Source organism: Phyllostomus discolor, chromosome 13 (assembly GCF_004126475.2).
Source record: "Phyllostomus discolor isolate MPI-MPIP mPhyDis1 chromosome 13, mPhyDis1.pri.v3, whole genome shotgun sequence".
Taxonomy (NCBI): Eukaryota; Metazoa; Chordata; class Mammalia; order Chiroptera; family Phyllostomidae; genus Phyllostomus; species Phyllostomus discolor.
In genome coordinates this window covers 65,526,871-65,598,959 of record NC_040915.2, presented here as the reverse complement: position 1 = coordinate 65,598,959, position 72,089 = coordinate 65,526,871, and positions in this window count along the sequence as shown.

Genomic DNA, 72,089 nt, shown 5'->3' with positions numbered 1-72,089 from the left:
TAGTGAAATATATAAATATATTTTTGTTTCTAGATATATGTATGTTTTTGTTTCCATGGAGGACATTGACAAATACACACCTCTATCTGAAAAGAAAAGAAGAAAAGGGAGGAAAAAATAGTTTTTTCATTATAGATCATTTTTTCTCACATTATATACTTTTTCTTGATAACTTATGAGTCACTATAACAGCATGGCTAAGAACACATCATAGGAAATCACACAAACACGTACGTTTAAATTCTGGCATTCCACCATAATAATTTGTGACCCTTGACAAATTATGTACTTCCATAAGCCCCGGTTTTTCCACCTGTAAAATGGATTATGTTTATCTCACCAAGTTCCTGTAAAGATTACCTGCCATTATACAAAGGAAGTGTACAGTGCTCAGTGCAAAGAAAGGGCTTCAAACTGGGCTCCGTTAGTCACAGTAGCAGTAACACTGAGCCATTCAATAAGCATGGCATAGTTACAGCTCTTTGCAAAGGCATGCAGCCTTGAGGTCAAGCGTGTTTGGGGCTTGCTTGATCCTCAGACTGAGGCCGCTCCTGCCAATTTGAGAAAGTGAACTGTCCTCCTGTTTCCATTACTTGCTTCCTACTCTCCATTTCATCAAACCCCATCCTTGCATTTCACTTGCTTTTTCTCCTTGATGATTCCTCCTTTATGAATGGAATGGATAAACATTCCATTATTGATAAAGAGCTCTCCACCGCCCGCACTCTCATCCCCTTCTACCTAAAGGCTGTGTGGCGGTCCAGAAGCGCATCAGGCCTCCATATTACTATTGCTTTGACCATGCTGTCTCTTCTAGGGCAGGGAAAGAGGTTCCCAGCTTTCTCAAAAATCAGACACAGTTTTTAAGACCCAAGGAGAAAAATGTAAATGATTTTGTTACTGACATCACTTTTATTTAAAGAATTGAAAGATATTGATCTGACTTACTTGGTCGGAACATCTTCTCTGTGTAACCCTGCCTTCTCTGTCCCTTTTCCTTGTTAGCGTTTGGTGTCTACTCTGAAGATATTTTGTGAAAATGCAGTGATACAGGGAAGTTGGGTGACAGGGAGAGGTGCCAGAAGAACCAGCCTCTGTCGGTGGCTCTCTGTGTCGGAAACTGATTCACTCGTGATTGTAAATAGATCATTATAAACTCAACATAACGCAACAGTAATTACCTAGGAGGTGATGGACTTGGCAAGTTTTTCTAGGCTAAATGATTTGCAATGTATAATATTGCAGCAGTTAAGCTGAAGTGATCACAGAAAAGTTGCAATTGACTAGTTCAAGTTTTTTCTTCCTTCCTTCCTTCTTCCTTCTTTCCTTCCCTCTTCCTTCCTTCCTTCCTCCCTTCCTTCCTTCCCATTTTCCTGCCTTCCTGTTTCCATGTCTTCCTTTCACCTTCCTTTCTTCCTTCCCCCCTTTCTCCATTTTTTATGTCCTCCCTCCCTTGCTTCGTTTTCTTTTTTCTGTTTCCATATCATATGTCATTTTTAATTAGTTGGTAAGATTAATTAGTAAGGGCTCAGAAACTTTAGAACTAGATAAAGCCCACAAATGCACACCCACATTCACACATATCTCACAGTGGCACTTACATTTTAATGTCTGTCCATTCTAAGAGAAGCTTTGTGGCATTGCACCCTTCTATTACATTTCTGGAATAGTAATGAGAAGAACATTCAGGTAGAAAGAGAGGGGTTCACAGCTATCAGGGAGCGGAGTTCATAGCTATCAAGAGCCTCTGTGGGTCACAGGGCAGTCTAGCTACTCTGTGCTCACCCCCAATCTATAAAGTGTGGTTTGTTCTTCAGCATCAGAGACACAGCAATTAGGACAGAGCATCTGACCCAGAAACTGCTCCTTGGATTCCATCTCTCATTAGCAGAGTGGAAAGCTCTATAAGGGCAATGGATATAAATCTGTCAGGCAGCATTGGGCACCCAGGAGTAGTTTGGACTCTGCATTTGATTCCTTATGTCGAACATTTTCTGAAGACATCTTATTCTATCAAGACACTCTTTATACCACTGAGAGAAACAGAGACACGAGATGAAGTAAAAGAAGAAAACCCAGCAGTATGAAACCTTGATTCTAAATGAAAGCATTGTTCTCAACCCCTGGTTGTGTTCCACCATTCGAGCCTTCTGTCCTGCCACTCCTCTGTCTTTACTCTCAGCTTGGACCAAGAGAGTCCTCTCTTGTCTCACATACAGCTTCCCGCTATAGGTGGTCCTCTCCATTGGAATGGGCTCCTTATGTATTTTCTAAAGGCTTTCTTTCCATTACCCATAAAGCTTACTTTAAGGTCATGTTGACATTCAGTCAAATCCAATCACACCAATCCCCTTGGATAGCACATCTACCATCTTCCACAATAAGTAAATAAATAGATGGGTACCTAAGTAGCTAGAGCAACAGAAAATGTTTGCATTTATACTAAATTATGTGTAGATATATATGTAGGCATGTAATCTAGGACACTGTTGTTTGCAAGTGATAGAAACAAATGCAGCAGCTTAGACAAAAAGAAAGCATTATTGGGCCTCTTAACCCTGAGAGGGCAGCATCAGAAATAGGAATCTAGAGAAACTGGGTGCAGGAACTCAAGCACTGAAGGATGTTCTCCATCTCTGTTCTCCTCTCTACATATCAACCTCATCTTCTCATGCCAGTTTGTTTTTCACATGGCAAGAAACAGTCCATCATTTATTTATTTATGTATGTATTTATTTATTCTTTCAACAATATGTCAGACATTGTACTAGGCAGCAGGAACACACTAGTAAAAAAAATCTCTGCTGTGTGGAGCTTGTGTCTTAGTGGTCATCCACAGCTGCCAGGTCTACCCTCAGGGTCAACACACACACTCCCCACAGATGCACCACTCATTGCCGAGAAACACACTTTTCTGGCCACCTGTTCAAAACCCTAGAGAATGGCTGCAATTAGTCAAGTGTGTGTCAGATAGCAGACCGATTCCATAAATCTCAAAGGATCCCTGAACTGGGCAGTGGCCAGTGGCTATGGCAGTTCCCATTTAAACTTCAAATTAAAGTAGGTGAAGGAGCACTTCTTAGAAACAAAGATCAGTTTTGGAACTACCAGCATATTAGCATATCTGCCAAGATATTCCCATAGGAATACTTTTCCAAAAGGCAGACTATAACTTCTCCACATTTTGAAAAGAATCTTGTGATTTCCAGTACCGTATTCTGTACTGAGGAGTTAAGCACTACACCTTGGGCTGTTGCTATCCTCACCTGTAGCAGAGTGTCAACTGGAGAGAAAAAGGATAATCCCTGTGGCCTATCTTCTTCATGTAGATTCTTGAACAGTGTTTGACTGTAAACACGAAGTCACATTATTCTGTCCACTCTGGGAAAATAGCTATTTTGGTATGTGATGCTAACCTGAAATGTGGAAAAGAAAAAAAAAATAGCTAGTGAGGTTGAACAACGGACACAAAGCTGAAAGTGGGACTTTGTGACCAATAAAAGAAGCCAAATTACTTGGGAGGTAGGAGGAATTCTGAAGGTGAAAGTACCCAAGGGCCTGGCAAGCTGCACAGGGCAGAGAATATGGAGCATCACTCATAGTTGCCCTAGATCGGTGGCTAGGAGCTTTAGGGCAGTCTCCATATTGAGCAGAGTGAAAGGGGATGGATTCCTGGAGAGGAGTCGGCTCCTAAAATTCCAGAGAAATACTGAGGAATTACCAATTTTAAATGTCTATGGAGCAATGTGCTAAATCACAAGGAGCATAGGATTCAAAGTCAGACCACCCGAGGTTGTTTTGGCTCTGCCATTTGTCCCCTGAAGAAGACAGATGAGCCTCTCTGTTCTATAGTTTTCAGAACTGTAAAATAAAGACAGTAATATACCTGCTCTCTCTACCTCATAGGACTGTTGTTCCTTTCCAACGGAAAACAGAAAAACCTTTTCACACAAAGCTGGCCACATCTTGGTATTGTGTCTACCTTGCATCTGTCATGAAGTCTTATTAAAAAAAGGGGAGATTTTGAAGAAGTGTGTAAAAGTTGAGGAAAAGCCTACAACCCCAAGTTAAAAAATATGAAATTCACCACAGGCATCAGAATAAATTATTTTTAAACGATTTTATTTATTTATTTTTAGAGAGGGAAGGGAGGGAGAAAGAGAGAGAGAAACATCAATGTGCGGCTGCTGGGGGTCATGGCCTGCAACCCAGGCATGTACCCTGACTGGGAATCGAACCTGCGGCACTTTGGTTCACAGCCCGTGCTCAATCCACTGAGCTACGCCAGCCAGGGCCAGAATAAATTATTTTAAAGGCACAACTAACATATGAAAATAAGAACAAAACCTTGGGTCAATAGCTATTCCAGGAACATGCTCCCTTGGCATGCCACCTTGGAGACACCACATTACTTCCTCTAGGCTCCACCTGTTTCCTTTCTAGACATGGCCGAATGTCATGGCCAGGCAAAGTGATTTCCCCACATGCTGTACATAGCTCATAAAATACTTTGGGTTCTACTGGGGGAAAGGCACCAAGAAAATATTATTACTCCACATCAATTTTCAAAATTCTGCTTGACAAGGTAACAATCTTAGATTCACTTTTTTGGCAGCCTCCACACGCCCAGAGTTTTCAGTTTTCCCATTACATTCTGTGGCAGACAGGTTGGCTCACACATGAAGGGAAGCACTGGAACTCTGCCTTCTGTAGAGAGTAAGGAACGGTACGACCATCAGTTGCATGGAGGAAGACTGCAGTTTGAGCCAAGCTCATTACTGCTTAGTATGCAGTATCAATTCTCAGGGTTAAAAATAGTCCACTCTGATGTCTTTTAATGAAAAGCTTCACCAAAACAATAATGGAAAACACATTGCATGGAACTCTAATACAATTGAGTGGTTGCAATCTGCATCTGTATTTTCATGAAGGGTTGTTGAATTGGATTTGATAAATATCAGAAAAATAATGCTGAGTGGGCTCCTGTGGCTGCTGTGATTGACAGCTGTCAAATACAGTGACAGATCAGGCCGTGTTTCAGTAGTGACATGATTCATAGACCTCATTACAGGTAGATAGATGGTGCACACAGACTGGAGTTGGGCCCCTGAGCATTTATTCTCTGAAATGCCAATGGGGAGTAGACATTTGTATAAATGACCAAGTCAATCCTTTACCTATAGTATCCAATTACCTCCTTTCTACCTACTGTCTAGCTAACAGCTGGGCCTCCATATCCAACCAATTTTAAGCAGCTGTTTATATAGAAAGGTTTCACATCAATGGACTTATTTATTGCATGTCTGCCTCCTTATTTGTGCTATTTATCTCTCAACTCACTGTATCTGCTTATTGATTTCTGTTGTTGTTGTTGTTCTCCAGCTCCTGCAATGAGTCAGAATTTAGAAATGACATACAATTAGATTTCTCTTGCCCAGAAGGATTCCTGGATGTCTTGGGTTCTCCTTCAATTTAAGTTATTCTCTTTCCCTCTAGGTCAGACGCTCAAGGAGGTTTATCATCGATCATAGATCAAAGCTCAGTTTAAACAGGAGGAGGGTAAGGAGAAGATGGGAAGGAGTTAAAGAATAGAATTAAATGCATATATCCACTGTTTCTGGTTTGGAGATTTTGCAGATGACATATGACTGATGCAAATCATCTCTGTTTTAAAAATTTCTAAATTTTCCAGTTCTGTAGACTGCTGGGAGGAAGTGCCACCTTGGGTGATTGTCAAGCAGTCTCAGGGGATCAGTACTATCTACCAAGTTCCCATATCCCTCAATCTCCAGTGGCAATTCAATGTTAAAAATGAGGAGAAAACAACAATCTGGAAAGCAATGTGGTGAATCTCTGCTTTGGCATTCTCTCCTAGAAAATTTCTGAACAGACATGTTAAATCTTGGAAAGACCTATGCTATTTTTTTTAACATCTAAATAATTAACTTCTTGGAAGTCTGATGAATGTACCTTTAGGAACATCATGAATAACATATATTTTTATAATGCAGTAATGGTTAAAATAAGTCACTTAGATTCCATTTCAGATTTCTTAAAAGCTTACTGGTTTCATTAATTGAAATCAGGGTGTTTCATTATATCTCCTTATTTTCTGTGGCTCTTCTGGGGAAATTTCAAACGAGGCTGCCATCTTTTAAAACAAACTACTTTGTAATAATATCATAAATCACTTCTTATTTTATTATTATTGGAATTGCCAATAATAATGTACACATTTAGCACTTTTTATTCCTCAGTTATTCTCTTATACTTTATCTCAGTTTAATCACTAACAACTGTAGGAGTGGAGAATCTATTATTACTCAATTTCCAGAGAAATGGAAACTGAGAACAAAGCTATTATTATGTGACACCTAATAACAACCAACTAGTTAATGACAAAGATGAGACTTGAATTCTTATTCCTTGACTTCAAATAAACATTTTTTGCTGTTATATCAGAAGGACCCATAAAATACTGGCATAATGACAGAAACAAGCGTGAGTACCTCAACACCAAAAAAAATGCATGCACAATTTTGTATACATGCATAATGTATTTTATTTTCCCCATGGGGAGTGAGAATAAAAACCCATTAATTAAATAATGCTGCTACTCTTTTACCAATCATCAGGGAAAAATGTATTCTTAGAAATAGGAAGCCTGGTTACCAGAAAGTAGCTGTTAGTCCTTATTCAGTTCACCTTCAACTACTTTTCCACACAGAGAAGACAAATGGAAACAATTTTTTTGAGAAAATTGAGGTCAAAACTAGGGAAGTGTATATGTGGGAATGTTTACTTAATAAATATTTTGAAGCAATTCCTTTAAGCCTCCAAACTTAATGGCCATATGGGCCTGCAAAAAAGTAGACCCTATCCTGGATGTTTTTAATCTAAATCATATACCATGTAACACATAAATTAGAAAGAATTAAAAAGTTTTCTGGTCAAGATAGTGGTACAGGTAAATGCAGTACTAAAAGTCTTCCACAACCACATCAAAATTATAACTAAACTATAGAACAATCATCATCTAGAACTGCCTGCAGTCAACTGAACAGAAATCCTATAACTCCATACCAGGCACCCTAACCAAGGTTCCAGTGCCAGAAAGAGAAGTCTCCATACCTTCTGGCTATAAAACCAGTGTGGATTGTTGCTGAGTAAGGCAGAGCCTTCTAGAGTCCCTGGAGTTCCACTTAAAGGACCCATGCACTGATATGCTTAGACTCACTTGCTCTGAGCTCCATAGCTGGGGAAGTAGTTCAAAAGGCACCAGGAACATATAGGGAGAAACTTAATTTTCTGGCATCAGGGTGACAGCTGAAGAGGCAGCTTTCTCCCAGACAGAAATGTTGGTAGAGGCCATTGTTCCTTTGCTGAGCCCATCCACCACAGAGTTCAAAGGTAGGTGCCATATGTGAGGCTTCATCAACCTTGGTCACACTGTTCACTCCACCCTGGTCATTCCCTGAGACCCCCTCTCCCACTCAACTTGTGGGCACACCTGACCTGTTTCCAGTGTCCTTCCCATATAAACAGCCTCTTTTGGCTTATGCTTTGGACTTTCTTAAAATCTCTCAAATAAGCAGCATCTGCCCTCAGCATGATAAGTGGGCCCAGGCCCAGCACTAGCAGAAGCTAGCCTTGGTTTGCAACTTGGCTTCTCCTGGGCACCTTCAAAAACAGCACAAGGTACTGCCATCTGCAGATTACTTTATAGTTCATGCTTCAACAAAGAGATAGAAAACACAAAAATAGAGATAGAAAACATAAAAAAGGATCAGTCAGAAATGAAGACTACATTACAGGAAATCAAGAGTAGAGTAGATGAAGTAGATGATCAAATCAATGATTTGGAAGATAAGGAAGCAAAAATCACCCAATCAGAACAGGAAAACAAAAATCCAAAAAATGAGGATAGTATAAAGATCCTCTGGAATAATTTTAAGCATTCTCATGTTAGGGATAGCTGGAAGGAGATGAGAAAGACCAAGGAATTGAAAATTTATTTGAAAAAACTGGCAAAAATTTTCCATAACTTGGTGAAGAAAATAGACACAGAAGTCTAGGATGTGCAAAGAGTCCCAGACAAGATGATACCAAAGAGACCCACACCAAGACACATCATAATTAACATGCCAAAGGTTAGAGATAAAGACAATCTTAAAAGCAGCAAGCAAAGCAGTTAGTTGTCTACAAGGAAGTTCTCATAACACTGATTTCTCAATAGAAATTGTGCTGGCCAAAAGAGATTGGCAAAAAATATCCAAAGTAATGAAAAAGCAAAGACCTACAACTAAGATTAATCTACCCAGAAAAGCTTTCATTTAGAATTAAAAAAACAGATAAAGAGCTTCCAAGACCAAAAAAAAAAAAAAAGCTAAAGGAGTTCATCACCACCAAACCAGTATTACAAGAAATGCTAAAGGGTCTTCTTTAAGAAGAAGAAAGTAATATAAAAAATATGATTCATAAAGTGACAATAACTACATATCTATCAACAATTACTTTAAGTGCAGATGTATTAAATGCTCCAATTAAAAGACATATGAGGCTGACTGGATAACAAAAACAAGACCCTTACATGTGCTGTCTATCAAAGGCTCACTTTGGATAGAAAGACACACACAGACTGAAAGTATAGGGATAGAAAAAGATATTTCATGAAAATGGAAATGAACAAACAAACAATAAAAAGCAGGGGTAACAATACTTATACCAGACAAAACAGACTTTGAAAACAAAGACTCTATAACAAGATACAAAGAAGGACTCAAGCTATTCCATTTCTGGGTTTTCATCTGAGGAAACCCAAAACCTTGCACTGAAAAGACACATACATGTATACGTTCATTGCAGCACTATTTACAGTAGCCAAGACATGGAAGCAACCAAAGTGTCTATCAACAGATGGATGAATAAAGAAATGGAGCACATATACAATGGGATATGGCTTAGCCATAAAAGGGAATGAAATCTGGCCATCTGTGACTACATGGATGGACCTAAAAGTATCATGCTGAGTGAAGTAAGACAGAGGAAGACAAATGCCATATGATTTCCCTTATATGTGGAATCTACAAAACAAAATAAAAGAAAGAGAAAAACAGAAACAGACTCATAGATACAGAGAACATTTTGAAGGTTGCTAGATGGGAGAGGTATTAGGAGGATGGGTGGAATGGTAAAGAGAATAAGAAGTACAGAATATTGGTAGTTACAGAATATTTATGAGGACATAAAGTACAACATTGATTATATTGAATATAGTCAATAATATTGTAATAACTGTAATGTATGGTGTCAGGTGGGCACTAGATTTATTGGGGTGATGACTTTATAAATATTTAATGCCTAATCACTTGGTTGTACACCTGAAACAAATATAATGTTGTGTGTTGACAGTAACTGAAAAATTAAAAAAAAACTTTTTTAAAGTAAAAATAACAATTAAATTTATCACTTTTATTTCTTGTGAAATAGAAATAATAAAAGCAGCAGAGACAAACCAATGTATTCCAAATAATATGCAACTGGTCAATCAGATTGATGTGGAGTTTCTTGGCAGTTTGGGCTAATTTATAGGCTTACAGAAGCCCCTCTCAACACTCATTCCATTCTCCACAGCAAGGTTAGATGCAATCACACCCACTCCTAAGTCACCAGAAAAAATAATATTCCTGGCATAGTACTGCAATCTCTCAATTAGTATTACTGGCTTTCTTTGTTCTCTTTATTATGTGCTATAATTTCCTTGTTAGCAGGAACCATATCTTGTACACAGCAAGTAAACAAAGCTTTGCTGAATGAATAAATCTCTGGGTCCTCTGTGTCCAATACAGGCTCTCAATGTATTTTTGTGAATGAATGAATATGCCAGATCTTAAAGGCAAAAAGTGAATATAAATCAGTTAAAAGGCTTTCTAAGGGAACGCAAATCATCTGCAAAGAAAGGAAAGGACATCCACAGAGGATAAAAAAGAAAACTCTTGACTTCCCTGTATTTGAACATTCCCTGTATTTGAACACCTTTACTTCTTCTCTTTTGCATTAGCCATAAGATTTCTTAGAACCGAAGTAGATTGTATCCAAAATGCTATGTTGTGCAAGTGACATAATGTTTTAAAAGAAGAAAAGTTAAATTTCCATAGTTACCATCTAAACCTGTAGTCTCAAATTAAATTGTTAGTAAAATCATATTTCCATGATTTTCATTGTTGTGAATTTCAGAATAGAAGCAATTTTCTAGACCATTCAAAAACAATAAAACTGTAAACTGACTAAAAAATGGATTCTAGAGCATCCAATGGACTACCTGCAGGTGTTGAGTCATTTTGGTAATAGTTTAGCCTTCTGCATTAGTCTGTCTATACAGACACTGCTCAAGGATGACTCCTATAAGGAAGTGCTTCAGAATGACTTCTGAAATTCCTCATTTCAAAACAGCCAAATCCCTAATGTACCAGAATGAAGTCAACAACCCTGCTGTATTTTTCCCCATTTTTTAAAGAAGGTAACAATGAGCTTTCTCTCTCCCCAGGATCAACTCTAATTCGGTAAGAAATAGGCATTTACCCCAACCCAATAGCAATTCTAGGTCCAACTGGACAAAATTGATAATTGAGAGAACTTGATTTGTCAGGAATAAAAGTCTGAGCCCTGATGAAGGAAAAGACAACCTAGAACAGGACTCTGACACTGCCTGAGGACTGGGGTTTTGCCAAGAAGGCAGGGCAAACATGCTGCTTCAGACCCAGCTTTTGAAGTGCCCCAAACTATCAGCCCTTCACTACGCTTTCCTGAGTCACAGTGAAGTTTTTATGAGTGAGAGCTGTATGAAGAATCAGGATTAATTTGGAGACAAGAGAAGCCCTTAATGAAGCAACCTAACACTAGACTTCAAAACCTCATTCAAAGATTGTGCCAAGTACCTGTTCAGGCCCTTTGATAGGGTGTGTGCTCCTCCAGGAATAACCTTCTCTCACCTCTGCTTGCTGAAATCCTTTCTTCTCACAGACCAGCCCTCTTGTACCTTTGCCAAAGCCCTCTCTGATGATCTCAGTCATTGGCAACCACACTTTCTATTGTGCTTTGTGTTAGTCAGTTGTTCAACAAACTGTTTCAAGAAACTACTTTATCAGTAGCATTATGTTCAACCCTAGCACACAAAGATAAGTAAGACAGGTTCTTCTTTTAAAGTATCTTAGCATCAGTGCCTGTTCTTACTTCCACTCACAAACCAGCATTTACAACACAGGATGCTGAGGACTGTTGGAGAGATATGCACAAGCTACTCTATTCATCCAATTCAGGCCATTGAATATTGGGCAAGTTGTGTTGGAGCTGAGCTTAAAGGATGATTAGTAATTCAAATGAAAGAGAAGAGCAAGAAAAGCAATGTAGACCAAGGGAATAGCTTGTCTAAAGGTATGAGGTGAGAAAGCATCAGTAATTCAGTGTGGCTAGGGTGTAGGAGTAACCAGGAAAAGAAGAGGAAATGTAACTGACCAGGTAGGCGGGAGCCAAATCAGAAAAGACCTGACAAGCCATTCAAAGGAGTTCAGGTTTTCTCCCACAGGCACCATTGGAGAGGTCTCAGCATGGAGGCAACACGGTTATGTCCGCATATTTTATAAGGACAAATATTCTGTTGGCTATGTGGAAAGTGGTTTAGAGTCAGACTGGAAGCAGGCAAAAGAGTATGGAAGTAGTCCAGACAAGAGAGGGAAGGTATACCTACAAAATAGGAGAATGACAGTAACAACAGAAAAGAGAAAATCAATTCTAGAAATGTGTTCACACTGCTGTCACAGTCTGGCACTTACTATGTTTGGCCTGACATTATGATCATTTGAATGCATGTTATCTGTGTCTTGCTTGAATCTGTAGTGCTCTTTAAGGTAGTGGTTGATCTTGTTTATCATCCTGTTGCCAAAGGCTTAACATAATCTGTAGAGAAGAGTTGAAACTCAACATGTTATATGTTGAAATGTACCAGATGGTACTGCATTGCAATTTAGTCAGTTTTAGACTTGGGAACTATGGTTTGAAGTCAGGCAGTGGCCACAGATAAGCCTGTCAATAAAAGAAGCATGTGCTTTGATATTATGTCTTAGAAATAAAGATCAGAATCAGTTATGAACCCCAAAATCAATCACTTAAATTTTTCTGTTAAGAATTATCTTTCATAATAGAGATGCAGGATAGCTAATATATATGTTAACTGCCCATATTGGTACCATTTTCCCATCTGGGCTCTAGATTGGAGCGTGTGTGCTCAAGGGAACGATGCTCAGAGCTTCAAAACTGGGTCGCTTCCCATCACCATCATTAGACAGGAATGAGTGAGGCCTCACTGGGAATTCAATGAAAACTACACTCTCAAAATTGAAATAAGAGTGTGTGCAGTCTGTCCTTGGGGAGACAACATCTAAATTGGACATGTTGTGTCTCTGAGGCTGCTTGAGGGACAAGCAAACAATGTTACTCTTAAGAAAATGCATTGTAATTAATCCATCTTAATAGCTGGTGATAGGCAACCATAGCCTATTAGTGGGTGGGCTATATTTATAAACACAATCAAAATAATCACACTGTATAATTAAGTGTATTTCCACTGGACACATATACGGTGGCATCAGGAGTCCTATTCTGCTGTTTGCCTCATTGTACAGAAATGGAAATTTCTTAGAAATTAAACACAGTTCCTGTGTAAACAGATCATTAATAAATCTTATACCATGCTTTGGACAAAGTATTTTAAACTTACACACTCAGATGGGTGTTAACCCCTAAAGATATCAAGTTTTGAAATTATATACTTATTCAAAGTCATTGATATTGCTCAAAAAATTCTTGGCCCTCTTCACTGGTCTCTACCCTGAAAACAAGACAAGGGATATATGAAAAAATATGTATCAGCCTCATTACTGTTAGGTTAGTGCATCTCCTAGGAGTCCACATTCTAGTTTACTCTCTAGGAGACATTTGATGCTAAGTCAAGCAGGTAAGAACCACCTGCGTACTTCATCCAGTTGTAAATATGAACCATATGTGGAAAAAACACAGGCTGTCATTGAAGGTATAACAGCAAAAGATCAAAATCTCTTAGAAATAATATGGCAACGACCAAGCCTGGGGCATAGGTGTATCCAATACCATAGGTTGGCACTCTCTGTGGTGTTTGCCATTCTATCTGCAGCACCTAACAGAATCTTAGCCATTATCAGTATGGAGTTCAAAATTATTAAGTTTTATTTTTCCCAGGTATTGCTCTATTTTTTGTCATGTGTGACTTCCTAGGGCAAAAATAATGTCAACTACTTTCTGTCCTAATGGTCCCCACTGCCTCTGCCCACTACGGGGAAAGACACTTTACCAAAGCTGAATGTGTCTTCAATAGACATATGGAAAGAAGTGCATTTACTTACATATAGTGAAATTATGTAAAACATAATGTAGTATGATCTGTATAATTGCCTATTATAATGGGGGTATAAATGGAATTCTGTAACAATATATTAATAATCTATGAAGTAGAATCTTGAATATAGAAAGATTCTGCTGATTTACATGTGTTAAAAATATATGAAATATTAGGATTCAAGAAATTTGAATGAAGTTTCAGTAATGTGTCTTATTCAGCTTCATCTGCTTATCCAAATTAGTTATCAAGTCTCCACTGACTGCCTTCTCAGACAATCTATAGCTAAATTGGACACTTGGGAATTGTTCCTTGCTTGAATGAATGCATTGTTTAGTTAGGTCAAAACAGCTGATCTTTATGAAGTTAGTCCTGCCATACCATCACCTGTAAATGACCAAGATACAAGACTGTTATCTAGTTAATCCACCACAGACATTTAAATAGAACCCAGCTGTGAAATCTCATTATTGCTTTGGGGGACAAGAGAAGAAGGAATAAATGCAGGAGTAAAAATGTCAATAGACATAACCATCCCGGGTGGTTCTCATTGATGGAATTTCATTGGCAGTGAAGCCTAAGACAAGTTATCCTGTGAGTTCTGTTTCAGTGGTGTGATTTTAAAAAATAATGAAGAAAATGAGCAGATTGAGAAAGGTGTAAGTAGGTTATCTTCCCAAAGGAAACAACTCTAGACTTCCAACTCTAGCTGATGGTAATTAGTCCTACTCAAAATAATGGTTTAAATCCCAAAATAACTGAAGTTTAGAACTTCTTGAGAGCATAAGAAAGGCCCAGAAATACAGATGCAAGAAAAAACCCAAGTCCAGCTTTCTTAGTTCTTTATTCAGGCCTGTTGGTCTGCATTACTTAGTTGTTTACAGAAACTGAAAGTTCTTCAGTAATAATAATGACAGCTAATATATATTGAGTTATTGAGATGTACTGTGCTAAAATCTAGTTGTATTATTAAACTTCATTCTCAAAACAATTCTGTGAGGTCTGTGAAATTTTGGTCTGTTTTCCCAATGAGGGAACAAAACCTCAGAAGAGCAATCATCCAAAACCATTATAACAAGAAGCAGGGCTAAGATCCCCCTGACGATGAAGTAATGCTCATTACCTTATGGGTGTCTCCTCAAATTTTATGCCTCTTCTTAGGTGGAATCAATAGCCATCCAGATACTGGAGTAAGAAAACCTATAAAGAAGGGGTAGGGTCAAGTCAAGGGACATGTATAAAGGGACCGCAGGCAAGGAAAATGGGGTCAGGGGAGGATTGAATGTTGGGGGTGGGCAGGACAGGGAAGAGCAATGGGGGAAATACAGGGACAACTGTAACTGAACAACAATCAATTTTTTAAAAAGAATTATATTGTTATTTCTTAGATGCTACTGTGACGTAACAGGTGATAGCTGGGTAAATTAGGAAACACCTGTGTTTTTGTCCCGATTAGCCCTCGTAGAGTCGCCACGTGTGTAAGGAAGATCCTCTTGAGAAATCCTGCTTGTCTTTTCCTAAAACAATTATATCATATTCCTTGTTGGCCTGAAAACCACATTTCTCCACCCCCTCAATGCAGTTTGTATTCTCAGACTATGTGAAAAGTCCAAGTTTCCAAGCCATCAATAAAACGCTGATGGTTATCAAGAATCTCACCGAACACCCTTGGGTCATGACAGAGGTGGCTGCACTTCCATATGGGGAAGTCCCGTGGGAAGAACTATGGGAAGGAAATGTACATAATTCCACAAGCCCAATATTTTTCATTTTAGATTTTGGGCTCATTATACATTTTAGATTTTGGTTTCTTGGCTAACAATTTAAATTGGAATAAAAAAAAGAAGACTCATAGTTGCCACATGCAACAAGCTCTATAGCCCTTTGGCCAGGTTCTCTTGGGGAAGCACCTGCAGGGTGGGCTGTTGATGAGCCAATATCAATGTGGGCTCTTCTGAGAGGATCTGCTCACTCACTCACCTGTTGTTACAGATGCTATGATGAGCCTAGCCTCCCAGACCCCCATTAGGAATAGCATTTCCCCCTCCATGGCAACCATGTGTCCAGAAGGGCCCTCACTTATCAGCCCCCTTTGTCAGAGTCTCAGCTTGACTTAAAAAAAAGACCCCAAACCTCCCTTGTCCAAAGTCACACCTCCTTCCAGCTATCCCAAGCTCAATGACTAATTAGCATAATGTTATATCTACCCTTGTCCCACCCATGCTGCCAGCATCCAGGAGCTACTGATGGGGTCCGTTGAGAAAGCCACTGGACCACATCGCAGCTCAGCTTCTCTCTCTGCCCAGTCCTTTATCCTCGCCGACCTCCACAGGTGTGGACCTCAAGAGTGCTCCCTAATAATAACCTGCTACTAATAATCTCTGCCTAACACCCCAGAAAACTCACCTGTGATGCTTGTACTAACAGAATTTCTTAATAACTTTTCTCTCTAATGTTCTCACGCATTAATAGAGTATGGAACCTGTGGGAATACAGAAATAAAGCCACAGGAAAATGTAAAGACAGATGGCCCATCAATTAGCAAAGAGAAACATCACCTTCTTGTGCTACCCAAGTACACTGCCATGCACAAGTGTGATGTCGCAGGTATACCTGAGATTTTAATTTACAGTTCAACTATCCACGACATCTCTTGATCCATACCAGGTAAGGAAAATCTATAGGGGAGTGGCATGGAGACAGAGGAGACAGAGGGGGGTTATCTGCTGTCAGCACTCTTCCTAGAAACAAAGCAATCTGAGTCTAGAAAGCAGCGTCCCATCTCCCCACTGCCCCATTCTCTGAGTTGGATTCTAGCTTTCGGTCTCCAAAGGTAGGCAACAAAAAGCAGATTGGCTGGGCAGTTTGATAGTGTTAACGGGCTCTCCCATGCATTCCAGCATCTTCTTACTCTTCGTATGCATGTGGTTCTTCCTTGAGCAGAAGCCTGAGAAGTAAAAATAGCAGTGCATCAGATAGAAGGCACAGAAAGAGTCAGAGATGGTTACAGGGTAGGTAACATCTGTATTGCTGAATAAAATCCATTGTTTTCCTTCCCATAGCTCCGTTTTTCTTATTCCAGTTGTGAGAAAACATAATATCCATTGTCATTGCGGATTTGAAAAACCACATTAAGTTACATCTTACAAATAAACTAGTGTTTTTCCAAAAGGTAAGACCAGTTAAATTCTGAGTAATCCCTCATGTGATACATTTATTTTAAATGACCAACAATTTTACATCGTCTAACCATGGTATGCAGTACAAATTCCAGCATTCTAGCTGGACTAGATCTAGCATTCTCTCAAAGCAGTTACAAGGACAGAGATCCTGCATCTTAACTAAAGAAGAGGGTGATTATAAGGCCTTGGAAGCCTTTGGAAAGGGAGAGGGTGGAAGTAATTAATATTTAGCAAATGAGAATCATGGAATTTTATTAATCATGAGGTTAATACAGCAGTCTTCTAGTCAACTGTGGGGTGAAGGTCACAATTCTTAAAGAATGCAAACTGCTTCACAGAAGTATATTAAGTGGGTTGGTTTCTATGGGTTTCCTAATGGATTCTTGATTGAATTTTCTAAACATGAGTAAATCTGAATAAAGCCACTGTATTCCATCTCCTATGTCTCCCTTTGCAACTGCTTTCTGAACTTACTGACATCGGGTTAATTCCAATTCTACACTCAGGAGTTAACATGACTAAAACCTGGGTTGCTGGCTTGCAGTGCATCCTGTGGAGCAATTGTTTCAAACACCAGCTTGCAGAAGGATCACAGGTTGCCAGATTCCACCCTCAGGGTTTCAATTCAATAAGTTTCAGATGAAGCCTGAAAATCTGCATTTCTAACAAGCTTCCATTTGTTGCTGATGGTCCTACTCTGAGGACCAAACTGAAAAACTCTATGCAAAGAAGAAAGAGCCCCTCTAAGCTCTTTCTGGAATAGGTAGGCCCTTCCAGAATAGATAGGGATGGCAACCCAGGGTGCCAGGGTGATGAGATGATTCATTTTCTTCGATAACAGCCCAGGGTGGGGGGGTGGGGAAGAACCTGAATGACAAAGGGCACTTCCTGTCTCCACAGATGAAGAATGCCTGTACATGGGGTAGAAGTGTCAAGTTAGTGGCTGGTAATAAGCAGGGTCTCAATAAAAGAGGGAAGAGGACAAGAAGAAATGACCAGAAGGTTGATTCTTGTTGATTCTTCTTAAAAGAACTATTGTACATTTTGTTGAGATTTTGCGATAAAAAGAAAATTAAGAAAATACAATTTTTCTCCAAAGAGAATGTGTGGGTGTCGATGCAAATGCTCAGGGGTGGAAAACAAATAGAAGAAAGTTGGTAATTAAAGTAACAAAAATCAAAGAAAAACTGACCCTTCTTCCCTTTGGTCTCCTGCTACAAATCGAAATGGAGAAAGCAAGCTCACAGAATAAATGGTACAAAGTAAATTAGCTACTTTGCGAAGTTCTTCAGGTTTTAATAACAGCAGAAAGAGCCCCTTTTTAAAATATAGATTTCACCTTGCCTATATGCCTTTAAGGAAGCATAACTTATTTATACTTTCTCCTTTCTTCTAATTTACTGACTCTTTCCATCTCTGCTGCTCTCCCTTTCAACTAGAACAATAGGGTTCTGAAGATGGATATGTAGTAACAGCAGCATCCTCGATGCTCTCTATGACTCCTCATTATAAGATTATTTCCTTGTGTTTTGAAATAGAAATGCTGCCTTTGATGCTACCGTTTAGATTTCCTTCTTTCTTTTGCTAAAGAAAGTGTCCCCTATTTATTACCTAGCCTTGTCACCTCAGCACAATGTGGTAGATAGCATTCTAAATAAATATTGTCTAATATGCCTTCAAGTACAACTTTCCTTTTGAGTGCAAATAGGATAGATAATTGGGAGAGGAGGTGAAAGCAGCATTGAATGCAGTGTGTTAAGGGGGTGGGTAGGGGGTAGTGTATGGCTCTTGTTTGGTTGCTCTGATACAGGGCTCAGGAGCAATTTCCAAGAGAGCCAGGGAATTCTCAAACAACACTTCTGTGGCTGGGCTGCCTGCATTTGGATCTCAGCAGGGCCAGAGAGTTGAGGCACTCTCCTGACTAAAAGGGTAGAGTTATTCTCTTCAGTGCATTTCATCCTGCCTGGGCATTTTTTAGCCTTTTCTATTCCTCCTGGCTCATTTCCACTGGCTTCATTCACCCTGTGCTGTGCACTTCTAGAATTTCTTTCATTCTCTCCCTCTTTCCACCGGTCTCGGTTCCTTCCCATGTGTTACTCTCTGTCTCTCTTATGTTTCCGCTGACCTATGCATCCACTCACTCCACCCGCTACCCACAAGCTGCCTTGGCCTCCTGACAATACAAGGTGCCACCATCCTGACAGGCAGCAAAAGGTGAGCCAGAGGCAGATATATGGCAATGCAAGGGAGGTCTGGGCAACAGATGAACTGTTGCCAGTCTCAGGCATAAGTTACTTAATTAAAAGCCAAAATTCTGAGCTCTGCTTGTTACTTTCCTCCTTTGAGAGCACAGTCACCCTTTGGTGTCCTCGAGTTTGAGAAGGACCTGTCTGGGCCCTTCTCTGCTGTATGAAGTTGAGTCTAGTCTCTCCAGCTGACAGGTAACAGGCAAAAGAGGACAAAGGAAAGGGGAGCCAGAGAGCTGGAAATAATGGAACATCCACTAGCACATCATTGAACCAGAAGCCAGAAACCAAAATGCTGGACTTCCTGCCTGGTCTCCAGACCAGGTGTGCCTCTTAGGTGCCAGGCACTGCTCATCGCTGACACTTATCAAAGCAATAAGAACCACCCAAGTTCAAATGAAGACTGTGTCATTTTAGAGGAGCCAGATATATAAACGCCCAGAGGCTCTTCCATCCCCTGGCCCACCTGGGAGCCTGAACACACTCCTCACCAGTTCAGCTGAATCCAAGCTCACCCAGCCCTCCTCACTGTTCTTCTACCCCCTTGAATGATCTCTGCCTCTTGCTGTAAGGTGTTGGTATGTGCTGTTCTCTCCCCGCTCATCTACTAATTTCCTCCCTATCTTCCAAACCTTAATTAAAGCATTCCTTCCATGAGTCAGAGTGACACACACAGCCCTGCTCGCCTGGCTCGTCTCTGTTTTAGCTCTGGAAGCCCCGAGTCCTGGGAATACCTCAACGCCACTCAAATGGGATGGTTGCTCATTTCATTCAAGTCTCTTGATGATAAACACTTTTAAAAATGACAGCTCTATTGAGATACAACTCATAGACCATAAAATCCACTCTTTTAAAATGTATAATTCAGTGTTTAGTAAATACACAGCATTGTCCAACCATAACCACTATCTCATTTTAGAACAGTTTCCTCAATCCCAAAAGAAACACCAGACTCATTAGCAGTCACTCCCCACTGCCTCTCCCATCAGCCCTTGGCAACCACTAATCTACTTTTTGCCTTTACAGATTTCACTCTTCTGAACATTTCTAATACATAGAATCATGCAACATGTAGCTTTTTTTCACTTGACATAATGTTTTTTAGGTTAATCCATGTTGCAGCATTGTACTTCATTGCTTTTTATAGCTAAGTAATATTCCATCATCTGGATAAACCCATATGGTGCTTATCATTCGTAAGAATGCAGTCGCATATTCACTCACAGATGTTGGGTCACTTTCACTTTTGGGGTACTATGAATAGTGCTGGTACGAAGATTCATGTTGAAATTCTTGACAGGAATATGTTCTCATTTCTCTTGGAAGAAAATCTGGGATAGGACTGTAATACACATGATAATGCTTCATTTAACATTTTGAGGAACTACCAGAATGTTTTCTGAAGTGTTATGTTGTGTTATTTTACAATTCTTCCAGCAATCTATGAGGGTTCTAATTTCTCTGCAACCTTTCCAGCACTGATTGTTTTATTTGTTTAATTTTAGCAATCCTAATGTGTATGAAGAGGCATTTCATTGTGCTTTTTGGTTATATTTCCCTAATGACTATTGATGTTGAGTATTTTTTAATGTGCTTAGTAAACATTTGTGTGTGTGTGTGTGTGTATGGAGAGAGAGAATTCTATATTTGAGTTCTTTGCCCATTTTTAAATTGAGTCATTTATTGTTGAATACACACACACATATTCTGGATACAATTTTTTATCAGATATATCATTTGGAAGTATTTTCTTTCATTCTCTGTGTCATTTCTTCACTTTCTTGAGTCTTTTGAAACACAATATTTTTAAATTCGATGAAATCTAATTTTTTTTTGGTTTCTGGTACTTTCAGGATGGTATCTAAGAATGCCTAATCATTAGTTACAAAGAATTATTTTACAGTTCATTATAACAATTCCATAGCTTTAGCTCTTATAGTTAGCTCTATGATACATTTTGAGTTAATATTTATACTTGGCATGGCAGGGGCTCAAACTCATTCTTTTGCATGTGATACCCAATGTCACAGCACTGTTTGTTAAAATGACTATTTTTTTTCTCCAGTGAGCAGTAGTTTTGGCACCCTTGTCAAATATAAGTTGAGCATAAATGTAAAGGTTAATTTGGGAGCTCTCAATTTTATTTCATTAATTTATATGACTAGCCTTATGCCAGTTCCACACTGTTTTAATTATGTTAGCTTTGTAGTAACTTTTTAAATGAGAAAGTATGAGTCTTAACTTTGTTCTTTTTGAGATGGTTTTGGCTTCTCTGGGTCATTGCATTTTCATGTGAATTTTAGGATTAGCTTGTTGCCATCTGCAAAAATGCAGCTGGAATTTTATCAGGGATTGTGTCCAATCAGTATATCAGCTTGAGAAGTGTTGTCATTTTAACAATATTAAGTCATTCAATCCATGACTACAGAATGTCTTCCATTTATTACATGTTCTTTACTTTATTCAACAATTTTGCAGTTGTCAGAGCATATGTTTCACACTATTTTTCTTATGTTTATTACTAAGTATTTTATTATGTTTGATGTTATTGTCAGTGAATTGTTTTTCTTAGTTTTATTTTGAAATCATTCACGTTATTGTACTAAGGAAAGTAGACCAGGCTGCTTGGTAAGAACAACCTGACATTGTAGCGAGCTGTGACAGATTGAATAATGACATTGTAACTGAGGGGAACAGAGTTACTATTTTAGCGCCTAGGATCCTGCCCTGGATTACACCTTGACCTGGATTATCAAGGAAAAGCTGCCATTTAGGGGAACTCGGGCCCTTTATTGGCCCACAGTTTGCCTCTCTGAAAAGGAAGGAGACTCTGGCCATGGGAAAACATGATGTCATAACTTTAATTACAAGGGAAGTCATTTCATCAGACACATAAAAATTCTACTAATTGGCAACTCCTCAAACACGTTCATGTTGAACAAGAATTTTATTCTAGTAACTTTTCATATTTTCATTGCATACAATAACTAGCCTATATTCAACTTTTCAAAAAGTTAAGGCATGTATTTGTCATGGGGCAGCTCCAAATGGATGGAAAGTAAAAGGACTGCAGAAATAAAATCGATCACCCACATGTTCTTAAAATACTTGCTTAGACGGCTTCTTCCATGAGGAGGAGAAAGAAGGCAAACCCAGCAACATTTCAGGCCACATCAGAATTACTCATCCAGGCAGGTTTCTCCTGAAGAGGAAAGGAGGAAGTTTGCTTACTCAGTGGTTTTTTTTTCCATTTATGAGTTCTACTAAACAGTCCCAGGTTATTAACTATAATTCTGTAGCCAACCAATGTGAAAGGAGCGGCAGATAAGGTTACAAGTACAATGCTGGGTCCCTAAATATTATTAAAGCACTATATGTTGCAACTAATTTATTTTTTAATATAAATTGGACTTGATTTAAGACTACCCCATGATAGTATCGATTTCATCATGTTTCTGCACTTGAATTTCAAGGAAATATTTTTTTTCTCTATTTTCCAGTGGGTACGTGTACTGTTTAGATACATTTTAATTATATGTATTTAACTGTAACTTATGAGGCCATGATATTCTACACAATTCAATCATTTGTCCTTAATTATATATCTAAAGACAGACTGAGGTTATATTTAATAAATTGAATAGGCAGGATTAAAAGGAAAATGCAAAAGTGTTGGAGGGCTTTAAGTTACCATATTAAGGGCCATCAGTAAATCTTATATAAATAGGTTTTTAAATTATTCAAACTTTCTCAAACCATTTAGAATGGATAAGAAGTGCATTTTCTTTAAATAAGACCTTATATCAACATCCAATGTGTAGTGAGACAAAGCAGATACTTTGTTTAAAGAGTCATCTTTAGTTGGTACCTTTAAAATAATTTTTATTTCTAGTTTTTTTGGGGGGAAGGAGGATGTGTGATATGGTTGCCAAGGGAAACCCTATCCTGATTGGATGAGAGGCCACCCCAGGTTTTCACAAAGGGAGGACGGCTTTATTCCCTAAGATGTTTCTTTTCTGCTCCTACAATGGAAGAAAAAGAAGCAGAAACAAAAATTGCTTTGACTGCTTCTTATTCATTCTATAAATTCACAAAAAGCCTCACAGTAATGAGCTGCCAAGAATGTCCAAGCCTCAGGACTTTTCTTTGCATTGTTTAATTTACTACTTGATTGTGATATTGTTTACCTGTGTTTATATTTTATTTTCTGTCCAACTTGAGTGATACTAATTATAATTAAGGGCTACATTTTATAACTGTTGCCCAAGCACTTGAAAAATTGATAAATATTAATGTTTATTGTATCTGAATCCATTGTAATTTTTTGATGTGGAAAGAATAATAATTTTGAATGGAATAATGAGACATTCCTGATTTTCTTCATTTAGGTGTTTAGAAAAACTAATATAAGCTGAATCTATATACTTGCTAATAGACGCCACTGTACCACAGGCTTGCAGAAGGAAGGATCAATGTTTTTCTTACTTACCTCTGCCTGTAACTGCATCTCTGGGAAGAGTATCTGGCAGATGTAAATGCCTAATAAATAACTGTTAAATGGATGGACTCCTCTGCTCCTGATTATAGCTGGTGGAAATGCAAATGCAGAGTCAGGATGAAAACAAGCTTCTCGACTCAGGCAGCCTTAAAAAGTAAAATAAAAAAATGAAATCAAAGAATGGTCAATACCAAAGCTCCTTTAAAAATATTTTTTAAAAATTGGAAAGAACTCTGTGAGATAGAGATGTCAAAAGTTGGGGAAAATATGTAGGTGGAAGTAATTAATTTATAATCATATACCGTCTAAATCTATAACATGAGGTTATCAGGATATTATCTCTTTAGAAAGAGATACCTCTTTTAAAAGATTCAAAGTGATGAGCTTACCAAACACTTGTCTTCATGGTATGGTGACAGTTTCATTTCTCTTTCAACTGACTTCTTTTGGGAATGTTTCACATCAAGCTCCTCTTTGGCCTTGATGATGATATCTTGGGTAGGAGAACTCCTTGCTGAAATCTAATGTCTCAGTAGTCACACTCTGTGATTGTGAGACTGTGGGATAAGCCCACTGATCAAATTTCACCCCAAACATGAAAGGCCCACTTTCTCTTCCAAGCTCCAGCAGAGAGGAGATAACATCAATTAAAGATAGGCCATTGTTGGGACAATAATATTAATGCCATTTTTGGAAGCTCGCTGGTTCCATCGATTGTGGAAATGTTTTACTTAAGTTATTACTAACCTGTATAATACAATTGTCAGGTAGACATTAGTGGCACTTTTTTAGAGATGAGGAAGTTGAAGAGATATGAAGAATCAGAGATATGAAGTGACTTAGCTAATGAAGCTTGGAAGTGAGAAAGTGAGGTTGAAATTGAAGTCTGTCTGGCAATAGAGCCAAATCCCAAGCTTTGTCGTCTACACTACCCAGCTTCACACAAAACTCCAGAAGCCTCTCCGCATCCAGCCAGACCTTTGATCATCTGTGACCTCCATACCCCCTCTCCCCACTCTCGGCTTTGATCCCTCCTCCCTTAGCTTCCAATTACTTAAGCCCCACTGTTCTCATCTGTCAGTTCCTAACCAGCACCAGGAGAATGATTCATGAAAAAGATTAACTGATGCTTAGTACTTGTCCCTCATGGGTGTTTTTGTAGGTGGAGACTGGAGAACATGATGGGAAAATGCTTAGGATTTAGGCTTCAGAGCTAGACAGAACAACATTCAAAGCTCAACTCTGTTACTGCACAGTGTCTTTAGTTAAGTGACTTTGCATCTTCGAGCTGGGTTTCCCAATACATGAAATCACATCTCTGCTGGAAGACCCACGTATTTGGTTGTTGACACCAAACTGAAACATGCAGCAGGCTGTACACTCAGCGCTCCACCCAGCATTCTTGCAGCCAACAAGGGGAGCTGAGGGTCTGGTGCCCTGGACAGAGGCAGCAGTGGATTAACGACTATTCCTAGTGACTGCCATTCATTTCTGGGAAGAGGTCAATATATCTGTAACCCAAAATAGCCCCTGCCAGTGACTCATTGTTGAGTTCGATAATTCAATTTCAATTTTCCTGCCTAGAAATATCTGGTGAAGAGAGTGGCTGCAAGACAAACACGGGATTGGTCACAGCCATTTTAACACTCGCCGTCACAGAGTAGTGCAGAAACTAGATGATTGAGGTCAATAACATTTAAGGGCAAATAACATTTAAGGGACCAGTTCATGTCTGTCTCTTGTTACTATACATATTCTACTTATGTGGCCTCTTTCTAATCAGGAAGCCGGTGTTGTTTTCCTAGTATAGTGACCAGCTCACTAGGGCAAAGTTCAGGCTGGTGTGTGTGCTGTCCCGGGCACGTAACATAGTTTGTGCTAACCTGGCTTCTGTGGGAGAGGCAGTAGTCATTGGCATTCTGGATGACCACACCCATCTTTTATGATAAAGAGTAGATTTGAAATAACGTAATACTCATAATATAAATAAAAATTGTTAGATTTTTTTTAACAGTGAAGCAAAGCAAAATAATGAGATGGCTTTACCAGGACTCCATGATAAAGCCAGTGAAATTGGACACAACACGTGGCGTATGAAGACAAGAAGAGAAGCTCGGATGTTGGGCTAGCTAGAACTGTGTATTTCCTTTCCTTTTTAGTCTTTTTTTCCTACTGGGAAGAAAAGGTAAAAACTCTTGCTGAATGCTTTACATGTTTGAAATGGTCTCATAACTTTAAATACACAAACATTTAGTTTTTACATCAATCTAATAAAAGGAGCTATTTCAGAGGTCCCTTAACTATAGCCCATGAATCTCCACAGCTGTCTATTGTCTTATGGCCTGTAAGCTAGGGATAGTTTTTACATTTTTAAATGTTTATATTTTGAATAGTTATGTAAGTATCTACATAATATCCTCCATTTGCCTCTGGGTCTGAAAATCCTAAAATATTTATTACCTGATTTTTTAAAGAAAAGTTTGCCAATTATTGTGCTCTTTTCACCCTTCTCTTGCAGAGAAGAAAAATGATGCAGTCAATTATTTTCTTCTGTTTCCAAATCATGGGACAAAAATTTGAACTTGAGGAGTTTCACTCTAGAATGTGTACTCTTAATTACTCTATTGCACTGCGCCTGAAAATTCAGAAGCATTTACTTTTGACTATGGCTATGAGGAAAAAGTCCAGTTAAAAGTCATGCCCACCATCAAATACTCATAAATCACTAGAAAATTCAATTCCAGATACAGACTTAGAACTGTAAGAAGAAAGGCTGAGCTTCACCACAGGGAACAACCAGCTATAACACAAATTCATAAATGGGTCCTAGAGAAACTTTGAAAGAGAGAATGGTGGGACTAGAGTCTAGGCAGATACTGCTGGACAGGGATGGAAGAAAGAAATATGGTCAACACTGTATCTCCTGGATTTCACCAAGTCTTGGGGACTCAAAGGGAAATTCTCTTCTACCTCCAGGAGGTGAAGTCTAGAACAATAATGAAGATGATCAAATGGGGCCAAAGAATTATGCTCTGAGTCTCTTGCCACCCCTCAGACCAGTGCCAATGAGTGATTTCCTAAAGCAACCACAGACTATCCATGCTTAGCTTTCAGGCCAGTTCTGAAACCAACATCCCGCAACATTTGCCTCCTTTGTACCTCTATCCTTCATGTGTACATATTTTTACTCCTACGCTGTGTCTTAGCTCTTATTTAAGGGGCTATTACAATTCTTCAAGAAATATTGGATTTATGAAATGAAAGAAATCAGTATGCCTTTTAAGTGGAGAAAGGACCTCTGAAGGTTTGCAGTTCAGGAGACTTGCAACACTGGTGATCAGTGAGCAACCGCAGTTTCGGGAAGTGAGCCCCCGCAGTTTCGGGAAGTGAGCCCAGAGAGGTGGAGAGGCTCAGAGCACAGGTCTGGGGCTGCGCACCAACAGGGCATACCTGCCTCCCTGTGGTTTCCAGCAAAAAAAACCTGGTACTAAGGAACCCTTAGTTCCAGCCAGCCTGTTCTTAAAGCCAGACTCTGGGTTTCAGATCTTTTGTTACTGTTTAAAAACAGTGTAATATTTTTGGTCCTGTCTGAGGTGAAAGAGGAAGCTGAAGGGGAGTAGGTAGAAGTGGGGAAGGAAGGCAGGGATATACAAAGGAGAGGCCCGGCCCAGGGAGAGGCTGCTGAGGTTTCCTTAGCTCCAGTTACATCTTTGGTGATGTGGGCACGATGTTCTCACTCATGTAACTTGATGCCTCACTCATGTAACTGCGATTTAATATTTCTAGTGTAGTGATCAAAGTCACGCATTCTGTAACAAATCAAAGTGTGTCATTAACTCTGTGCTTTTAAACAACTCTATATTTCCCCTCCGGCCAAATTCTCACTATAGCTGGAACACCCTGTTCTCAGAATGATAAACGCTGGTGCTGACCATGAACCACAGACGTCTGGCTGATGTACACCGTGAGATAATATCAAAACAAGAAGAATGAACCCAAGTAGGAACTGTATGACTCCGTTTCAGCCCCCTCCCCTCACTCCCAATTCCCTTTCTCAAGAGAAAACTTCATGTCTGCACTCCCTTCTAAGAATTCTTCTCTTCCTTATTTCCCCCCAACTCCCTATAAGAACCACTGGCTTGAGCAGAGGCAGGAAGGCGGTTTTCAGGCATGAGCCTGCCATCTTCTCAGGTTGCCAACCCCTGAAATAAAACCGCTTTCCTTCTCACCAGCGCCTGTCTCGCAAGTGTGACTTTTGTGGCGGCAGGCAGCTGAGCCTGCGAGGTCATTTTCTAGGTTTCAGATCTTTTGTTACTATTTTAAAAAAGTGAAATATTTTTGGTCCTTTTTTTTGTATATAAAAGCTTTACACCAAAATTCTTCCAGCAGTTCCATCCTGCTCTTCAACATCTCCAAGGAAGATCATACAACCCTCCTTCATAGGGCATTAATTTTATCCCAATCGCTTCTGAAGTTCTGGTATGTGTTTGAGCATCCAATGGCACAGAAAAAAAGGATTGAGTCCGCGCTTAAATTTCCTTCTGTCTGAGTGTGCTCTGGAGTTAACAGAACACTGTCTCCTCTGTCATGAAAGCCTGTTTCCAGACACAGCAGACCAATGCCCGCTTCTACCCACAAGGCGAGAAGACACTTTGATTTGCAGCATCCCTAATTGCCTTGGCAGGGAAGTTTTTGTTTGAACTAGACTTTGGCAAGAAAAGAAGACCAGTAAAAAAAAAATCATGACTTCCCCTTTTTAACCCATTTCCTGTTTTGTTTTTTCCTTTGGACAAATAAAAAGTAAAAAAGAGAAAAGGAGATCGATAAAATGCTGTAAGCTCAAAACTATTGATCTTTCTCCAACACTCTATTTGGCATCAAAAGAAATTTATGACAGAGAGTAAAAAAATTAATAAAAAATAAAACAAGAGGGACAATTCCTAAATAAGAGGGTAATTAATTCTAGATGTTTTCTTGCAGAGAAAACTAAATATTCTGACCAGAGAAACTTAAAACTGTATGTTTTGTGTTTTATCTGACTGTGCCCATTTTCACTTTTAGGGACCTAGAAGTACTCTGAAGTTTCTGGGTGCCATGGAATGGTACCTCTTTTTGTTGTTATTAAGAGAATTAGCTGAGGCTCAACACAAAACAAATTCAGGCTCTATACATGATAATGCCTTAAGCTAAATTATTTTCTAGCTTCAAAGGCCAGTTTTCTGCATATTTATCTTTCCCCTTCTGTCTTAGATAATTGAGACAATTTGAAGAGAAAAAGAATGTGATTCCAGTGTAAGAAAAGTCCATTAAAGAGAATCAACTTGGTGTTTCTGAAAGAAATGGATGCCAACTTTCTTTCCTAGCACACATGGTTCACATATTTCCTAACATTCTCCCTGGGAAGTGGTAGAAGCACATTTCAGCCTCTTCCTTTGGGGCCCTTAGAGCAGCTTCCAGCCTTTGGTGGTGAGGAAGCCCTTTACCAGGACTCTGGGGCAGATGCATACTGTTAGACCAGTGCTAAGGAATGGGGAGTTTCTACTCCTGGCTGTCACAATAATGGTTGCTCTTTTTGGTGTTGTTCCCTGTGCTTTGATTTGGCTGATCTCTACAAGCTCAGCAACACTATTTTCTAAAATGCCCTGCCTCTGTGACTGACAGGGAGGGAGCCAGAAGCTTGAGCTATTGGCTTAGGAGCACAGATTCACTGAGAAAGTGGAAAGGCCTGACTTGCAGGTTCCATGGATGAGTTTGCTGCAATGTCCATATCCACCCTTAAAAAAAAAACACTTTATTAAGACAGAGCTGGCACATCAAAGGTTGTACATATTTGCCCTGGCTGGCGTGGCTTGGTTGGTTGGAGCATTGCTCCATGCCCTGACAGATTGCGGGTTGGATTCCCGGTCAGGACACAAACCTGAGTTGCAGTTCGATCCCTGGTTGGGCCACATACAGGAGGCAACCTCTCTCTCTCTCTCTCTCTCTCTCTCTCTCTCTCTCTCTCTGTGTGTGTGTGTGTGTGTGTGTGTGTGTGTGTCTCCCCTTCCCCTTTCTCTAAAAGCAATTAAAAAATGTCCTCAGGTCAGGATTTTTCACAAAAGGCTATAAATTTTTAATGTACACAACTCAATGAGTTTGAGGTAAGCACATCACCACCTTGAAAGCTGTAAATATATCCATCACTTCCCTAAGTTTCTTCCCACCCCCTTTATTACAGTTTGTATGTGTGTTTATGTTAAGCACACTTAATATCTTGACATAAGACCTACCCTCTGAGTATTTTTTAACAGCTGAGTAATCAAAAGTTCAGAGAGCTTTTTGTTTGTTTGTTTTTTGTCCAAAAATCACGAGTAAGTTTGGAAGAGAGAGGGCACTACAACTTGAGTCTCTGCCCAGGTCTTTCTCCATGACAACACACCCCCTCTGTCTTTCCCCCAAAGCCTCCAGGGTACCTGGGTCTGTGTGATCTGGATGTGACATACACACTTCCTGGAGACAGCATCTTGCCTTCCACAGAGTGGGGAAGATTGCTCTTTGGTTTATCACCGCAGAGCCTGTTGGCACTTGGTGACCAGCCTCAGGCCCCATGACTGACTTTCCTGAGGAGCTCCCCTGGTGTCCCCTCACCTCCCTCTCTGGAGCAGAGCAGTCAGGCATGCCTCATCTGTGCCCCTGCTTTCCAGGAACTGTGTATCTGCCTCTGCATAGGGTTGCTGTGCACCTGGGAGCATTTTTCCCCAGCTGTGTTGCTTACGCTCAGTTCCTTCCTTGGCTCTCTCAAGAGCAAATGTTTCAGTATGTCCTTGATTAAACACGCCCTAAGAAGGGAAGGGATTCATTCTCCCATCACCCAATCCACCTTCTACCTTCCATCTGGACCCATGCTTTGCCTTCCATCCTCTCAATAATGGCACCCTCTCTGCCACCAGCAAAAGCCAAGTCTGCTTGAACATTGCACCCCTTCTCCTTGAGACTTGTCAAGGACTTTGTTCCTGCAGCTCTCCCCTGTCTCGTACCTCCATCAAGTTCACCCTTCCTAGTGTACTGGCGGTCATTCCGAAGAGCACACTATTTTATGCAGTGAGGGAGTCCACCTGAAGGGACATACCCACACCTCTGGTTACCACTTAATACTTTTACTTCCCTAACAGCACAACTCTCAGAAGCACAGTTTATACTTACTATTTTCACTTTTTCATCCCAAATATGTTTCAGACCTACTCTACTTTATTCTCTGCCATGTCATCCCCTCTCACTCTCATCAGGGCCACCAACTGCATCTGTATCATAGAACCTGATGATCAGTTGCAGTGCTCACCTTCCTTGGCCTCTCAGCAGCACTGGCCACATCAGAACTTCATTCTCACAACACTTTCTTCCCTTGACTTTGGGGTATCTCTACCCCAGGTTTTTGTCTCACCTCGTTGGTCACTCTGTCTCTGCGCTCTTTGCTGGTCACTCCCTCTCTTACCTACTTGAAAGGTGTTGGCACTTCTCAAGTTTCTTCCTTGACACATATTCTCTTGCTAAATTCTCTCTGAGTAATTTTATCGAGTCCCAAATATGTTTCCATCTCCAGCTTCTCCCTGGAGCCTCAGGGTATATTTATCTCTTACCTAGACGTTAAATTTTCAAAAACAACCCTCGTAACTACTTTATTATTGATTCCACCTCTAGCTGTCCCTATTTCAGTAAATACTTCAGCCATCCTCCCTGTTGCTCAAGCCAAGTGGAATGTTTCTCATGCTCCATGCCCCAACCCTGTAGCAAGTCCTGATAGTTCAATATTCAAGAAATTTTCCAAATACAACCAGAATGATTTCTTCATCCTCCGCCATCTTCCTTGACTGTGCATCAATATCTTCTCCCACCTGCATTACTTTGAGGGTTTCCTACAACTTCTGTGTTTGTCCTGCTACAGTTCATTCTCCACGTGGCAACTAGGACAGCCTAAGCAACAAATCCTCGGGAGCTCTCCATCGTTCTCAGACTGTAGCCCAAATGCCCGAAGTCGTGCCTTACAAGGCCCTATGTGATCTTTGCATTTGTTAGTTCCTGTGCCTGAAATTTCCACTCCTTCCCTAAGTCCTTACATGGCTTTCTCCCTCACTGCCCTGAGGGCTCCCCTCAAGGTTACTAATTCAGAGGACTTTCATAGTCTCCCTATTCCAAGTGGTCCTATATGTACTTTTATCCTACTACATTTTTCTTTACAATACTCACCATCTGGAATCATAATGCATGTTTATCATTATTTAATTTTACAAAGGAAGGCACTCTTCTCTCTCCTTTTTTTACCACTGAAATCCCAGAGCCCCAAATGGTACTCAACACTTAGTAAGTGTCGCCATAGGTACTTGTTGGGAAAAATGAATAATTAAATGGATTTAAACATACTACAAGCTATATGATTCATTATTTAATGCGAAGTATATGGGTTGAGGATGAACCTGTCTATCAACTTGGTGTTGAGAACAAAATAATGACAGTTGTGATAACCTTTAGAGTGTGCTCACTCATTGTTCTCCTCCTAAATGAGCCAGAGAAATAGTTTTATTAAAAAAAACAGCTTCTCTGTGCATTACCCCATGTTAATTTCCAAAAAATGCAATATATTTGATGCTATTTGTATTTGCTTTCATAGCATACCATCCACATTTTTCAGCCTGCCAAACCAAGACTACTACCAAGTAAACAGAACCTGATCTGTAATTATTTTTCTTCTGTCACTAATCACATTTAAAATGCCCCAGCTTTCATGGGAGGGTCTGTTGCCTGGAACGAGACCCCAAAGCACAGTATGGGCCTCCGCCCCTGAGAACCTGGCAACCTGTCTCCTTCCACCCTGTGTGCTAGTATCACAGCTTCCGCAGGACCTTCCCGTTCTTACTTTCAGAGCTTCCACAACTGCTTCACTCTACTTCTTATAAGTCACTTAATATTCTCTCTTTCATAACATTTAGGAGTATCATACTTTCCGTTCAAGATGATCCATTTTAAAAATCAAGAACTACATAACTGTACACCTACCCACTAGTAGCCTGTCTAGAAAATAACAGATGGTCAGTGAGTCATTACCAAATGAATAACTAAGTGAAAAAGCAGATGAAGAGATACTGAATAAACTAAAACAGAGCTATGGCCTGTAAGCGAGAGGCAGGGTCAAGAAACCAAACACCGGGTCGGCATTTGGCCCTCAGGAGCTCAGCCATGTGACACTGACAAGAGGTAAGAGCCTAACTATGAATTGCCATCCTCAGCAATGTGTGTGTGTGTGTGTGTGTGTGTGTGTACTAGTGACAAAGGCATGAAGCCTTGGTCTAATGACTAATCCCCTGCATTTTTGGTCCATGACCAAATTATATATCTGGTTTCCTTGTAAAACCCTGCTCCCTGACACATTGATGTGGAGTTTTTCACAGAGAAACCTACCTCATTCCCTCTCTGCATGAGTAAGCCTCTACTAGGGGAGAGCTATCCAATTTCTCCATTGATTGGCGTGTGTAGCTGATGGTGCTGCTGCTCCATGCTGGTCGCCATGTCCTCTGCCCTACATGTCACAGACAGGAGAGAATCTCTGGGGTCTTTGAATTAGCTTCTCTCCCAGTCCACAGAGATTTCCACTACTCATTACTGCTGTGAGGGCAGCATCGTTCCTGGTGTGCTAGCCAAGTGTCGGAAACCCCAACGAGGGTCACAGCATCGTGGGCCTTAAGGGAGCAAAGATGTGAAATTGGTCATCGGGTCTACTCCCCTGCCTTCAGAAACACTGAAGGGAGAACAGCCATTGTGGAAACAGTCACAACCACAGATATTTCAAATTATACTTCCCAGGACACCTTATAAATTTACTTTGCATATTCATGACCATTTTCGAGGTGAGAGATATTTTGGATGCTACTAGCCATCCTAGCTAGAGATGAGTTGGATAGTTAACTTAAAATTTGTACAGTCCATAGCACAATGCAGGAATCAGAAATGTGAGTGGGACATTTACTTTTACAGTTTCCTTACACACTTTGGGTTACTGTAATATTTCAGCCTTTATTGCCACCTCCATCAATGGGTCTTTGAAAACAGGTACTAAAGAGAAGCCATTGAGCCATTATTCTTACCAAGAAATTGAAGGGGAAACCCTGAACTGAAATTGAGGCTCCAATTTACAAAATGACAAGACTCTTAACGGGGAAGTCAGCTAACTGGCCCCTCTGGAAATTCTTGTCCTTGAAATGTGACACTCAGGGCTGGTCTGAACTCCCGCTGTCAGAAAGGTGGGGTACTCCTGCACCATCCCTAAGGACCAGCACCATTTGGGTGATCTCAGCCTTTAGAATCAGAAGAAAAAAAAATCACAGTCTGACTAGCAAAGTCCCTACATTTCTTAGGGATTAATGGTAAGGCTTTAACAAAGTGTTTCCGCTTCTAAATTAATCTTAAAAGATAGGTGTGCTGTCTGTCCCACACGGCAAACCCAGACACTTTCTGTCTGAGCTGTATTTCGTCTGTACGTGGGCAGATACATTTCTGTTGACAGAAGCAGGTCTTGCAAGCAACTCCTTCCTTCCTTGGACAGGCTAACCTATGCAATGTTCTCCCAGGTACAAGAAATAGAAAACGCTCTTGAGTCACCTGGGTTTCTAGCGAGGACTTTGAATGGAGAAAAACCATGTGTCCTAATGAGCTTCTTTTGAAATGCCTGTTTGTCGGTTTGAGAATCTGCAGGGATGTGTCTGCTCTGTGTGGGATTTCCATAATGGACTTGGCTCAGGCAGCAGGAAAGTCTGTCATTGCTGAACATGTTCGAAAATGCAAGGCTGACCTAAAAGTGCCTTACCAAAGTCCTCCTCGCCTATTTGCCTGCATTTCTGGCAGGTGCCACCAAGTGACATCTGAGCTTTGTGGAACAGTGTGTGGCTGAGCACAGATGAGGGAGAGAGAGGCTTGCATGATCCAGGCTGACCTGGAGAAATACAATAGCTTCTCTCAAATACTTTTAATATTTTGGGGACATGCATGCATCTATGTGTACATTTAATCTAGGGGGTTCTTTTAGCTCCCCATCTCCCGAAATCTGTTATGAAATTGGTGGCACATTTTAAAATCAATTATATCTTGGAGTCAAGGAAATATAATTGTGCCCTTCATATAAAAATCAAAATTATAATTAACAGATATAACAAAATAAATACAATATAAAGAAGACTGCATTTAAAAATTTTCTGTACAAACTGGCTTGCTAAACTTAAACGTCAAAATTCATCTTAATCTAACTTTTGAAGTTACCCCCAAATACCTTATGAATTCATCTGCTCTCTCTCCCATTGGTCCAGAATGAGAGAGCTTCAAAGGCTTCCATTTGCTTGGATGCTGCTCTCATTTTCAGAAAACATATTGTTTGGGAAATTTATTTCTTGCTTGTTCTTGCATTTCAAGCTTGAAGTCTCTCATTAACTTGTTTATTTTACCATAAAACGATCATATCTGCTCCAGTATCTTGAGCATTTGTGATTACAGAACTATTCTAGCTTTCCTTTGTGCTCAGAAAAGAAAGACACCCCTCTACCCTGGCTCCTCTCACGACTCACCCCCAAGCTACACCTCCCCCTGCACCTCTCGGCCCTAGCTCCTCTCCCCTATGCCTTCAGGAAAATTGGTGAAGCCTTTCCGTCTTCAGTCTGCCCCAGACTCTTACTTCTCTCTTTCTTCCTTGGACGGACCTAGCCCTCCTTCAGAGAAAGAGCCTCCCCTTGTGTATGAGCACCTGTGAGCAGAATGGGCTCCATTTTCACCCCATATACATTGAATAACTTGAGAGTATTTAATCCCTTTCTTAGGTATTTGCTTTGTAAGCTTTTTAACCTTAATTATAGATGTTGAAATAGGATTAAGAATTATTTTCTCCTTAATGGAACTCTATGCATCAGCAGGCCATGAAAACAGGCATGAAATTAATTCTAACCCTAAAATCATAAATCAATATTTTGCATACACGGAGAAAGTCTAGGTACTGCTTTCCAAAAGTCTTTTTGTGCAAAGTGGCTGAGAGTGAGTGGAAAAACAAGAAATGTCCCATGATCACTCCTGTCCAGGTGTCGTGAGGTCTTTCTGCAGAAAAACCCCAAGCTGAACTGTCTGTGACCACTTACAGACCAGTTGTTCTCGGGAGCAAAAGGGCAGAACAATGCAAGTTGAGTTAGTAGCTGCTTCCTCTTGCAGACCTGGACACTGAGCCTAACTACCACCATCCCAGCCTTCAGGCAGCTGAGAGGTCAGACTGTCACTATTTGCCTCTCAACCAAACGTTCCTTAAAGACATTACTGTCTGCCCTAGAATGACCAGCACCACTTTCAAGAGATATGTTCCCTGGGATGGAGCCCAGGACTCTGTATTTTAAGTAAGATACTCTGGGGATTATTATGCACATTGCATTTTGAGAACCATTACTCTGTACCCTTTACTAAATTTCTCTCTTAAATTTCTTCCCTGCCTGTTTCTTTCCACTCTTCAACTGACCGTAACTTATTCTTCCCCTCAGCCTGCCCCTACATTCACAAACAGCAACCACACAAAGCCCTTTCTAATACTGTCTACTCCTTGCTCCCTTCCTTTCTCTGACCTGTATGAGGACCAACATCATCCTCACTTCCAGCACAAGTGGAGTCAGCTTTGCAACCACAGTGCCACAGAACCTAAGACACTATAGGCATGATGGGGAGAGGCAGCTGAATGTGTTCCCCAAGGTGATCCCAGTCAAGGAGAGGTGCACCAAGAACCTCCAGGGGCTCTTTGCCATAGCCCACGGCTGTAAGGGAGGGAGACACAAAAGACTTCTGCAGGTCTAAGATCCAAGGCCTCGCTTCATAGGGGTGAGGAATCTGTGTACATGACATGAGTGTAATGGGAGAACTACTCCATATGTGGATAGCATCTGAAAGCCTGGTGAATATTGACGCTGATTTATATCGTGAAAGTTATTTAAAGCTACAAAATGTATATTTGTATAAGAGCAATGCTAATTACTGTCATTGATTTCTATTATTTATCATTTTTGCTTAATTACTACGTAGAATGACATTTACTATGCATATTAAAATTTTGTATTATTTTCATTTTCATTAGTTTCTACATTTCTTTAAGGTAAGGATAAAAAATGCCTGTATTTCTGTACCCTACAGCTCACTATGATAGTAGCTTACATATTGTACATTTTCAATAAAATACTTAATGAATTAATTAATGTTTATGTGTTACTCCTGTTACATTTGAATCTATGCATATTCATGCAAATGGCTCCTGTAAATCATTGAATCCCTCTACACCACAGACACATGCGCACCTTTCCTAGTATTTCTGATAAAATCAGAAATAAGGAGTAGAAGCCTCAACCATACAAATACCATGAAGAGGACATAGAGAAGGAGAAAAAAAAGGATCACAGAGAGGAAGAGAAGGGAAGAAGATAGTACATATAACAATTATTGAACATGCAACTCCCCAAGTTCAAACCAAAGTTCTGGGTGACCACAGCTGTACATGTTTCTTTCATCACACACAACGCTCCGGTCCTTCCTCAGTCTGGATTGTAAGAAGGCTTTAGGGTTTGCTTTTCTGTTCAGACCACAGTGCTTACTCACCTCCCACTAAAGAACTGCAAATGCTAGTTTATCCGCTTCGCACAGGATACACCTTTAAAGCTGTGTTCCTTCCTTCTCTAGAACTAGCCTCCACAGGCTTTGAGTATCAAACCTTGCAAGAAGAAAAATAATTGAAGGTGAAAATGAAGGAAAAAAGGAGGAGAAGAAACAACACACATACACACACATACACACACACAGAAAAACAAAAACAAAAACAACAACAAAAAAAACCTTAAAAATATCTTGACCCATCCCAGAATGCAAGGCCTGGTTCTAACTGTGAATTGCTTCTTCTAATCTTTCAGAAATTCGAACAATGAAATTGTCGGTTAACCACTGCCTGTAATCAAAATAGTAATTTGACTATGACTTTTCTTTTGTTAAATTTATCATTGTTGTCCTTTCTTCTATCCCACACCACCATCCATGCCTAATTTGTTTCTAACTTCACAACTAAGAGACATTGCATTCAACTCTCTCTCAAACCCGCCCATTTTCCAGCAAGCCCCATCTTTTTTTATTGTTGCACCTCCCATGGAGCATAATCCCGAGGTTTATATTTGCTTGGTAAGATAACCAGTTCTATTTACGGATGTTGTGGCTTCAGAGGCACTGCCATATAATATGAATTTCTGGTTATAACTTTTAAAACATGAATAAATAAAACATATTGTTCACGACTCTCTTTCCTAATCAGAGGGACTTTTGCTTTAGTTACCGTGGCAACAAGACTGTCATTCATTTTTCTCCCCATGTAAAACCTTTACATTCCACATAGAGCAACATTTTAGAAATAGAAGTATTTCACATTCTATTTAACTCTAGAATTTTTTAAAAAATAAACTTGCTATTTATTTGAATGTTTTCTTTTAAGACTTCTTTATAAACTTTGAATATTAACCTCTTATCAGATGTATCATTAGTGAATATCTTCTTCCATTCAGTGGGTTATCTTTCCATTTTGTCGATGGTTTCCTTCATTGTACAATATAGTCCCATTCAATTATTATTATATTTTGGTTTCCTTTGTCTGAGGGAATATATGAGAAAAAAGTATTGCTAAGAAAAATGAGAAATGTCAGATATTTAACTTCCTATGTTTTCTTCTAGAAGTTTTATGGTTTAGAGTTTTACACTTAGGGCTTTAATCCATTTTGAGGTTATTTTGTGTGGTGTGAGAAGGTGGTTTAATTTCTTTTTTCTTTTTTGCATCAATCTGTCTAATTTTCCCAATATTATTTATTAAATAGACTGTTTTAATAAATTATCCAATTGTATATTCTTGCCTCCATTATCATTAATTAACTGACCATATAGGTATGGGTTTTTTCTGGGCTCTCTATTCTGTCCCATTGATCTATGTGTCTGTTTTAATGCCAGTACCATCCTGTTTTGATTACTATAGCCCTGTAGTATAGTTTGATATCAGGTAGTGTGATTCCTTCAACTTTGTTCTTCTTTCTCAAGATTACTGTAGCAATTCAGAGTCTTTTGTGGTTTCACATACATTTTTGAACTATTTGTTTCAGTTTTGTGGAAAACATCAGTATTTCTAAATATTTGATATTCTAACTTACTATTATAAGCAAAGAGAATTTGAGAATTTTCCTTTTTCATAATTTTTAACTAGTTTATAAATTTTTATTGGCCACTTGAGATTCCTCTTTTGTGATTTGTTGGCATATATGCTGTATGATTTATATAGTATATATTCTTACTATAAATTCTTCATTGGTTATACACATTTCGAGTTAGTGACCTGGCTTTTTTGTTTGTTTATGGTATCTTCTGTACAGAAGTTTTAAAGTTTTATATATATATATATATATATATATATACACACACACACACACATATGATTATATATATGATCATGCAGTAAGTTCTATTAAAATGTGTTCTTTTTGCATATCATTTAAGAAATCTTCTAGTACTTCAAAGGCTAAAAATCAAGCTAGCTTTTTCATAAAAGTTTTAAGGCTTCCTCCTGATATATATATATATATATATATATATATATATATATATATTCATTCCCTTAAGGTACCTAACACTTACTCTTTTTTTTGGTAGATCTGAAGTAGGGATTTAATTGTTTTTTTCCAGATAGATATTAATTGGCCCAACATTATTTATATGCTCTCCCCACTGATTAATAATGTGTCCTCTTTACTTATTAGACTTTTTGCATCCATAAGCATACTTAGGCTCTCTCTACCATCACAGCTCTTCTGTTTGTTAACCCCTGCATCAGTAACACAACTTTAATTTAAAAACAATACTTCATGTTTTTTCTCTTATAAAACTACCTCAGAATTTAAAGATTCTATTAACATTTTTTCTTTTCTTATAAAACTTCTGTCTATGGATTTTTTCCTATTTTCCTATCCTGTTGTTAATAGTTTTCTTCTTGAATACATGAGTTTCTTACATATTAAAAAATTAGCTCTTGCCTTTCATAGAATGTGCAGATTTTGTCTCATTGCTATTGATCTCTACATTTACTTTTTGATGTTTTTAAACATAAAATCTTTGGACATTGTTTAAAACATTTAAAAAATCAATTTGTTTACTTTCTATATGACTTCTTAAAACTTATTAAATAATATTTCATGACATTTCTTAACAATCATAAACAAAAGTCTTCAAAATAATAGCTTTTCCCACATTTATGACAAATAAATGACTTTATATTCTGTGACAGTCCGTCCCTGCTTTTCACTCATTGAAATTTACATAATGTATAAATTAAATTCTGAGATATTGACTAAATTGAACACATTTCAATATATATTTTGTATTCAAGAACAGACCTTAAATTTATATTCAATTTCATAATCATATATCCAGTATTTAAAGTTTTATGTTAAATAAATTGCTCTCATTCAGGGCGAATAAGTATTTAAGATATTTCTTCAGAAAATGTGTACAGGTTGGCCTGCTGACTTTGCACACAATGGAGAGTTTAGTTCGGTATCCAATTTTCTGGGTACAGCCACTTAGTCTTGAAAATCTGTAGAGAGCGATGTGCATTTTCTTGTATCTCAGTGTGAAGGGATGCCTGAAGTTAATTTGGTTTATTGTTTGTAATGTTGTTAATGGTATTCCATGCATGTAAGCTTCCAAGTCTTTCATCATTAAGATGTAAAAAGGAAAGCCAAGAAGAATCTAGGTGAGGGCTTCTTTCACAACATTAGGACTAACTGAGCCTGGCTTTGTGGTTGTCGATTGGGAGCTTTTTCTCAGTTTGGGAATTCGTTTTCTCCTTTGATGATTGCCTCTCTTCCAATTTTTCTGTTTTTGTTTTTTTTTTCCTCACAATTATTTAATCTCTAAATTGTATCTCTGCTCTCTTGTCACTATACTTACAATCTTCTGCCATTGTCTTCATCTCTTTGTCCTTTTACTCTGCATTTTAGTAGGAAATCACCAGTTTGTCTTTTGCATCTCTGATCTGATTTCATAAGCTTGTTTTTTTTAATCTCCTCTGTAGTCTTTTCTTTCATCAGCCACCTTCTTTAAATCTCTGATTTCAATCTTACTTCTCATTCACATTCCATGGAGGTCAAAATCTGTTTCTCTACAGACTCTAAGTAGGGATCTTATTTTGGTTTCATTGATATGTATTCTGTTTAGAAACAACTTTTCTGAGACATGTTTTTCTTTTGGGTTTTCTGTGACATGCATCAAATCCCCTTATGCTGTATGTAACATGTTTTCCAAAGTCCCCAGTCTGCTATTATTTTGTGTTTGTTCCTTCTAGATAGGTGAAATATCTGTCCAGGCTTTGCATTTCTCAGAATATGGGAGGGGGTCAGTTAGTGTCCTTAGCTCCTTTCTACATCCTCTTAGATGCTGGTGTCGAACAGCTGTCAGATGTAGCCGAGAAAGACATGCACAGCTGCTCCACAAAATACGCTGCTTAACACACTTTATCTGATGGGTCTACCACTGTTTCTGCTTAGAAGACATGGCTACCATGTCTTCTAAGACAATTAGATATGTTCTATGCTCTCTGTGTCGAGCAAAATATAAAAAGCCAGTCTTCCCACTACGTACTGCTTTTGGGCTATTTCTCTGCCCTTGCTTTTCACACTTTACCTTCAAGGGTGAAGGATTCCAAAATGCAGATAACAGTGCCGATCCTTACTCACAGCCCCATTCCTTGGCATGATGTCTGTTGAGAATTCTGGTCTCTGAATATACACAGAAAGAGAAACACTGATGAGAACACAGTGTTTTTCACTGTGGATGTTTACCTGCCTTGCTCACAGCACGCATCTATGGCATTTGGTCACTTGTCTACTCAATAGTGCAATTCCTGCATCCTGGACTTAGGGACATACAAAAGTTGGCTGAATTGCCTGATTCCCCCACCTTCTCAGCATTCTCTGAGCTGTGCTAGATTAGAATGTTTTGACTGGTTTGTAGTGCAAAGGCACATGCTTACGGCAATCCCCCATCAATAAGGCAGCTCATTAAAATATTGTCTAGGCATTGACAATTGGTTCTTAACTTTTGTCTATAATTTCATTATCATTAAAACTAATTTTGTAAATTTCTATGCTATATTTTTTCATGAAAAAGTATCCAAGAGTTGTATTAGGCATAACAAGTTAATCTGGAAACACAACAGATGATTAATAGAAATTTTTAAAATAGGTTATTGTGATTTTATATGAATATTGAATTTATAAAACCTGAAACTCCCAATAAAAATAATTTACCAAGCCCTGGCTGGAGTGGCTCAGTGGATTGAGCACCAGTCTGCAAACCAAAGAGCCACTGGTTCGATTCCCAGTAAGGGCACATGCCTGGGTTCCAGGCCAGGTTCCCAGTACTGGGCACGTAAGAGGCAACCACATATTGATGTTTCTTTCCCTCTCTTTCTCCTTCACTCCCCCTCTCTAAAAATAAATAAATAAAATCTTAAAAAAGAAGAATTTACCAAAATTTCCTGATAATAATGATGTCAGTTAACAAAAGTCATTGTATTGCGTGTGCCTTCTGTGAAGCACTATGTTAGATTTCAAGTTCATTGAAAATAAGATTTTTTTAAAGTATGACCTGGACATTCCTGACAGACCTTGAATATCATCCAGGAGGTGTGTTTATCCATGTCTGTGCTGATTGTGTGAATTAATGTGTGTGGTACTGAGTGTAGTACTCTAATCCACATTAATTCTGGCAACATTTTCTTGAAGTAACAAGGGAGTGGAGTAAGTGTTCCATGAACTACAATTGGAAATCACTATGTAAAGGACATAATGGAATATGTGAGTTGTGTATCAATGATGGGGTATATTATTAGAAGAACATATTTCTTATAAACATAAAGTGAAACAGTGTTATGGAAATAACAGAGTCAGAATTTGGGGGTATTCAGCCTTTTCTTGTCTCTTTGACTCTAGTAATGCAGAGATAAACTAATTATTAGTTGTTTCTCTCCTTAAGAAGCTTATCTTCCATGTATGGCTATCATTTATATTGTGATAAATGTGCTAGCAGTGCTCAGTTTAGGGTCCAGAGGGAGCAGCTAGCCAGAATGATCAGATTCAGTAAAGTTTGATCTGAATACGCAGGAACTCCCAAGGCAGACCAGCCGCACAGGGCTCCATGGGGCAAAGGGAATGGCATGTTCGGAAACGAGGAGGTGAAACAGCCTTTGGCACTGTGGGAGCAAAAGTGCCTGGGAAAATATCACCGAAGGGATAAATGAGGGGTAGCTGGTGAGCAGCTTTACATGGCATGCAAAAGAGATGGCAATAGTTGAGGTAGCAAAAAAATCTGTGAACAACCCAAATGTCTTAAACACAAGAATAGACAGTAAATTGTGGATATTTATCCAGTGGAATACTACAGAGTGAAGAAAATGAACGAGCTAGAGTTGTGTGAATCCGCATGGGTAAATTGCAGCCAGGTAAAGTTGAATGAAGAAAAGAAACCACTGAAGTGTCATAAAACACCTCCTTCCACTTGTATCATTTAAAAACATCTGTGCACATATATATGTACACACACATGACATATATGATGACTTCAGATGAAGTACACTTTTATATAGACAACAAAGACACTGAAATCGGAAAAGATTTGGCTTATCTTGTCTCAGTAATCAAGGAGAGTGCATCCAGTCGATCAAGAGAGGGCTCAGATGCAGAAGGGCAGCGATGGATCTCCAGGAGCAAAGATGTGTCATCAGAGACCAAGGTTAAGATGATCCACACCCTATCTTCCTAATTGCTGTGTATGGATGTAAAAACGGGACAGTGAGGAGGCTGATGGAGGAACGAATGCATCAGAAACATGGCTTTGGAAGAGGAAGGGCTCTACGGATACCCCAGGCCTGCTAGAGATGCCAACAAGTGTATCCCAGAGCAAAGTCAGCAAAAGATGACAACATTGAAACTATCTTACTTCCAGCATATAATGACAATAAAGACAATAATGAGCTAGGAGTCAGAGCAGACTTAACAGCACATGCCACATATATATTTTATACATTATATTATATAAATTTTATATATTATATAATGTATAATAAATATATGATGTACAATATATAGCATACTTATAATATAATATATTTACATATAGTCTGTTATATGTGTGTTACATATTTGCATATATTCTATAGGCAATGTGAATATTATATATCATATTTGCATGTACGTATATGCATGTATAATGTATACATGTGTACTTAAAATAAGGATATAATAAACCCAAATTTCAGGGAATTTGCTATCTCCAAGTTTTTCTCTAACCAAGAGGTAAGGGGTCGAGAACCAGGGGCAGGGGGATTCTGAATATATTGTTATTATTCCATACCTTAGAAAAGTGGCACATTCCACAATGTTAATTTTGTTTATTATTATTCTGCACCTATTTATTAAAGTACTTTTTCTATTCATTGAAAATTTAAGAAAAACAACAAAAATTATTTTTGTTTTTGCTTTAGTAAAAACAAAAAGTAAATTACCCCACTAGTTATTTTAAGGAAAAAGGACTTATTGTGATTTTCTAATTTTAATGATAATGAAAACCTCAATTGTTGCAACTCTTTTGATTCCCAGAAAGTTAATGGGAAGGTTCAAGAGATTTCTAAAAGCCTTTTCTTTTTAAACCACAAATAAAGAAGTGGAGAAAAAAACCCCTAATTCTCAAAGACAGCACAAGGCCGGATGGCGGGGAACACTAAAGCCCTTGATTGGCGCCCGGGCTCAGTGCTCCGGCCGCAGCGGGGACAGCAGCCTTCCACTTACCGGACAATGCGAATGTAAATCTGTTCTCTATCACAATACACCCCGTATTAAATTTACTAAAAGAAAATTGCCCTAAGAGCTGAATTTTAGGCTTAACTCTGTGACACTGTCTCTTTTTTTGTAAGGAATTGATCAGCGCACACTGTGAGCTCGTCACTGAGAAAATGACACAGTCCGCTGCGGCCTTGTTCTAAGTTTCCACGGCGCCAGAGCCCACTGACACCGATTTCACAGTCGCTGTTCCCTCCCAGTGTCAGGCAGAAGCCTGCATTCCTCCTCGGCTTCCCTGCGGGCAGCTGCTATGGGGAGGAGTCCGTTCAGTGTTAATCACGGCGGCTTCCAGCCAGCCCTGTGCAAATGAAATAAACCATCTGCAGAATGAAGAAAAAAAGGTTATTTGTAGAAAATGTGAAACTTTGTTCTGACTTATCAGCTTTTCCTTCCTGATGGTGGACCATCTTCCTTGTGTGTGTGTGGCTATGGAAACAGGATTATGTAAATGATCCTTTCTATTTCCCCCAAAGAACTGGCCCTCACCTAATTTTTGGCTAAGTGATGTTCACAAAACATTCTCAAGAGTGCCGGTGCTTTTGACGTGTTGCACCTGAAATTGACTCCTGGACTGAAATCAAGGCCATGATGTGTGTTCACGAGTCAGCTCGGTGACACCGGAGACAACATGACTTGCAGTGCTGGCACTGAACTGTCCCCGCCCAGCTTTCCCAGTATTGTCAACGAACTGATTTTCCCCTACAGAAAACGACCTCTTGGACTTAAAATATACGATATATGGCAGGTAGTGCCTGGTGGGAGCTTAGATTGAACGTGTGAAGGGGAATTGTTGAGGTTCCTTTGATTATCCCAAGTGGGAGGGTAAAATTATACAGAGTGTTCATTGGTGATGAATTAATATATATTTGGAACATGAGAGAGGGAGTAAGAGCAAGAGAGAGAGAGAAATAATTTGTACTAAGATGCAAGAGAGGAACATACTTAGATAAAATGGCCCTCTTTTCATGAATATATGTATAGTTTTCATTTACTTTCCTGTGAATTCTACATTCATGTTCTTTGCTCATTTTTCTTTTGGCTTGTCCATTGTTTTTCTACTTAATGTATAAGGATACTTTAAATTCTGGAAAATTCCCTTTGTTACTTGGGCTACTTATATTTTTTCAGCATGTCATTTGTTTGTGGTAGTTGTTCCCATTCTGAGGATTCAATTTTTTTATTTTTTGAAGTCCTTTTGGCCTTTTCCATGATCGATAATTTTAATCACATTATTTGCTGTTCTTTTCACATAAATACAGATGCCAGGCCTCAATAGGCCTACCCGTGCTGTGCAGAAGTGTGAGGCCTTCCCCTTCGCCCCTTAGCTTGTCCATCACACATGACGAATTAGCTACCCAATACCACTACAAGATGAGTAACTGACTTGGCACTGAGGAGGTGACTTTTGCAAGTACCGTGTGACATATTAGCAGATGGATGACCCTTCAGTCCACGAATGCCCGCGTGTCCATGTAGGAGAAGGCCATGCACATGGAAATTGGCTAATACCATTTTTATTGCATTCTCACTTGTGGTCCCTTTCTCCTCTGATTTTTGTTTCCATTAATGTCCATCAGTTTTCAAGAAAGGTTTCTCTCCTTCTTCAGAAAAAATGTATTGTGCAAGACTTTAAAATAATTAGTACTCAATTTATTTTGGGGAAACTTCATTCACACAAACCTGGGAGGCAGGTTTTCTACAGCCACGCGAAACTGAGCTCAGCTCACCATCAGATCTCAAGAGCTTCTTGAATATTTAACCCCAGGTAACGCTTTTAATGCCACCAGCTTCTCCAGATGTACCGAGTGGAGAATGTAAAAAGCCTTTATTGGGAGCTTCGAATTTATCCTGTCAGGTGAATTTCACAAAGATTATTTGAAAGGGGATGAAAATTAAGTCTCTTTGCAGTTATTTCTGTAACAGTGTCTCCCATTTGTGTGGACAATGTACTTACAACACGCTCACACATATAATTTCACAGGGTCCTTCAACAGCCCCTTGAAAGAGGAAGGCAGTTTTTATTTTTTTCATTTACCAAGTGAGACCATGGAGACTCAGGTTGTTAACTGACTTGTCTCATTATATCTGTCAAGTGTTTATTGAGCGTATACTTTGGGAAGTGAATGAGGTAGGCCTTCTCAGTTACATGCTGCCCAGAGAGCAAGAGCTTACCATTATCTAATGAGGTACAATCATTATGCAGATCACTCAGATGGCTGAGTGGGGAGCGACTTTCATGAGAAGTACAAACATCTGATGCCATACAAGTACAGGGTGGGGCAAAAGTAGGTTCACAGTTTTCACATGGAAAATAACACAATAATTAATGAATGACAATACAAGAATGAATTCTGTGTTTCACATACTCACAGCTGTAAACCCCCTTTTGCCCCACCCTGTATAGAAGGAAGGGAGAATTTGGTCTTGAAATTTGGCATCAGAGAAGTACTTTGGACAAAAATGTTCTTCTCTGAGCCTCAGATCCTATATCTGTAAAATGAGCTGAGCCGTCAATAAAATAGGACTTAGAGTCTGAATATATTTGTTTACAATCTGCCATGACCACTTGCCCGATCTCTAAATTTTACAATGACACTGACCATTTCTATACCTTGGTATTTTTTCTCATTAAATAGGAATAACAGTACCACCTCATAGATATTTTGCGACTATTGAGATAAAGCTGACAGTACTTAATGTCTAGTAATTACTTGGAATATGTCAGTCGCCATCATCATTATGGTACTAATAATAGTATGTTTGGAAGCGCGAAAGAAGACTTGATTGGCAATATGACAATGAATAAGTTTTGCACAGTGAGTCGTATTATGACTGACACAGGATTTAAAAAATGCACAATTCCTTGACATGCAGGATATTCTTGAAAAACACCACATTATTGTTTTTACTGGGACATATGCTATTGGTAAATTATTAGAGGATTGTTCAGTTGAAATAATGATGGAGGCTTTTGAATGGCAGCTAGAAATTTGTGGCTAAATTAGTAGGCACTTGGGGAGCTCTGAAACATTCTCATCAGCAGTTAATATTGCCAGACTTTTAAAGATTTGTCATTCTGGTTGGTGTAAAATAGTATCTGATTGTGGTTTTATTTTGGCTTTTCTTGATTATCTATGAGATTAGGAATCTTTTTTCTATATGAATTGCTCATATCTCTAAAAGTTATCATGGTTTCTGCCACCCAGTAAAGGCCTAATAAATATTTATTGAGTAAATTAGTAAATGAAAGAGAGCTCATAATGAATGCACAGCATCTCCCTTTTCCACAGACATCAAGGACTTTTAACAGGCTGAGATACAGACCATTTGCTTCTCGCCTAAGGCAAAGGCGGAACTTCAGTTAAGACCCTATCAGCTGAGGGAGACATGTCCTAAAATACCCATGTTGGCCATTCTCTTAGTTGCAAAATGACCCTTCAATCACACGATGCAGGTGACCATCTCTGTGAGATGTGTGAAGCCTTGGGCCTTTCCAGAAATGTGCATTCTAATGATAAGCTCACCTCATTCTCTCCCCTGACTATGAATTTCTTTTATCTGCGTGTTTGATTAACTGACAGAAAGCACGTGTATAAGACAGAGAACTTTAAATGAGTAGGTATATGCAGGCATACTTTTGCTTACATAAAACCCAGACTGAAGAAATTTTACACTGTGACATTTTAAAGATTGTAAAGTAATTTGCTAAGCTAATATTTCTACTTTATATTGCATTATTATTTTTAAAGATTAATCTCATTAAAACAAGAATTTATCTTGCTCCATAAATGACCATAGCTTAACAAGTAAAAGTATGCAATTTTACGTCAATGTATCTGACACTCAGTGGAATAATTGCCTCTTGGTGTAATGTACTCAAACAGTACAGTACATTTCCATCTTTTCCATCTGCCATAGCAACTTCCTAGGTTAACCCCAGATAGATAAGATCTCTTCTTAGTCATCGCCATATTGCCCCAAAATCAACAATCTGTATATCTTATATATGGTAGTGCATCACCTCCACCTATTAGTCGAATGCTCTGTATTGCTTAACAAAGTGTCTGATTTAATTTTTTAACTTTTTTATTGTTGTTCAAGTATAGTTGTCTTTGAAAATATAGTTCACATATAATATAATATTACCTTTGATGCCAGTGGAAGTGGCAGTGTCCCAAGGAAAGCATTTCAAAGACCCACATTTGGGGGCGGGGGGTGGTGGTCTGGAGGTAAAGTTTATTTGAAGAAGCAAAATCAAAGGACTTCCCCTGGGTTCCCAATGCATCATCTCTCTTTGTCTTGCCAGGGACAAAGTTTAGCCTTATCTTAATCAAGCCCAGAAATAGGGCCAATGTCCAGAGATTCTGCCCCATACCAAAGTTTAGACCATAAAAAAGTTTAGCCCAGTTCCTGGCTGTGTCCAGAGCCCTATTTGTCCTGCCCAACTGCTGGGTGGGCACAGGCAGCTGCTAGAACCACACGGTTTCTATAGAGGAATATAGCAGCTCTTGGGAAAGACTAGGCACCCTTTAGAAACTAACCAGTTAACTTCCCAATCTCTCACGGGCTGTGTTTGTTCCTCCCCTAATAAATCCATTCCCTAGATCTTCCCAGGTCCCTTATCCAGTGTCTCTTATCCAGTCTGATCCTTTTCACAAACTAGACTGTCAGGCCTCTATGTTTCTACTGCACCTGTGCTTGCTGCCTCCTGCTCCCCTCTACGATCTGGCACAGGAGGGTGGGCTGCTCTCAGGATGGGGTGTTAATCCCCTTGGTGGGACAATGCTGCTATGTCCCTGAGTACGTGAAGCTTTAGCTTCCTGGTTCAGCAGGTTTATGCTACCTAGTGGATGATGCTTAATAGTGCCTGATTCCCTTTGTTCCCTTTCTTTTTTAATAGCTAGCTGCCTATGCTAACAGTTTCAGGGGTACAACATAGTGATTCTACCTTTATATAATTTAATATGTGGTTACAATAAGCCTAGTAACCATATCATCACACAAATTTATTACAATATTATTGACTATATTTCCTGAGCTGTATGTTACATTCCCTTGACTTATAAGTGGAAGGTTGCACCTCTTATTCCCCTTTCCCTTTTTCACCCATCCCACCTTTTCCATCCTATAATCTCTGTCTCATTTGCCAGAAATCAAAGGTCAAGGAAGAAGAGCTTAAACTCAAAAGATGAGGAGTGCTGAGTTTGCTCCACTTATTTGCTTTCCTACTTGTGGTCATCACTCGGCTCCCTGGCAATAACACCTCCACGTCACTAGACCAGATTGGCCAAGACAGAAAGCAGCGGGGCAGCACCACAGGATGTGTCTGGCTCATGAGCTGAAGGCAAACCTCTGAATGCAGACCACAGGGCCACAGTGCCCGAGAAGGTGAAGCCCAACTACACCAGCAGAATGTGCCATATAAGCTGTCCCCTGCACCGTGACCTCTTTTTCTCCTTGGGGCTCAGACAAAAGTAAATGAGAAAGAGACTGGTCCTAAATAAGCTGTTTGTTATCACTATTGTTGTAGTTGTTGTTGCATGGTCTCCCCAGACATCATGGAAGTTAGGTCAATAGATTTCTTCGACTGAATTCCAAAACTCATATTCTGAACAAGACATAACGTTATTAGAGTAACTATTTCCACCAGAATATTTCACAATTTCCTGTTAGTTTTTATCTCCTTTTGAAATCATAACAGCCATATCCCATGATGATGGAAGAAGAACATAATCAATAAAAATGACAAGCTTCATTTTGAACGCAGAGATGTTTATCCTCAGATTTCTCAACCCATCATCACCCTGTTGGCTCTTAGCATCTGGTGACATTGCACCACCAACACCGATGCGGCCAAGGTTTCCCGGGCATTGCTTCACTGACGGCGTGGTTTGGCCCTCTACCGATGAGCATCATCCATAGGTGAGACACGCATTTGAATCACACAGGTTGTAAACATTCAAAAAAGAGTGAGGCAGAAAAATATTCTAATTTGTTTTAATGGTAAGATATCATGAGGTTGATTTTGTTTAATAAAGAAATGAAAGAGGCTTGGATAATATTTGCAAATAAATAGTAACAAGAGCAATTTTGATGCTAGGCCCCTGTTTTATAATTAAGAATCCTGTGAAAGGTACTAGAGGATAATCTAAGGCCATCACCAGACAAAAGCAAGATGAGGACAAAAAAGATGAGAAAAAAAGCCCCTTACTAGCCGAAGCCAGATGTTTGCAGCAGAACAAGGCACAGGGACGTACACAAACTGTATCAGATGAGAAGCCATATAACAACCAAGTGCTTTAAAATAGAGGACAGAGCTTGCGTGTCAAAAGAATACATGATACTCCCAAATGAATCTTGCCATTTCCAGTAACTTTCTTTTCTAATTCTTTACATTCAGAAGTTTCTCAAGAAACTGCTGACACTGACAGGTGATTACTGGTGACGAAGTGAATAATGATGATGATGATGGGGACGATAATGACCATGACCACAATGTATGTCAAATACTGCAGTGAACCACAATCTCTCTAAGCCACAGAGGTTTCCTCATTTGCAGGACTGCTCATCATCAGCTGAAATTATTAGCGCGTATGGGGGGATTTCCAAATTCTCTCAGACATATCTGCTATCTGCAGAAACAGTATGGAGCTTCAGATAGAGCCAGCCTCTCCTCACATATATATGTATGTGTATGCAAATGCATATTTATGCATATCGAGTATGCCTATTTATGTGTCGTATGTATAAAAATGAAAATAGCACTTCCACATATATTATCTCATTTAAGTTTTAGAGAACGCTTGTCGGGCAGATATTTTCATCACAATTTTATATACAAAGAAGCAAACATTCAAGGGGCATTGAAAGATTTCCAAGGAGTATGGAGGTAGTCACTGAAAACAGCAGAATTTTTCAAACCTGGGCGTCGAGTTGCAAGTCTCATTCCACCTAAAGGGAGAAGAGTGAGCATGTTTTGTAGCTTGAATAAAGGTCCAATATTGTCACTACCAGTTTGTTCTGTGGGATGGCCAAGCTACAACTGCAAGGGCAGCAGTGGTGGCTGGGACATTATTTCCACACAGAGTTGATACAAGTCCTCAGGTCAGACCTGGAAGGAACCTATTACTGGAAAGCAAACATTTATTCAATGAGTGACGCACGACAGTCACTTAATGTCAGTGAGCCTCACTTTTCTCACCTGTAAAGACACTCATACCCACTGAATAACTTAATTTAATGATTTAAGTTAATTTAATGGTAAAGATCACACATGCAATGACAGATGTGCAGCTGGAGGATGTAGGGAACCTAGGATAGTGCCTGGCATTTCGCAAGCAATCATTCAAATTTCACTGCAGTTGTCTTTATTGTTCACAGGGAGCATTCGGTGGCGACACCGCACAGGATCTGTGAGGAACTCCAGCGGGAAAGCAAGCTCTTTTTTTAACCTCTTAGTTTTAATTTAGATTACAGCGGGGAAGTGGACACTGATTTTCCTTAACTCAGTGCTGGTGGCTATATGGCCAGGAAGACAAGACCCTGCTGTACCTTTTGTAAGAAGAGGCACAGCCCCAGATAGAAAAAGTGACAGCGACTAAAAAAACTGGGACTGACTAAAAAATAAAAATAAAAGCTATGGGGTAGAGGAGCGAGAAGAAGAGGGAAATTGGCACATCCATGGATGCTGTGTGACACAAGCTGTATTTAGCCCCTCTGTCACCTCGTGCCAGTTGATTAAGACCGGGAACATTTTCCCAAGTGGTGTGAGGGAAGCACAGCTGTCGTGTTCGAGAACTTGAGGAAGAAACGTATGCTTCCTGCCAAGCTTTCCCTGGGTACAAGCTCAAAGCCTCACAGAAACAGAATGGTTTTTTTTTTAATGATTGGAAAGATTCATTCTCCCTGACAGATGGAAAGTATCAGATCTTGGGGAGGTATGCCCACGTGAGTGTGCACATACGTGCATGTGTGTGCACACCCACGCTTGCACACATGCATTTGGCGAGCAGGTTGTCAGTAGGGCTTGAAGACTTGAGTCTGGGGCCCCTCTGCTACGGCATTACGTGTGTTTCTGTGTCACCACGTTGTGTTTCCTCGCAAACCTGTTTTTTTAAGTGAATAACAATCACGATTATTTTCCCAAGGACGGAAATGGGTAAGGAATAAGGGCTTTCTCCAACATGGGCATACATTTGCATAATAATCTGTAGGACCTGTTTCAAAAGCTGAACACGCCCACACACAAACACAAACAAATACACCAACATACAACGTACCGTTCTCCCATGATACACACATAAAGTATATTCCTACTCAGCTTTTACAACAAGAAAAATGGGCCTGGGTTTGGATTCAAAAAGATATTAGGGAATTTCCCAGCCAAAAAAAAAATGGGAAAAGAAAACAGGGATGATCTTTTTTCCCTAGATCCTCCTATTCTTTGGATATTTTAATCTCATTTCCTATTGGGATGATTAAAGCAGTCAAGGTAACTATGGCAACACTCAATCCAGAGTTGACGTGATGCCTGAAGTTTAGCCAATAATTTACTGCATCACTGCCTTTTGGCCTAGTAATTGTAGGAGTGGTTGATGGGCATTTCATGAAAGTGTGGTTGAGGACCATTGTGAGAGACCCTCTTCCATTATTCTGAAATCTGAAGTGACCTTAGGGACCAAAATATTGGTATGGCTGGAGTCAGAAACCATAAATACCCATGCAATCTCATCCTTACAGTTCATCCTTGGAATATAGGCATTTCCTCGTGACATTGCCGGTTTGGTTCAAGACCACCACAATAAAAAGAACATTGCAATAATGTGAGTCATAAGAATTTTTTGGTTTTCCAGTGCATGTAAACATTATGTTTATTCTATACTGCAGTCTATTAAGTGTGCAAACAATGTTATGCCTAAATATGTACATTCCTAAACTTAAAAATACTTTATTGCTAAAAAAAAAAGGCTATATCTGAGCTTTCAGCAAGTTGGAATCTTTCTGCTGGTAAGGGTCTGGCCTCTGTGTAAATGGCTGCCGACTGATCGAGGGAGTGGTTGCTGAAGGTTGGGGGAGGAAGACTGTGGAAATTTCTTTAAAAAAAGGTAATGGTTTGCAGTATTGATTGACTCCTCCTTTCATAAGCAATTTCTCTGTAGCATGTGATGCTTTTTGATAGCATTTTACCCACAATAAAACTGTCAACATTGGAATCAGTTCTTTCAAATCCTGCTGCTGCTTTATCAACTAAGATTATATAATATTCTAAATCTTTCGTTGTCATTTCAACAATCTTTACAGCATCTTCATCGGGAGTAGATTCAATCTCAAGATACCACTTTCTTTGCTCACCCATAAGAAGCAAGCCCTCATTTGTTCAAGGTTTATCGTGAGATTGCAGCAATTCAGTCACATCTGCAGGCTCCACTTCTAATTCCAGTTCTCTTGCTCTCTCCACCATGTCTGCAGTTAATTCCTCCATTAGAGTCTTGATCCCCCTCCAAGGCCCTCAAATGAGGGCTGGAATCAACTGCATCTGAACTCCTATTAATGTGGATATTTTGACTTCTTCCCAGGAATCAGAAATATTTTTAATGGCACCTGGAATGGGGAACACTTTCTGGGAGGCTTTTAATTTAATTTTCCCAGACCCATCAGAGGATTCACTATGCATGGCAGCGGTAGCCTTGTGAAATGTGTTTCTTAAATAATAAGACATCAGAGTCTAAATTATTCCTTGATCCACGGGCTGCAGAACGAGTGTTGTGTTAGCAAGCATGAAAACAATATTAATCTCATTGTACATCTCCCTCAGACTTCCTGGGTGACCAGGTGTATTGTCAATGAGCAGTAATATTTTAAAAGGCATCTTTTTCTCTGAGCAGTAGGTCTCAGCAGTGGGCTTAAAATATTCAGTGCACCACGTTGTAAACAGATGTGCTGTCATTCAGCCTTTGTTGTTCCATTTGTAGAGCACAAGCGGAGTAGATTTAGCCAAAGTCTTAAGGGCCCTAGCATAACTGAAAACGCAGGTTCAGCTGCCTGCTGCAAGGAAAACCAAGCTCGTGACACAGGCTCTGGTACCACGACCCAGGAGAATGGCGGCTTCCGTCTCAAAGACCATCTCCCTTCCTGCTCAAGCCCAAGGTCCTCGTAGGAATAGGGAGGAAAAAGTTTTTTCTCTATTCAATTATTTTGCAAGCTTTTGGCACTCTCCAGCTCTGTCCATTCACTTTTCTAGCTTTTGGTGTGCTTGTGCCCTATCCCTATATCTTTTGGCCACTGGGTGTAAGAATCCCCCCTCACTGCCATCTTGGCTATTGGGGGAGACTCCCCAGTGTTCCACAGTAGCAGAAAATGGGGGGCTGCCAGACTAACCATCAGGAAGCCTGGAGATGCTGCTGCCCTCAGCCCACCTCCCTGGACACTGTGCCTGCACATCCAGGGGAGCTGGTTGGAGTGGTGCACCCCCTGGATTGCAGCACCCCTGCATTTTCTCTGCAATCCCCACATGGCCTGTCCCTCCCAAGAGGACAGCCAGGTGTGCTCTCTAACTTATGGCTGCCTACAGTAACACCAGGATTTAGGGAATGATAAATGAGCACTGACTTCAACCTAAAGTCACCAGTTACATTAGCCCCTAACAGGAGAACCAGCCTGTCTGTCGAAGATTTGAAGCCGGGCAGAGACATCTCCCCTCCAACTACGAAAGTTCTAGATGGAATCTTCTTCCAATGCAAGGCTATTTCATCCACATTGAAAAGCTGTTGTTTAAGATAGCCACCTTCATTAATTATCTTAACTAGATCTTCTGGATAACTTGCTACAGCTTCTGCACCAGCACTTGCTGCTTCACCTTGCACTTCTATGTTATGGACATGGCTTGTTTCCTTAAACCTCACGCACTAACCCCTTCTAGCTTTAAGCTTATGAAGCTTTCTCACCTCTCCCAGCCTTCATACAATTGAAGAGGTAGGGCCTTGCTTTGGAGTAGGCTTTGGCTTAAGGTAATGTGGCTGGTTTGATTTTCTACCCAGGCCACTAAAACTTTCTCAATATCCTCAAGAAGACCGTTTCATTTTCTTATCATTCATGTATTCACTGAAGTAGAACTTTGAATTGCTTTCAAGACTTCTTCTCTGCATTCATAACCTGGCTGCTTGGCACAAGAGGCATAGCTTTCAGCCTGTCTCGGCTTTTGACAATGCCTTCCTCACCATACTTCATCTAGATCTTGATTTAAAGTGAGAGATGGGCAACCCTTGCTTTCCTGTGAACACTGAGATATCATCCTGTGGTTATTAATTGGAACAGTTTCCACATTGTGTCAGAGAGAACCCACGGCCCACGGAGGAGAGAGATGGGGCGGGGGGTTGATCAGTAGGTGAAGCAGTCAGAGCACACTCAGCGTTTACTGACTAAGTTCACTGTTGTGGGTGTGATTTGTGGCACCTCGAAACAATTATAATAGTGACATCAAATATCACTGATCCCCAATTATCATAATGCAATAATAATGAAAGTTACCAACATGTGAGCAAATGCTATTGAAAAAGTGGGTGCCAATAAACAAAACAAATGAACAGAAAACCACTAACTGTGATGCATAATGAAGGGAAGCACAACAGAACAAGGAGTAACTGCAAGCCCCTATAAATACCGGAACAGCGGTGATGCCGCTGCCCTGCAAGCCAGCCCGCCGGTCAGTCTGGCAAAGCCACAAAAGCCTAGAGCCTAGGACTGTTGATTTCTTATAAACATTTCTATTTGACAATCATTCCTTTATGCATAAAGTAATAAATTGTGCTAGTTTATATGAAATTTGAAATGTCACTTTAGCTTTCAGGGAAACCAATAAAAGAAAGAGTAAATTCATATGACCTAGGGAAAGAAGTATTTCATATTCTAAGATTTGGACCTAATCCCTTAGCACCTATAATAAAGATACAGGTGGGGAGTTGTTATTTGTAAGTAACTTATTGTTATCAATGATAGGAATATTTCTTTATCTAAAGTGGGAAATACAAGGACTAGCCAAGTTTGCAATTAAGAGCTGAGGAAAACTTACAAACAGGAACCTGATTAAATTAAAACAATCATCTGTACCCTCTATATGCCCAGCAGAGGAAAGGGTAAACTATCTCTTAATGAAAATGTCTTTTGCAGCCTCTGTAATTTTTAAAACACAATATCCAACAAACAAAATGAAATTACTAGGCATGTGAGTAGCTAGGACCAAATAATTGTTATATGTGTGTGAGAGAGGGGAAAAAAAGGTAAAACGGAAGCAAGTTCACAAGTTAGCCACATACTGAAATTAACAGAAAAGACTTCCAAGTAACTATATATAGCATAAATAAATAGAGAATAGTTCAAGAAGTATAAAAATGTAAAGTTTAGAGTACTAGAACCTATAAAAATTAAAGCCTATTAAAAATAAAAAATCATGTTGTTAGAAGTCAAGACCATAGAATGCATATGAAACATTTGACAATTTTAAGTTAAAAACTACTGGCAAAAAGGCCTGACTCCAGAGTGAGAGAGGAAGCAGCTTTGTAGACTCTCCCCCAAACAAATAAATGAACAGAAAAATGAAAATTGCTAGACAAAACAATTACAGTTGTTCCTTGGTATTTGTGGAGCATTGGATACAGGACCGCTGTGGATACCCGAATCCACAGCAGATGCTCACGTCTTCTCTTTAAAATGATGTCGGAGAATGCGTACAGTCTGCCATCCCCATCCGTGGAGTCCCGACTGTGGATCATGGCTGGTTGGATCTGCGGAGGTGAAACCCACAGGTACACAGGGCCCACTGTATTTTAAATCTCTGGAATTCTTCTAACAGCAGGATGCAGCAAAGGAAAAAATACTGATTCAAAAATATATACTAGGTGTCAGTAAGAATAGTGATAGTTAATGCCATCTGAGCCCTGGCCATTCCCTCACCCCATGTTCAGTTCCGTGCAGGCAACTCTGCCCTGGGTACCTTCTTCAGACGAGTATGACCAAGAAGATGGGGCTCGCTCTACTCCTAGTCTCCAGTCTAGAGCTATAGTTTTACACCAAAAACAGTACATCCCAGGGTTTGTCATCCCCTCTTCCCAGCCCCATGTTGGAGAAGCTCTGCTCTAGGTGGTCATGGCAGAGAGAACCCTTCCCTCATCAGTCTCCTACTCATACAGAGGAAGCTTTAAGGTAAGCCACAGGCGGAGACTACTGGGGCCTGAATCACTCCCACCCCTGGTCACTCTTAGGGTGAATGTTCCATGTCAAGAGGGGCAAGCTGAGAAGACCAGGCACTGCAATAACCCCTGTTCAATGCCCATTTATAGGATAGGGATGTCACTCTGGGGAAAACATGTACACATCCCACTTCTGGTGCAGGGTTGCTGGGGTTCTGCCTGTCAGGGAAGGCATGCATAAAGATGAAGAACTCTGCAGTTCTGCCTGAGGGGGCTGCATGAGAAACAGATTGTGGAGAACTCCATGTGTAAGAGCTTGTGCAACAATGGAGATCTTGAGGGAGAGCATTTAAAAGAAGTCTGATAGCTCTGTGGCACAAGCAAAATGCTTAATATAGAGCAGCAATTTTCAACCTCTTTCATCTCGTGGCACATGTAAACTAATTACTCAAATTCTACAGCCCACCAAAAAGTATATATTTTTGCCAACCTGACAAAAAAAAATAGATATAATTTTGATTCATTTACACCAGGCAGCTATTTTTATGTCAGCTTTTGTCATTTTTTTTTTATTTGACAATCAAAGGGAAAAGAGGTCAGTGCCCCTGATGCAATAGTCAGGTACGGAGTGTTTTAAAGATTCTTACAGCAAGCCAGTGTGTTGTGTCCCACTGGTTGAAAATGGCCATTATACAGATTCATAATAGAGACAGTGAACATTTTTTTGGATCTTAGTTACCTCCAGGATTCAGGAAGGGTGCACCCACTTAAGAACAATCAGAACAGGATGTGGGGCAGATTTAAATATCTCCCAAGACTTGCACTGACTCATCATACAAGGTGGCCACCTCCCTGGCACAAGCAGCTTGAACACAAGCTCAGACCAAACATTGGCAAGACAATAAGCTACTGTGATGCTGGGGAGACTACTAGAAAGCCAGGTATAAATATAAAATGACGCTCCTTCCTTGAAGTATGAAAGATTGGGTAAATGTGAAAAGTCGTGCCCCTTCCAAATGATTACGAAGGAAACCTACAACTAGGAGTCCCTGGTTGGGCATGGGGCCACATAGTGTAAATTCCCTGAACTGTGATAGCAATTTTTAAGCCACATACACATTCAGTAGTAAACAGTAAAACCCTAACAGTCTAAAAGAGCTTAAGCAGAACCGTGGCACAATAAGTTAACTGCAGGCAACCCCTTTGCAGCCAAACTAAAAGATAAAACAAGGAGGAAAAATCTGACTAAAGACATCAGAGGCTGCATACTATGAAGAAATAGAATGGATGCAAATAGCACCCCCAAGTCAGCAAACAAATTAAAGAATGGCCAAACAACTAAAATAGCAATAATGTACCAAGCGAGGGGGTGAGAATCAGTATACACACTATATTATTTAAAATATCCAGCTTTCAACAGAAATGTGACACATGCAAAGATGTAGAAAATTATGATGTATACACCAGAGAAAAACAGCAACTAAAACTGCCTTTCGAGACACTCAGACAATGGCCAAAGCAGACAAAGACTTTATAAAGATGTTAAAAGAACTAAAGAAAATCATGCATATGGAATTAAAGGAAGGTATAGTGATAACGTGTCCTCAAATAGAGAATATAACCATGGAGATTAAGTGATTTTAAAAGAACAAGTGGAAATTATGAAGTGTAAAGGGCAACAACAAAATAAGATAATTCACTAGAGAGATTTAAGCATAGACTTCGAGGTAACAGAAGAAATCAGTGAACTAAAAGATTAAGAGACATGCAATCTGTAGAACAGAGAGGAAAAATAATTAAAAAAACTGAATAGAAAACCAAATAATTTAATAATTGGGGACATATTACATGGTCACCAGTAGAAATACTCAAAATTGTTAAGATGTTAATTTTTTCCAACTTGATCTATAGATTTAAAACAAACCCAATAGAAGTTCTAGGATACTGAAAAACTGATTTTAGAGTTTGTACTGAGAGATACAGAATAATCAACACAATAAAGGAAAAAAATACAAAATTGAAGGAAAAACAAACTTGGAAGACTCATGCTATTTGACTTCAGGAATTAGTTAAAGTAAGTTAATTAAGGCAGTATAGTGCCAATAAAAGAATAACAAAAATAGATTAGTGGGTCAGAACAGAAAACCCAAGAATAGACCCACACAAATATAGCCAACTGAATTTTGACAATGAAACAGAAAATTGTATTGAAAAACTGAATGTCCGCAAGCAAAAAAATAAATCTAGATACAAACCTTACAACCTTTATAAATATTAACCCAAGGATCATAGACCTAAATGTGAAATTCAGAACTACACAACATCTATAAGATAACAGAAAAAAATTTAGATGATGTTGGGTTTAGCAATAACTTTTTAGATGCAGCACAAAAATGCATGGTCCCTAAAAGAAATATAAGTTGGATTGTATCAAAAACAGAAATTTTCACTCTATATAAGACATGTCAAAAATAAGAATACAAGTCACAGACTAAGAGAAAATATTTTCAAATGATATATCTGAACAAGGATTGTCATCCAAAATATACAAAGGAATCTTAAACCTTAACAATAAGAAAATGATCAGCCCTATTAAAAATTGGCAAAGAAAATGAGCAGTTGCCTCACTGGAGAAGATACACAGATGGCAAATAAGCACATAAAACTGCTCAACATCTCATGTCAACAGGGGACTTTAAATTTAGACAACGAGACACATCTGTCCGCCTGTTAGGATGACTAAAATTCAAACACTGAGAGCACCAAATGCTGACGAGGATAGAGATAAACTGGACTTCTCAGTCATTGCTGGCTGAATTGCAAAATGGTATGGACACTAAAAGTCAGTTTGCGATGTTTATAAAACTAAATATACCCTGGCCATATAATCTAGTAACCAAATGAGATAAAAACATAAGCTCACACAAAACCTTGCATGTGGATATTTATAGTAGCTTCCTTCAGAGTTATCAAAACTTGGAACAGCAAACATGTCCTTCAATGAATAGATAAACTCTGGGACATCTGATATACGATGAAATAATATGCAACACTAAAAAATAAACTATGAAGACACAAAAAGACATGGAGGAATCTCAAATGTACATTAATAAAGGAAAAAGCAAAACTGAGAAAATTATATATTGTATGGTATCACCTAAACAACATTCTGGTCTATGCAAAACTACAAAGACAGTAAAAAGATCAGTGGTTGCCAGGATTTGGAGAAAAAGAAAGATGAGTGAATGGAACACAGAGGATTTTCAGGGCAGTGAAACTACTTGTTTAGGATGTTCTAACGGTGGATACACGTCATTACCATAGTTGTCAAAACCCATAGAACATACAAAATCAACAGTAAGCTTTAATTGGAATCATGGATTTGAGCTGATAACGAGGTGTCCATGCTGGCTCATCAACTGTAACACATGTACCACAGATGTACCACCAAGATACTAATGTTGGAAAAGCCCAGGGGGCATATATGAAATCATCTGTACTTCTCGCTCAGCTTTGCTTTGAATCTAAAGGGCTTTAAAAAATAAAGTCAATATTCTTTAAAAATGGAAGAGTGTATTGAAATGTGGGACACAATTATGCGCAGTAACTACACATAGTAGGCCTGTCACTAATAAAATAGAGAGAAAATGGGACAGAAAAGAATATTTTTTAAAATGCCTAAAATTCCTTACATTTGATTTAAAAAATTAAACTGCAGCACACCCAAACACCTCAACAATCTCCAAGTAGGGTAAGTGCAAAGAGATTCAAACCCACACATAAACAGTAGGGTCAAGATGTTGAAAGCTAAAGATAAATAGAACATTTTGAAATCTGTAAAAGAAAACTCACTGTGTACAAGATTAATAGTATCTTTCTTATCATAAAAACTTGAGGCCAGAAGATACTGAGATGATACCTTCAAAGAATAAAAAGTAAAAACCTATCAATCAAGAATCTTATATCTAGCAAAACTGTCTCTTACAAATGAAGACGAAATAGAGACATTCCCAGATAAACTCAAACTAAAAGAAGTGATTGGTAGCGGATCTTCCTTATAAGAAATATTAAGGAAATTCTTTTTGCCCAAAGTAAGTGATACCAGACAGTAATACAAGTCCAAATGATAACGCAAAAAGTGCCAGTGAAGACAGTTGTGTAAACAATTACAAAAGATAATATAATTACTCATTTCTTTTATTTCTACTCCTGACGTATTTAAGAAACAGTAGGTTATCTTGTTTTGATCTCTGGGACCTATGTGAAAATGTAACGTGTTTGAAAATAACAGTTCAAAGGAGGGGGTGGGAACCAAGCTGTACTGGGGTAAGAGCTCTGCAGGAAGAAATGGAGAAAATCAGAAACAGTAAAAAATAAAGTTAATGTAACAATGATATGAATTTATGTTTGTTCTTTTGTTTGCTTAGCCTTTTTAAAAGATATAAAATCATATTAAGTAATAATTATAAAAAATAATTGTTTTATTTGCAACACATAGAGACTTAATATGTACATCTTAACAATGAGAGCACGAAAAAGTGGGAGAAGGATGGAGATACATAGAAGTAGAGTTTTTATGTTACTGGAGTTATGTTTCAATCAAAAATAGATTCTAGTAGATCAGGACATGTTTTGTAAATCTTTAGAGGAATCATAAATAAATAATTAAAAATAATTTAAAAAGCATTAGAGGAGTTACAATGTTACACTATAAAACATCCAATTAATACAAAATAAGGCCAACAAAAAGAGAGGAGCGGAGAAGAAAGGAGACGTATAACATATGGAAAACAAGAAATGATATGACAGTCAGGGTTCCAAACATATCAAGAGCAAAAATAAATGTGACTACATTAAATACTTCAATCAAGAGACTGAGATTGTCATATTGGATGAAAAAGAAAGGATTCAACTACACACAAAACACACTTCAGATTCAAAGATACACACGGACTGAAAGTAAAGTGATGAGAAAATACATATCATGCAAATGAGATTCATAGCATGGACAGAATGGCCATACTAACAATATCAGACAAAAGAAACAAAAACGAAAAAATTGGCATAAAGTACGGCATTTACTAATGTGGAAAGGGTCAATCCATTGAACATCAGCTATTAGGAGCATATCGATACATGCACTTAACAACAGAGCCTCGAAATAAGCAAAAACTGGCAGAACTGAAGGAGTGCACAGTACAATAAAAATGTACTTATGTACATTTTGGGACCCTAATTTCAATACAAGACTGAGCAGCCAGGCATATGGCAAAGAGAGGGAACAAAAACTGAACAATGCCATAGACAAACGAGACTGAGCAGACGCCCGTGGAGCAGCCCACCTATCAGGAGCAGAACACACATTCTTCTTGAGCACAGTGCCTGGGGTATAGGTCATCAAAGCTTATTAGCCCTTATCATACATTGTAAGTTGAAAATAATATGACTCTCTGAAACAGGGGTCAGCATATTGCATCCTGCAGGCCAAACCTGGCCCACCACTTGCTAAGAATGATTGTAAACTGAGAATGGATTCTACATTTAAAACGACTAGAGAAACCCTGGCTAGTATGGCTCAGTGGATTGAGTGTGGGCTGCGAACCAAAGGGTCACAGGTGTGATTCCCAGTCAGGGAACATGCCTGTGTTGCAGGCCAGGTCCTCAGTAGGGGGTGCATGAGAGGTAGCCACACATTCATGTTTCCCTCTCTCTCTTTCCCCTTTCCTTCCCCTCTGTCTAAAAATATCTAAATACAATCTTTTACAAAAAAACAGCTAGGGGAATTGTCAAAAGAATAACACGTTGTGACCTGCAAATTACACGAATTTCAAATAAAGTTTTGTTGCAGCATAGGCACACCCAGTAGTTTACATATTGGCTGCGTGTGCTTTCACTGAAACGGAAGATTGGAGCAGTTGCGACAGACACCATATGGCCCACAAAGCCTAAAACATTTCCTTTCCGGCCTTTTACTGAAAGTTTGCTAACTCTGCTCTCAAAGGCTTTACCCTCCCCTTCTCAAGGGCAGGTTGCCCTTTGCATTCGGAAGCCTGCTGTGGTGAGCGGCTCCCTCTCGGCTCAGCTGCCTGAGGAGGGCCCCCCCTGAGGAGGGTCCCACCTGCGTGCTGGCCGTTTGTAAGGAGGTGAGCCATCGCCTGGAACAGGGCTGTTTCCGGAAATAGCTTGCACCCTCCATCTCTCTGGGCCAGGCTCCGCCCGCAGATGTCATGCAGTGTCGCCAGAATGAGGGCGTCGGGGGACACGCTCTGTGAGGTCAGTAACCTCTGCTCCTCCCGGCCACGCTGCTGCAGGGAGATCTGGACCCAGCTGAGGAGAGAAAGGCAGGGCTTCTAAGTTTGAATTTCAAGTCTGTGGCTCATCAGATATAAAATCATAAGAAATCTGTATACATTTCATGGTTTTTCGTTTCTCTTCCTACAAAATGGGACTAATAACATCTACTTTAAGGACTTTTCATGAGATTTAGGGATAATATATGCAAACATTTCTGCAAATAAGACATTGAATTAATAGAAGCTATTAGTATTCATAATTACCAATTCTGAAGGTATCAGGGCAAAGGAAAAAGAAATTCAGACTAGCCTCTGTGGTATTACTAGATTTCAACTCTTAAGTCCTTAAAGACCTCAGGTGCCAGGAAATGGCACAGAGTGCAATTAATTAATTCAGGAAGACAGGGCGCAGAAGTCTCCGATCAGCTCTTCTACCACCGTAAGTGATTCACCAGGTCTGTATACTCTCTGGTCTGAATTCAGTTTTACAGGGAACCCCCCCGCAAAGCACAAATGCATCTCCTACACACGTATCCAGCTCACTTTCCAAGTCCAGGTCATCCTCACTGTACCTAGGGTGCTGTGGTTAACAGCCAAGGTTTTACCAAGAAAATGTAAAGGTCTCAGGGAAGACATCACTGCCGAAAGTGAATTTCTCAGATGGTGGTTCACCTTCTTAGGGTCATTCGCGAAGAAAGGCAGTTTCAACCTCGGGAACGACAGAAGAGAACAGCCCAGGGAATTAGCTATTTATTCATATTAGAATACTTGATAATTAGGATAAAACATGGACATCTGAGAGCTAGAATGACTGTAATTAAAATGAGGCTGAATTGAGTTTGCTTTCAATTTAACTAGGTATAAAATTATATTAATGTATCAAAACATGACATAATAAATTATCCCTGTTGCTAATGCTTTGAGTCCTACATTAGATGCCCTTTTAGAAAAGAATTAGAAGTAAGTGAGAAAATTATTTCGAGACTACTTCCAACAAAGCAAGATATCGTGTAAAGGTGCCCGTCTCTGGGGCGGTGGTGGTAGGTGAGGAGATGAACTTGCATATCCGGAAGAGCCAGGCAGCCCATCCCTCGAGAAGCTGAAGGGCCTCCCATACACGCACAGCAGGCTGTGGCTGGAGCACACCCACAGGGGCAACTGGAAATGGAGACAGCTCTTCTTACTCGATGCCTAAGAACCACCACTAGGATTAAAGTCCACGGGCTGCTTCAACATCTGATCTTCTGCAGAGAAGCCTAGAAGAAAACAAAGGCTCCCTTTGCACTTCCTACTCCTCATGCATCAAGAAGGGGAGGATGACCTTTCCAGAGCTCTCACAAGTCCATGCGAAGACACAATGATGGTCAGAATAATGACAACACAGCACACAGTTCGCAGTTCCCAGGGGACCGGACTGTGCTAGGACTTGTGGTAGGCATTTCACACGCACTAGTCCATTTAATCTTCAAAAATGTTTTATGAGGTCCTAAAAATGTTCCCGTGCACCCATGAGGCAACTGAGGCTTAGTAAGGTGAAACTGCCCAAGGTCATACCACCTATGATAGTCTCAAACTTTGTCTCCAAAGCCACGCTCTTTGCCATTAGTCTCTCCTCCTATGCCTCCCTGATACCCACTCACTCTCACACTGGCACACATGTTAGTTTTATGTAATAAATGCATCTTCCTGTGACACTTGTATTTACTCAAGGCATGGTTTGTTTTAGTTCTTTGCATATTCTTCACCCATAAGTGTCTGTGACTCTGGCTGTTTATTCTGGGTTCTTGGGAGGGGCAGACTGCATTTAAGGAACATGCCTTGTACACTGTTCTGCACAGTGTCGTACACTAAGTGATAAATAAACCAAGTCTTCCGGCCAGAAGGTATGCCTTCATTCTGTTTGCAGCTTGATTCTACTTCTCAGGAAGAAGACAAGAAGCGTAAAGAACCTGCTGGATTTCCAAGTGACACAGAGCACCTCATCTTCACTGTGATGTCCCTCCACACAAGTCGAAGAAGCGGATGTGTGAGAGGCAAACAGATGGCTTTGGACTCAGTGCATAGTGGCCCCAGAAGACTTCACCAAAGCTCCGAAGCACTTTCAGTCTAGGACTGAGCTCTGGCTTTACCACTTACCCAATGTGGGATCCTCAGTGAGTGACCCAGACCACCCAAGCCTTGGCATTCTCACCTGTAAACAGTCCAGGGTGGTGATGTTATGGTGTGTTCTCTTGGCTCCTTCAGGACCTGCTAGACCCCTCTTGCTGGCCAGGCCCCCTTCATCCCCTCCTGGTACTGAAGATCCCATTGGGCCTTAGCCACAGGCTTCTCCTTGCCCAGGGTTTAGACTAAACGTCCTGGAGTGGAGCGGTGATGGGGGTATTTCTCTCAGCTAGACATGGCATTTCCATGGAAAGCCCCAAGGCTCTGTCATTCACCACCTATGCTTTTCTTAAAAACCACTCAGATGCCCATGGGTCCCCTCCACTGAGGCTGACAGAGGCCCAGGGAGCTAACCCGTGTCCTCTCTCTGCTCGAATGTGCCCCACGTCCACTTTCACTCCACCGACACCCACGGCCAGCACGTGAGGGCCTGGGCAGCGGCCTCCTCCCAGACTCTACCTAAGGAAGGGGCTTCTACCCCCTCATCAAATACTGAACCAGTTTCCCCCTGTCTGCCCCCCCCCGTGCCTCTCGTGCCCCATGGAACCAGAAGGGCTTTCTCCTTCCCCCTTCCTGGAAGGAGTGCCCTCCCCTATGGCATAGCTTCCGCCCTCTCAAGTGGTGGACGTCGGCTCTCCATGCCCCAGGGTCCTTAGTGGTAGAACGACTGTAGGGGGCATCACTTGTGATTGGGAGGGCAGAGAGGATGCAGTTATTATAAACTTAATGTTTTCAAAACAGTTTTCTCATCGAATACGTCTTCATCTCCTAGTTGTAACCCAGGGAGAAGGGAGATAAGCATTATTGTTCTCGTACCACAAAGACACCGAGGCCCAGGGAGCTTAGGCCTCTGGACTGAGCCACTCAGCAGTGGATCCCTGCTCCGCCTGGCTACAAAGACGTGGCCCTTGCGCTGCACCGCCCAGCTCACACCACTGAAGACATTCAAGCACAGGCCAGCACCCCCTCACCGCCTTCACACGTCTCACGCCAGTGATTAAACCATTAAGTGTGGAATTTGAACTCTGTGACTCCACGGTCTTTCTAGGGCTGAAATTTTAGTAATTGTATGTTTCTGCTTCTTCTCTGTCTGCTCCAGGAGTTTGCAGATTCCGGCGATTATTTTTTTCCCCTTTCATCTTCTCCTCTAAGAATGACTCAAAAGCCAAAAATAAGTAAATTGGGTCCCCCTTAAAACTCTCTGAAGGGCCCTGCAATCACATCATACCAGCCACATAATAATCCCAAGAGGGAGCTTTCTCCATAATTTACCCCGTGCACCAGAGCTGGAGCTGGACAAGAGCTACATAATTTATACAGGCAATTACACATCAGTTGCTTATTAAAAGTGCCCTCATTGAGATGTACTGTACTGAGCACACAGAGATAAATCTGGTTCCCCAGGTAACCGGCTCTCGCTCACAGACAGAAGGCAAATCCTCTGATTTTGGATTGGCGTAACTTCTCCCGACCCTGCTATTCTTCCTCGCCCGCGGTGTTGGGATGCGCGGGTGCGTGGGTGGGTGAAGACGGGCACCGCGGTGAGGAAGCCACAGGATGAATAGCAGTCCGGAGCTTTTCTCGGAGCCCTCTCCTCCTGGGAGAAATAATTACTATTGTAATTAATTAAACATTCACCCAAGAACTCAGTAATAAGTATTGGGTGAATACTAACTACTGGGCAAGACGCTGGAGGAGACCTAAGAATAAAAATGACGTCATCCCTGCTTTTGAGGAGGCAGGGCAGGTTGGTGAGGGAAGACGCAGGCAAACAAGTGATTTTAAATGTTTGGGAAGGGCAGACACGGAGAGAAATATAAATGAAAGGGTGAGGCAGGGAACCTCTGTTCTCTGTGGGGCAGCTGGGAAGGGCTTCGCATAGGGGATTAGAGATGAATGGGGCCTGGCGACAGCAAATGGAGGTTTCGGAGGGAAATAAGCTCTATCCGGAGAATTCACCCTATGGCGCGGGGAAAGGCGGTCGGAGAGAGGGGCAAGGATGTGCAGAGGCGCACAGGTTTCCACCTAATCAAGGATGTGAGACACACCCGGAGGAAACAGCCATACAGGCTACTCTGATGCACTGACACCTTTGCCCAACAATAAGTGAAATATATAGTGATTTTTAAAAAGATTTTGTTTATTTATTTTTAGAGAGGGGAAGGGAGGGCGAAAGAGAGGTAGAGAAACACCCATTTGAGGGGGGAACATCGATCGGTTGCCTTTCGTGTTCGCCCAACCTGGACCAAACCCACAACCCAGGTATGTGCCGGGGTCCAGAATTGAACTGGTGGCCTTTCATTTTGGGGGGACCCTCCAACCAACTGAGCCACACCTATCAGCACTAATTAGTAATTCTAATGGGTGGGGTTTGCTGCTCCAAAACCTGGGAGGGTTGTTTTTTTTTTAATTGTTGTTGTTTTTGTTTAGTTTAAACTCAGAAATTTTGACCTGTTCAGGGGGACATCACAGGGAAAATGTAGGTACTCTATGCCATTTGGAAATCGAGCAGGTTCTTTATGCTTCTTCTTCCGGAGAAGTCTAGAGCTGGACCTATGATTGTGTGTTTTAAAAGCTCTCTAAGTAATTCTTTTGAAAATGGAGCCCAGACCACACAGGAAACCTGGGTTAGTGGCTAGGCCGTTGCCTTCCTGATTCCCATTTTTATGCATGGGCTGAAAGCTTGAGGTCTGGTTCCGTTATCAACCCCCAAGCCGTTTGCTTCATGTCATCTAGTCACTTGTATCAGCTGTATCCCCAGCAGAGCCTAATGTTTCTCCAGTCCTGCTTAAGATTTGGGAGGATGCCCAGATGCACTGACAGTCCTTTGGCACCAGCTCCTAATGAGCTTGCTCAGAAAGATGGCAGCCGTGTATCCAGAGATGCAGGCATTGCAGAGGCACAGAAGAACAAGGGACCACCGTCTACGCTGTGTAAACTGTGTCGGAAATTCCCATGAGGGAGCCAGATCTAAGGCATGTGGGTGGAATGGGTAGAGATTAGATTAAGGGGAGCTTTAACTCTTAAAGCAAAGTGTGGAACATTTAACATGATGGTGGAGAGTCTATTAAACAACCTATGAACAAAATGTATTGGAAACTTCTACACAAAACTCATATTACAAGGCATTATGGAGGACACGGCACTTAGAATCTAGTTGAAAAAGGGGTGCTGTACACAATATGAAAAATAGGTGTAGTAATTTAATAATCACATGATATTTTCAGTTGCCCCAATAAGATAGGTTAATGGCCTGAAAAGCACTTTTTATTGATGATATATATTCTTTAAGTACTTGGAAGTAAGGAGCTGTCAAGAATTCATAAAGGAAATAATGCCTACCCCTTAGGAGCTATTGATGTGAAAATGTATCACTTTATAGCTTGCTCTCCCCTTGGTTTTATTGTCTATCAAAGTAAGAAGAGAGGGATTAACATTTGTTGAATGCTTACTATATGACAAGCAAATGAGATGTTCGTTGCTTGTACTAGTTTAGGCTCTCAAAGACACAGTGAATTGGTGTGCTTATTATTCATTAGCGATGCAGAAACCAAGTTTCAGGACCTTTTCTGGGTTAATACCCAGGTGGTCAGGGAGAGAACTGCAACCCCCGCTCCTTCCCTCATGTTAAGATGCCTTCGTTAATGGCTGCCTTGGACAGTGCCATCCAGTAGTTAATCCAGGTAGGTGGGTGGCCTTGAAGAATCCCTGATAGCCTGCGTATTAATTCTGTGACTGGAACAGGTTATAGAACAGAGTAGGAATTCTATAACAAATGATTGACTTGAATCGAAACTTCCTGTAAATACTAATTCATTTGTTTTGTATAGAAAAACAATGCACACTCCCTACACTTTGTTAGATGCTTGGGTTATAACAGTGAACACAATATGAAAAGTCCTCTGTCTTCATGGAGCTCACCTTCTAGTACGGAGAGTAACGAAATACAAGAAACACCATAATAAGGAAATAGGAAATGTTAGAAGATGTACTGAAGAAAAAGAAACAGAGAACAGTGGCAGCAAGCCAATCACAGCTTCTGATCAGCCTTAAATAACCATAGTTGAGTTCCAGCTCTGGCTGGTGTGGCTCAGTGGATTGAGCCTTGACCTGTAAATCAAAGGATTGCCAGTTCGACTCCCAGTCAGGGCACAGGCCTGGGTTCCAGGCCAGGTCCCCAGTAGGGGCACATGAGTGGCAACCACACATCAATGTTTCTCTCCCTCTCTTTCTCCCTTCTTTCCCCTCTCTCTAAAACTAAATAAAAATATAAAAAAAAATAACCAGAATTGCCAATTTGACCTGATGTAATTTCAAGAAAAAAAGGGAAAATTCAAAACATTGTGGTTAACCCATTATACCCTTCTTCAAGTAAATACATATTTCTCATATTTGAAAAAGCAAAAATAGTTCACAGAATTTCTAATTACCCTTATGAACCAATAAGTTGAGAATTATTTACCTGTTTATCTCTTTATTTCACTAGCTCAATTAATTATCAAAACTCAGCTATAAGAGGGTCAGAAATGCAAACATGGACAACCAAAAATAGAACCCCCAAACAAAACAAAAAGATTAAAATTCAAGATTGGGTGCCGCTCAAATGCGTGCCGAAAGTAAACCAATGCCTTTACTTATGTGCCTGGTCTATCCCCTTGACCAGGAATAAAAGAGAAAGAGCTCACCTCTGCACCGGAGATGGAGGGAGACCACTGCATCGAGACACAGGCCAACAGAGTGCGCTCATCCAAGAGATGCAGGACATTTATTCACTCTCAAGGACGATTATTTTTTAGAAGTGTTACAGGGTGCAGCCAAGAGGGGGGACCCCAAATGGGCATTTTAAAATGGGGTCCAGAACTCAAGGTGTCTAGGAGATTTTAGGATGTCTTCACCACCCCACCCCCCCCCCCCAACCAAGGGTGTGGGTTGGGGGAAGGGACAAATGAAACAGGGCCATTGAGAGCTGTTTTGCATGCAGGGCAGCTTTGCAGCTAACCTCTGGTGTGGTCATTTAACATATCTATAGCCTTTGGCTACTCACTTTGATATGTTAAATAGCTATGGCCAGGCTCAAGGCCAGGGGGATGGAAAGGGATCTCCCCCGGAAGATGGGACTGAGGGGCAGGTCCCCTGAGTTACAGCACCTGTGTGGGAGCTGGGAGAAGATTGGCTCCGTGACATGGGGTGATACCTGCCCAGACCCACGATGGAAACCAGAAAAGCTGGAGAAGACAGCAAATTGAGGGCAAGTGTGCCCAAGTGTAGGAGGAGTCAGAAATGGGGCTGCAGAGGAAGACTGGCGCGGGGATTTAAACCCAGACACGGCAGCCATTGAGAGAGAACCACGCGGCCTTGACAGAGTGGAGACTCCCATGGCCCTGGGAGAGAGGACCACGTGCCTTTGCCAGAGTGGGGACCCCCACAGCTTTAGAAGGGGGAACCACCACCTAGTTCTAGCAGAGATCCCAGAGACTCAGCAGAGGGTGCCGGGAACCCAGGGAGGTCTCCCAGTCGAGATGGAGTACTAACTGGGAATAACCAGAGGACTGCCTGAGCCATAGACTTCTATTTCCTTTCCTGAGATACGGTACTCTGGACTGGGCAAAGGGGGAAGGAAGGAAGGACTGTGTCTGTTTGTGGGGGTTTTAAAAGGGACTTTAGGATTTTTGATAAAGACATTAGGTCACTACTTTAAGTTTGTATAGCATTAAATAAACATTTCCTTTCCTTTTCACGAATCTCTGGCATTGAGAGACGTTTTTCCTTGGGCGGCGGACATAACGGACCCGGGGGCTTCTTTCAATAATAGTATATCGTCCCAGGCCCCCCTTGTTTGTTCTGTAACAGAAGCACATAACTCTGTGACCTCTGGAATTATAAAAGCCCCAACTTTGAAAATGGAGGTAATTCTCGTCACTAGATTACCTCCCAGTGGCCCCCAGAGACAGTTTTTGTGTGGAGAGTCTTCAAAGAAACCCAAATCAGCAGCAACCTGCTTAGCAGAGACAGACTCAGACCAGAAAGGCTCAGATCAAGAAGAGAGGAAAAGCTGATGAGTTTTCTGGTCTTGAGACCTTTTCAGAAGAGCCAGGAAATAAGATGAGAGGCATTTCCTGTCTCAGGTCAGGGAAGAATTT